Here is a 72,089-nt window from a genome sequence, read left to right as displayed (position 1 = left end):
GATAAAGTCTTGTTATATTTTTTATTATCTGTCAGAAATGAAAAAAATGCTCATTCTCAATTTGCCATAGGCAGTATCGCTAAAATAGTCCTTACTTCTTGCAGCTAAAATGGCCCCTGTTAAGGCACCACTGGTAATAGAATTCCAAGGATCTTCTTTTCCTCTTGCTTTCACCATACTGCAGTCAATCATGGAGAAGAGACCACCCCAGATAGCAAAGCTACCTATTTGAATGAAAAATAATTCAAAACTGATAACCAAAGTTATCAGACATTTTTTTATTTAAGTTCTTGGATACAGGGTACCATGATCCTGGCAAAGGAAGCTACAGAAATTTCATTTTAAGCTCAAAAAGGAGTAGAATCTATGGTTATGAAGAAACGTATCAAACATTCAAGAATTTAACACAAAAAAGGAAGTATAAGAATGCTCACCAGAGCTCCTTAGAGATATTCCAAAGGGCAAGAGCATCTGATTAAAATCTGTATCTCCTTAATTCCTCAAAGCAGTTTACTTAATAAATAAAAGGCAATCCTTTGATATCTTCTTTTGAGCCAGTTTTGACTCCTGGCAATTATATGGACAAGGCCATGAATGTTCAAGGTGACTTTTCGGAAGTGGTTTGCCACTGCTCTTTCCTAGGGCTGACAGTGATTGGCTCAAAGCCACCCACTTGGCTTTTGTGCCTAAGGCATGATTAGAATCAGGTCTCACCACTCCTAGCCCAGGGCCTTAATCTCTAGGCCAAACTAACTCTCAGTTCATACATTAAATGCTGCTAATCTACCCTCTTTTTCCTATCTTAAAAACATTATTTTGTTCTCTTATTGGAATTTAACACACTCATATTTTCTCAAACATACATGGACATACAAGGATGCTTCTTGAAAGTACTGATCTATGCTTCTAAAAAACTGTTTCCCTACTCAGACAGGAAAGAAGAAATCTACTTTCTATCCAGGCAACAAAAACTTTTCGAAGTATGAATCTGGATAGATAACCCACCATGTGTTCTTTTCTCCCTGCTTAGGCAGACAGGGCACTTGAAAGAGGTGGTCTTCCTTCTCCACCCAGGAAGGGAATGCTCAAGTAAAAAATATACTGTATTGACAAATGTGATATGAGTGTTGCCTACTCCTAATTTTAAAGAAAACAGGCTTTTGTTCCCTTCTTTCCATTGTCAAAAGCCACTGGTAGTTAATGGCGCAGCTGAAAAAAGCAAACCTGCTCACTTTAAAAAAAAAATCAAATAGCTACTCCAACTGGATTTATGTTCTATATACATCTTTAAAGTGTGCATACACTTCACTGAATCCCATGTAATTTAAGAAGATTGCATACGCTAGCTTGTATATTTCATTTTTTTAAAAGTAATCTGAACTTTCTATTAGTATGAAACAGTGCATTTCATGAAGTAACTGAACACAGCTGGAGTGAAAGTTAGCATAGCCAGTAAACCTCACAGTACCAAAAGCTGGTATTACATGGGGAAATGTATAAGACAGTGCAAGGAAAAGCCTCAAACATAGCAGAAGACATGCTGCCCCTGAATAACTAATTTGCTATAGTACCCCCTTCTTCAGTTATATATGTACTAAAGATAAAACTATGTCCCTCGAGAAATGTTATCAGTTTTCTTTTTACAGCAGAAAAGGAAACAATAATGTACAATAATTACCTCCCAGCTGTGGTGCTCTGGTTTTAATAGCCGTCAAACTACCCCGCAACCGGTAATTTACGCCCTGGAAGAGGTAAAAATACACTATAGGAGCAGTACCAAAGGTTTTTATTCAATTTACAGTCTACAGAGTCTAATCTATGATCTTGAGACTGATACACTAAGTTGAAATTCCACGCATCACCATCCTATAGCCTAAAGTATCAAGAAAGCACTTTGATTAAATGGCTTGAGGCTAAAATAGGCTGGTTCACTGATCATTTATATAAGGTCTGTGTGATAAAAGACAGAGTAAATCGAAAACAGTGAATCTTATATTATGTACTTTATGTACTTATGTACCTTAAACCAATTTTTCATGGATTACAGTCCAATTCATCAGAGGCACAGAGAATAGTCCTGTGAGTGGTATATTATATATATACACACAACTATTGTGGTGGGGCAAAAAAAAAAAAAAGGTTGCTGTGGAATCAGATGGTTGTACAAATGTGATAAATAAACATAATAAGAAAGGTGGGTAATGGTGAAAAGAAAGATGAAAGGCAAACTTGCTTTAGAAATGACTAAACAAAGGATTGTAACTCAGTCCTCCAAGTCCTTCGCCCTGTTTTGTACAGTTTTACTCTGCCCTGATGTTTCAATTTTAATTGATCATATTGATCTTGTATTTCTTACTTCCTAGCCAAACATATGCAGGCTTTATTGGAGTTAATAATTGTACTAAAAACCAACTTTAATAGAAAGATTGTAGAACATTGTGTAAATTCTACCTTTAGTCCTAAAACTAGATAAAGAGAACCCACTTAAACAAATGAATCAAAAACATTATATTTGTTCATTTATTTTTTGAAGAAAATGATCCAAAGCTACATATTTGTGTGTGGCAAAAGTATGTCAACCTCTAGGATTATCAGTGCATTTGAAGGAGAAATTGGAATCAGGTGTTTCAATCAATGGGATGATAATCAGGTGTGAGTGTGGGAGGTCCTGCCTTATTTAAAGAACAGAATTCTGGGGATTCACTATCGAAGTCTGATCTTCACAAAACAGGTATGTGGAAGTGTGTCATGGCTTGAACAAAGGAGATTTCCAAAGACCTCTGAAAAACAGTTGTTGATGCTCACCAGTCTGGTAAAGGTTACAAAACTATTTCCAAAGAGTTTGGACTCCACTGGTCCACTGTCAGGCAGATCATGTAGAAAGGGAGGCAATTCAACACCATTGTTACCTTCCCCAAGAGCGGTTGACCAAGATCACACCAAGATCAAGGTATGCGATACTCCAGGAAGTCTCAAACAACCCCAGGGTATCATCTAAGGAACTAAAGGCCTCTCTTGCATTGGTGAATGTCAGTGTTCTTGACTGACACCATCAGGAGAACACTGAACAACAATAGTGTGCATGGCAGGGTTCCAAGGCGAAAGCCACTACTCTCCAAAAAGAGAGTTTGCAAAAGACCATGTGGATAAGTCAGAAGGCTATTGGAAAAATGTTCTGTGGCTGGATGAGACCAAAATAGAACTTTTTGGCTTGAATGAAAAGCATTATGTTTGGCAAAAGGTAAACGCTGCCTTCCAGCATAAGAACCTTATTCTATCTGTGAAACATGGTGGTAGCAGTGTCATGATTGAGGCCTGCTTTGCTGTTTCTGGGCCAGGACAGCTTGCCATCATTGATGGAACTATGAATTCTGAATTGTACCAGCAAATTATACAGGAAAATTTCAGGGTATCTGTCTATGAACTGAAGCTCAAGAGAAAGTGGGTCACGCAGCAAGACAATGGCCCAAAACACACAAGTCGTATGACCAAAGAATGGTTAAAGCAGAAGAAAGTTAATGTTTTGGAATGGCTGAGTCAAGGTTCTGACCTTAATCTTATAGAAATGTTTTGGAAGGACCTGAAATGGGCAATTCATGCAAGGAAGCCCAACATCCTAGAGTTGAAGCTGTTCTATAATTGGTTCTCCAAGCCAATGCTCAGGATTGATTAAAAGTTATCAGAAACATTTAGTTGCAGTTATTGCTGCCCAAAGGGGGCACACCAATTACTGAAAGTAAAGGTTTACATATTTTGCCACACAAATATGTAGCTTTGCAACATTTTCCTCAATAAATAAATGAACAAGTATAAAGTTTTTGATTTATTTGTTTAATCAGATGCTCTTTATCTAGTTTTAGGACTTCGGTGGAAAACATCACGTTCTAGGTCATATTTATGCAGACATATTGAAAATTCAGAAGGGTTTACAAACTTTTAAGCACCACTGTATATACAGGTCCACTGGAGTGATAGTAACATGAGTATTGAAAGCATCTGGATTAAGAGGAAAGGGCAAACTAACAAAAGGGGCACCTTACTAAGAGTTTGTTATAGACCACCAAAATCCAGTCAGAAGTAGGTGAACATGTATTAAAGCAGATAACAGAAGCCTCAAAAAACCATTAAGTGATTGTGATAGAAGACTGCAGCAACTAAAACATCTGTTGGAAGACTCATTTTGTCAAGATGTCAGATAAATCCTTGATTTGCTTTGGTCATAATGTTCTGTTTCACTTGGTAAAAAACAGTCATAGACCATGGATTTTAGAAATGATGATTTTAATAAACTAAAAAAAATAAGGAAAAAAACCTTAGGGGCTAAGGTATTGTAGATGGCTGGGACTTCTTTGAACAGAAATTAAGGATTTAAGTCTTAAACAATATCAGTGAGAAGGCAAACTAGGAAAATCTAAAGGAGCCAATGTGGTTGAATAGGCTGTTACTAAAGAATTATGCTCATTGGAATTGGAAGGAAGAGTTAATTATCAAGGAAGTCTACAAAACTTCATCTTAGAAACATAGGAATAAGATCAGGAGAGCAAAAATGGAAAATGAGCTAAGGCTAGCAAGAGAAGCAAAAACTAGCAAGAAGGGCTTCTTCAACTATGTTAATAGCAAGAGGAAGACAAAGAATGGAGTGGGTCACTGCTTGATCCAAATGGAGAAATCTTAGCAGATGACTAAGAAACAGCAGGGGAACTATTTTACCTCTGTATTTACATCCAAAGGAAATAGTGATTTGAGTAGCATAGACTGGAAATGAACACAGCAAAAGAGGATGCAGGTCAGTAAGGATGTGGTAAAGGATCTTCTAGTTAACTCGAATGCCTTCACATCCACGGACCCTGATGAAATACACTATACAATATTGAAGGATCTGGCTGAAGAGCTGTTGGGACCTCAGTCAGTTATCCCTGAAATATTCTGGAGAATTGGGGAAATACCAGAGGACTAGAGAAGAGCAAACATACTGTAGTCTCTCTCTTTAAGAAAGGGGGAAAAAGTACATTCCCAATCATTATTGACCAGTGAGCTGAACATCAATAGCTGGAAAGGAGTTACAGCAGAGAATAAAGCAACCCATTTGTAAGCATCTTGAAACAGTGCTGTGATTGATACATCAGCATGGCTTTGTCAAAAATAAGTTGTGTGAACTATTGCAACATGCTCTACATGGGGCTGTTCTTGAAGAGCATTCAGAAGCTGCAGCTGGTCAGGAATGCAGCAACATGGACAGTAATGGGTGCATCACAGTACACCACAAAACACTACTGTTGTGTGAGTTGCACTGGCTCCCAGCTGACTTCTGGGTGCAACTGAAGGGACTGGTTGTCACCTTTAAATCCCTACATGGCATGAGGCCAGTTTAGTTGTGGGACTGTCTATCCCCAGTGGTTTCTGCCTGTCCCACTAAATCTGACAGGGTGGGCATGTTTCAAGATCTGGCAGGGCCTTGGAAGCATGCCTTCTCTGTCATGGTGCCTGCCTTATGGAACAGCTTCTCCCAGAGACACAGGTGGCCCTGACCCTGTTGGCCTTCAAGAAAGCAGTGAAGTCCTGGCTTTTCCCTCAGGCACTGGAGCTGGGATACTGAAGGAACTGGCATAGTGTGGTTGATGGATTAAGTTTTATTGGGGCCTCAACATTGTTTTAAATGGTTTTTTGTTTTAATTATATTGAGTTTTGATTCTTGTTTGCCCCCCAGAGTTCCTTCTAGTACATGGGTGGCTATATATGTTTGCTTAATAAACATATAAAAATGAACACGTGTGAGTTCTTCACCTCTGGAGAATTTTAAGAAGAGGCTGAGCAGCCACCTCTCAAGGATGGTTTAATTGGTTTTTCTGCAAATTGCTACATGATACTTGTGGTCCCTTCCAACTCCACAATTATATGATTTTATGATTTCAGAGAAATAGGGATTGTTTTTTAAATGTGGTTCACATAGTACACATAAATAAATATAACATTATATATTATTTTTATGTATTCATAAAATATAATAAATTATTTGCACTGAACTCATTATTTCCAAACCACAGTGTATAAAATAATCATAAAACTTATCATCTAGAAATTATTTTAACTCACCACTGGGGAATTTCTGAATCCTTTGATGGCTTGAAAGATGCCTCCACCAATGGCTCCCATTGTGAAAGCACCACCACAATCATCCACTATTCTCCAGGGGCTAAAGAAAACAATACATATATTAAAAATCATGTAAACATACCATAGCAAACAATTCCAGTTTACTTCGGTTTCAATTTATTATGGCCATTAGCCCGCTGACAAATACACACACACAAAAAGCCAAATCAAAAAACAAACACAGTATACGCTTCAAGAATTTTTTTATTATTCATTGTGGATCCCTTGCCACAGTCTTGAGGCTAGGTAACAAAACTTTGCAACATTATATTTTACATAAAAGATCTTGTCTGCAAGAAGGAAATCAACACAGAAGTCATCTGAATGGCCTAGGGCTGCTACTAAAAGAAAGAAAATAAGATGACTGTGCTTTGTCAAATAAAATCTACAGTATAAAAGGAGACATGTGACTGATTCAACTTCTTCTGTGCCACACAGATAAAGATAATGCGCTAAAGCACTGTGGTATCTGCATTGTAACAATGCTGAGGGGAGGGCATTGCAACATGCCCTAATAAAGGCCCACTGATATTTTTGTTTTATCAATGTATTAAGACAGGAAACTGCATCTCCAATTAAAGATTCTGGTGTCTTGCAGAAGCTGGGTAATTGGTTCGCATTACTGATTAAGTGCCATCATCATATATTTCTGTTTGCATTTGCCAATTAATATGTCTCAGCACAAGCATGCATACTAATATCTTTCAGCATAGCTATTTTACTGGCCAATTTTAATCATTCAAAGTATCCATAGCTGTTTGAGAAAGTAACACACACTTTCTTCGTCAGGCAAAAATCTACCTAATTTTCTTCTGCAAGAATGCCAGCAACCAGGAGGTACTGTATTATAATTAACAGCAGAGATGGGGATATACAGTATATCAACACCCCTTGCTTTTGATCAGCTGCTGGGAATTGTTCAGTAGTTCTGCAACATTTGGGGACCACCGACTCTCCTGCCTCCAAGTAGAGGATGGACTGATGTTTACAGATGCCAAACTTGCCAAAAAGGCAAGGAGTATCTCAGGGCACGTCCAACCTAACAAAGCCTCGCGCAGCCATTACGTTCCACGTCCCTCCTCTCCGCTAGAGGTCGAGACGCTTCCCCGTCAAAGGCCTCCCGGTTCCGGCCACTTAAAAGGAGCGTAGCCGAAGCTGCCTCTTTTGGATCCCTTGCCGATCCACCTTCAAGGGAGCCGCGTATCCACCTTCAAGGGAGCCGCGTATCCAAGGATACTCCAAGCCCTTGCCCTCTACAAGGAACGAACGACTGACCCACCCGTCCCTCACCCCAAGGTGACCGGCCGCACGCCGCGGCAGGAAAAAGGACAGCGGCGCGGTCCCTTAAGCGCCCCCATTAAGGACGGAGCCGGTCCCGGCTCTGGAGAAAAGGCAGGCAGGCAGGGAGGGAGGCCGGGGTCACGGCCACTGCTTACCACGGCTCTCGCGCGTACTCCTCCATTTTCGTCCCGGCTTCCACACGGCCGCGTGACGCGCAGAGTCAGACGCTTGCCGGCTTGTGAATCGGGCGGCTTTCGGGCCCCGGCGACGCGAGGCGCAGCCATTGGCCGCCGACCTGAAGGGGCCGGGCTCAACTAACGAGGCCCGGTTCCGGAGTTGAGCGGCGTGCGGAGCGCGAGAGGGAAGGAGGGGATGAAAGCCGCTTCCGTTACTGTATCTGAGCGGAGTCGCCCCACGTTTTGGCCTCCGGCTTGCATCGCGGGCGCCAGGCCGGAGGAAAATTCAGGAGGAAAAGTAGTTCTGTAGTGGCGTAATTCTGGTGTTGGACCTCCATGTTATAAACGAGGGGGAGGGTCCCCTAAAGTGGGGTTTTCTAGCACCGGAGGTAGGAAGGCGATAGAATAACACAGTGTTAAATAAATGATCTGCTTTAATTGATTTAGTACATTCGATTTAATAGATACTCTAAATTTTGACGACGGCGGGTATGCTGAGAGTGGAACAAAGTTGACAAAGCCAGGGTCGACTAGTTTTATGGGGAATTTAAATGACGTCTCGTATCATTTATTACGTGTGTGTCGACGTTGATGGGCGGTTCTGAAGGGAGGTCCCCGGGTTAGAGAGAGGCAGACGGTGATTGGATCTTTTGTGGCCGGACTGCCCTGCGCTTTGCGCGCCAAAACGGCCTGAGCGGCGACTGCAGTGCGTGCAGATTTCTCTACTTTTGCAGTAAACGTCTCTAAGGAAGAGCTTTCTTTAAGAACTCTATCTTAATGACGTTTATTGAAAAAGTATTTCTTTTTAATAAAAGCAAAGCAACTCCTGGCTTTTATTGATGCCTGTGCTGGCATGCAATTTTTAAACAGTTGCCTTTCATTGTTTTACTATCCAAAAGTAAATACTGAAATAGAAAAATAAAACAAAGATAATACAATAGAACAACAAAAAAATTAAATGCAAACCAAATTATCATGCTTGTAATAAAAAGGCTTCTGTTTTTATATATACCATATCTTGACCACAAGGAATAAATGCAGTGTATGTTTACCACCATGGTGGTGGGCAGAGATTATTTCCTTATTTTCTAGGCATAGTTCTTTCAAAATTTTGTTTGCTGAGCCTACACAGCATACCGTATAAGCCAAGAATCCCAAAATACACCCTCAAAATTGGGTTTGGCTTATCTGTGCATGGGCTTATCTGTGGGTGTATATGGGTAACTGGAATACTGAACTTTATTCCTGGAATATGTGTCATAATAAAATAGTATAGCTCTTCCAGAGAGCTGAAGCCAAGTATTGTCCACCAGTCCTTGACTGTCCCCATTGCCAGTCCATGTTCTGCTACAATGACAAGGTTGGCAAATCCTGCTGTTTTATTTTCAGGTTGTCCTCGGTTAACGACCATTCATTCAGCAACTGTTTGAAGTTACGACAGTGCTGAACAAGGAGGCTTATGCCTGGTCCTCGAAGTTGCAGCCATTGCAGTGTTCCCACGGTCACATGATTACGATTCAGGCATTTGGCAACTGGCTTGAAATTAGAGCAGTCACAGTGTCCTGCAGTTACACAGTTGTCATTTGCAACCTTCACTGCCGACTTCTGACTAGCAAAGTCATTGGGGAAGCCAGCAGGTGGCTGGTGAAGATGCATCAACATCACGTACCATTTTGCAGATTTCAACACACCCAACCCCTTGGACACTCCCTGCATCAGGTATCATTTGCCAGCAGGAAAAGCAACAACCAATTGCTCTTTATGTGGGATGGGGTGAGTTTAAATTAGGGGTTCCCAAACTCTTCAGCTCATTGACTCTTTCATGAAGTTTCAGATTGCTCATCAACCCCCAAACATTTTTATATTTAATAAATACTACTTTAATGAATAATAATAATTTTAAAAAACAATAATAGATAGTCCCATCAATCCTATAAACCACTAATCTGGAAAATGATAGTATAATCACATAAAAAATCATGCTGTGCTTTCATTAGAGGTCAGGTAATGGGAATCACAATCCAGAGAATTAAAAGTAACAATGAAAAATAGTAAAACTTGGATGTACATTAGCCTTATGGATTGTTGGACTACAACTTCCATCATTCCAAGCAGAATGTTGGCTGGGGAGCAGGAAATATAATCCAATATATCCAGAGGGTATCATAGAAAGTTTGAGGCGTGTACAAACTATAAGCACTTTCTCCCAGTCTAAGGCCCATTTAAGTATATTTCATTGTCATAGGAGATCTCCAAGGAGAAGGCAAGGGTATTCCATCCAATAGTGTCCCCATTGTCAGCGAAGTATATGAACAGATGTAATGAACCTGTACATCTTCTATTTACTAGAACTTTACCAGATAAAAGTAAAAATAATACCAACAAGCATTAAGCAAATGTAGCCTGTAGATTTAAAATCATTGCAGCATTTATAAATAATAAAAATAGGTCCTGCAAAAGTACAAAGAAAAAGTAGAAAATAGGTCAAGAGAGAAAGGGTGCTGAACTTTGCCATTGGTATCTGTATGAACAAACTTTTAGAGTGCGCAAGTAAACTTCTGAACAAAGTAGTATTTAGAGAAATGTATGCCAATCTGATATATTCAGCGTTAGCTAGAAGAGAAGGCAGTCTAGGTTCTGGTAGTATTGGAAATACAATTTTGTATGGGCTTGATTCATTTGATATGCTTTACTTTTAATGTCATTTTGTAATCTTACATTATCCCCCTTTCGGGAGAGATGGGCGGTGACAGAAATTTGAAATATAAATAAATAAATGTTTTGAGTAAGACTAAATATATAATTACATTAAATTATTACATTTAGCCAGTTTGGTGTAGTGGTTAAAGCACTAGGCTAGAAATCAGGAGACGGTGAGTTCTAGTCCTGCCTTAGGCACAAAGCCAGCTGGGTGTCCTTGGGCCAGTCACTTTCTTACAGCCCTAGAAAGAAAGGAATGGCAGACCACTTCTGAAATCTTGCCAAGAAAACTGTAGGAACTAGTGATTTGAAGGCACCCCAAAAAAAGAAAGAATGGTTCCTTTTTAAATTAATTATGCTTCAAAATGCAAGCTACGACATGCTGTCATGAAGGCTTTATTTTGGAGATTGATAATCTTCCTGTATCAACTTTAAATACATTTGAATAAGAAATAAAAATCCCCCAAGAAAATGCATTGTATGTTAATCTGGTAGCAAAAAAGTCAGGAGTCTGGTGTACCTTTCCTGATTATTGCAATCGAAACCCTCCCCACGACCCGAGTTTGATCCCAGCGGAAGCTGGATTCTCTGGTAGCCGGCTCAGGTCGACTCAGCCTTCCATCCTTCTGAGGTCAGTAAAATGAGTACCCAGCTTGCTGGGGAAGGTGACGACTGGGGAGGGCAATGGCAAACCACCCCGCTATAGTCTGCCAAGAAAACGTCACGAAAGCGGTGCCCCCCCGAAAGGGTGAGAAATGACTTGGTGCTTGCACAGGGGACCTTTCACCTTTCACATTAAGATTTAAACTGGGGTAAGATGCAGGGAAAGGGAGGGGAAGGTAGGTTGGTTATGCAGATGCCGGTTATATGTGAGACAGATTACATGTACTTGTCACTTAACAATTCCCCCTACCTCACTCCAATTTAAATCCTACATCAGTCAAGCCACTCCATGCATCTGATGAAATGGGCTGCAGCTCATGAAAGTTTATGCCTTTTAATAAAAAAAAATAGTTGGAAAAATTGCTACCATACTCCTGATGTTTTTGTCAGAAAAAGATACAAACCGTATTATCACATTTCCTCCTTGGCATTGTGTGAATAAGCCCAAAATACTCAAACTGAAAGCAAAATAACAACACCACACCTCACACATCTATCTAGTTCAGCAAGAGTAGAGGACTGAAGGCCAGTGGGGCTTTTATTTGCAGTAATTCAAAGTTTCAGTGTTTCAGTATTCACTACATTTACATCATATAATAACATTTTACATGTCATGTAATAACAGAGACTGTCAGCAGATGGAGTGCGTTGTTGGTAAAGCTTATGTTTAGGAAAGGTCTGGGGAAGTGTAGAGAGCATTGTATGCTATGTTGTTGGTTGGCAAACCACGACAGCTGTGCGAGATGCTTATTTACATTGAACCTTCCTTGAACTTCCATAGTGGATAAGGTTGTAGCAAAAACTTTCCTCACAAGGCAACAGGAGCTGTAACCTGAGCTGTGCCAGGAGGCTATCAGGGGGGTTACATGAGGTATGCATTGCTATTTAGACCAATCAGCCTTCTGCTATGTGAATTACTGTTTTAGTGCACTTGCTTAACTGGGAGAATAATAAGAGAGAGCTTACGGCTTGAATCGGGGCTCTCATCCCAAGAAACTGTGTGTCGTGTATATTCTTCATGAGAGACCACAAGCTCTCATCCCGAGGAAGTTGTGTCTGTGCATTCTTCCTACATTCTTCATGAGAGACCACAAGCTCTCATCCTGAGAAAACTTGCAGCCTGTGTATCCTTCATGAGAGACCACCACAAGTGGTGACCCCCCCGACGTGATTCCTTGCAACCCTTTACTCACCAGCTGGAATAGCTACGGTGCACCTCAACTGAATCGCTGGACGACTTCAGTTCCCTTTCGTGAGTATGGGGAGTAAACTTTCAGTAGGGCAGAAAGTTCATGCCAAAGAACTGAAATGTCTGCTAAGGAATACGTTTATTAAAGCAACAGGAAAGCCTTATGATACAGACTTAAAGAGACTTGAGGAACTTTTAAAAATTGTATATAGTAGATGTCCCTGGTATCCAGAACAGGGATCATTGGAACTTGGAGATTGGATAAGAATAGGGAAGGAATTGCATGAGGGTGTTCGAGCTCCTATGTCTCTGTTAGCATTGTGGAAGAAGATTAAGGAGGCGACTGAGTATCATGCTCAGGCATTTAATGCTAATACCACCACTTCTTTGTTGCCGCCTCCAAGTGCCCCCCCACCATATCTTTTAAAACCAACTCAGAGACCCCAATTAACAACTCCGGGTCCTCAAGTGACACTGCCTGCTCCTTTAATTCAGCCTGTTGTGGCACCTGTAGAATCACAAGAGGAAGCGATGTACAAAGGAGCTGTTAGAACTGGGTTTGAAGCTTCCATGCATGCTGGAACCTTATCAGGAGAAGAGTTATTGGAAGGTTTAAACGCCTTCCCTGTTTCTGAAACTCAAGACAATACTGAAGCAGCTGATGAGCTTCTCAAGTGCATGGCTGCAGAAAATGCCAATGCTGATTGTAAGAAGGCTTTACAGTCTATCATTTCTCGACCAGAGTATTCTCTGGCTGACATGTTAAAAGCTTGTTTGGAGGTAGGGACTAATGCCTGGCAGATGGGGACTTTAGCAATGGCTCTGCATAAGGGACGCCTTGGCAAGCCTACTGGTAATTGTTTCAATTGTGGGAAGCCAGGACACTTTAAAGCACAATGCAGGGCACTGGGGGGAGGAGCAAATGTTGTCAGAGGGACCAGTAATAATCGTTTTAAGCCAAAAACCCCTTGCCTAAAATGCAAATTAACTGCTTTACACATGTTGGTTTAAGAACAATTATAAGCTGGTCATCTAGAGCCAACAACCAGTCCTTTTAATACACCAGTTTTTGTCATTAAAAAGAAATCAGGCAAATGGCGTATGTTGCACGATCTGCGTGCTATTAATGCTCTTATCATGCCTATGGGCGCTTTACAATGTGGGATGCCTAACCCTAACTTAATCCCCAGAACTTATGAATTAAGAATTATTGATTTAAAGGATTGTTTTTTTACTATTCCTCTTTATCCGAAAGACAAAATGTTGTTTGCTTTTACTGTGCCAGTTTTAAATGCTGACCGGCCCACGCAACGATATCAGTGGAAAGTTTTACCACAAGGGATGTTAAATAGTCCCACCTTGTGTCAAATTTATGTTGCTACTTCTTTAGAACCTTTTCGGCTCCAATATCCAAAATTATTAGTTTATCATTATATGGATGATATTTTAATTGCAGGTCCTTCTCTTCCACTGTCATGGTTGCATGATTTACAGACATGCCTAGGAGAATATGGTCTTGTAATTGCATCAGAGAAAATTCAGTCCTCTGAGCCTTTTTTATATCTTGGTCATAAGCTGATGCAAACCTATTCTCACCCACAACTACCATCTTTGGAGATTCAATCTCCCATTTCGTATGTTAAGCTGCAGCAGCTTTTAGGGGCAATAAATTGGCTCCGTCCTTATATTGGCCAAACAACAGCGGCCATGAGCCCCTTGTTTGCTGCCTTAAAAGGTGGCAAAGACCCCACAGACTTAATTACCCTATCGAAGGAACAACTTCAGGTTTTACAGAATATTCAAGACAGCCTTGCCCAACAGTGGGTAGATCGCTGTCAAGATAACATTTTTTTCACATTGGTTGTTTTATCAACTGGCAAGCTTCCTACTGTGGTCTTTTGCCAGTTGCTTTTTTACAAATCCAACTCTAAACCTTTTGTTTTCATTCTTGAAAACCTCCTGCACATTCCTCATCGTACTATCACTCCTCTGGCTTCTTTGTTTGCTACTTTGATCTTCAAAGGACGCTCTCGTAGCCGAGCACTAATTGGCTTGGATTTGATTCAAATTATTGTTCCCATCCCACTGCGAGAATGGGAAATTTTTTTCTCAGAGTCTTCTGACTTGCAAATTGCTTTGACTGATTATGTTGGCACTGTCACCTATCACTTATCATCTGACCCTCGTCTATTGGCTGTCTCACAACTGCCTCTTATTTTTCACTCTATTATCTCTTCTTTTCCTTTGTCTCACGCTCTGACTTTGTTTGTTGATGGGGGCAAGGTTTGGGGGGCGGTGACGTGGCAAACAGGCTCACAGTGGCACACAAAAATCACCCCTCCTCAAACCTCTGCACAGCGCTCTGAACTTGCTGCTATGATTTATGGCCTTCAACTTTTTCCCTCCCAGCCTCTCAATGTTATCTCTGATAGTCTCTATGTTTCTCAAATTGTTTGTTCTCTTCCTGGTGCATATGTTTCTCCTTCTCTCGATGAAAATTTGTTGTCACTCCTTCTCACACTATAGGATGTTTTGCATAACCGCAGACATCCTCTCTATGTTGCTCATATTCGAAGTCATCAACCTTTCCCTGGACAGATTTCACTTGGTAACCAGATTGCTGATGCAGCCTGTCGTCCTTCTATCCAGTTGTTGTTTTCTGCTTCCCCCTGGGAAAGTCACAGTCAATTTCACCAAAACGCCCGAGCTTTGGCTCGACAATTTAATTTGCCTTTATCACAAGCTAAAGCCATTGTTCAACAGTGTGACGCTTGTTCTCAACACGTGTCTGCTCCATCCATGGGAGTCAATCCCCGTGGCTTGAAAGCTAATCAGATTTGGCAAATGGATGTGACTCAATATCCCTCCTTTTCTCCATGGAAGTATTTACATGTTGTTATTGATACCTTTTCTGGATATATTTTTGCCACTCCACAATGTGGAGAGGCCACAAAGCATGTTATTAATCACTGTGTTCGCTCTTTTGCTGTCATGGGCAAGCCCTCAGTCTTGAAAACTGATAATGGGGCTGCGTATTGCAGCTCTGGCTTTGCCTCTTTTTGCCAGCAATGGTCTGTTTCTCACCTTTTTGGCATTCCTTATAATTCCACTGGCCAAGCTATTGTTGAACGAGCTAATAAGACTTTAAAGTTCTCCCTGGACAAACACAAACTTAAAAATGGGGGAGTATTACCCTCATTGCCAAATATTCAGCAATGGCTGAATCAGGTCCTTTTTACACTTAATCACTTAAATCTTTCTTCCAATTCTGACACTGCTGTTCAACGTCATTTTGGATCTCAAGTCACGTTACCAAAGCCTTTGGTATATTATAAGCAACTTCCTGACCCTACCTGGAAAGGCCCTGTTCCCTTATTGACCTGGGGAAGGGGATATGCTGCTCTGCTTCTTCCCACAGGTCCATTGTGGGTTCCTGGACGTTGTGTTAAACCATATCATGGCGGAATGGCATCAGGAACTGAGGAATCCAATTCCACAGTTCGGACAGATGCTGCAAACCAACTCCACCACAGGAGCCACCACCAACAAGGCTCGAGTGCCACGCCAACAACAGCACCGTCTGACATGGGGACAAATCAAAGCTCTGGGAATGCAAGCGAACCAACTGTTGCAAAAGAACAATCTCCCTAAATCAGAGGACAATTTCATTGTTGCCATTATTGCTTGTTTGAATGCCAACTCTTTTATTACCATTTTATGTATTTGCTTGTGTAGTTTGTTTTCATTTATTCTAGCCTCACCTCAGCATGGATCCTGGACTCCGAATATATACATTCCAGATCTACAATCACTTGCTCGCACTCTACAGAAAATGGACTGTTGGGGTTGGTTGCACGCCCTTGCCTATGGCCACGCTGGACTTCCTCTGGTGGCAGTTCCTCTCTTTGTAACCCACTGGCACAACCAAACCTTTGTGCCAGGTATTCGCACTGCTGCCCCAGATAATGTGACCATAGTTCATTTAGCCTCTAGATTTCAGACACTTGCCACATTGTGTTGGCAGTATATTAACCCTAACAGTATTAACCTTGGCATTTATTCATCATGTACTCATATGTTTAATATCACTATACAAATATTTGTATTATTTGCATTAATTGCTGTTGCATTTATTGTTTCCCTCTCATATCTTCCATGTGCCTTCAGAGTTACTCTCCTGTGTATCAGCCTATTCACAACAGGAAATGGCTTGCTATAACTGAAAATAAAAAGGAGGAGATGTAGAGAGCATTGTATGCTATGTTGTTGGTTGGCAAACCACGACAGCTGTGCGAGATGCTTATTTACATTGAACCTTCCTTGAACTTCCATAGTGGATAAGGTTGTAGCAAAAACTTTCCTCACAAGGCAACAGGAGCTGTAACCTGAGCTGTGCCAGGAGGCTATCAGGGGGGTTACATGAGGTATGCATTGCTATTTAGACCAATCAGCCTTCTGCTATGTGAATTACTGTTTTAGTGCACTTGCTTAACTGGGAGAATAATAAGAGAGAGCTTACGGCTTGAATCGGGGCTCTCATCCCAAGAAACTGTGTGTCGTGTATATTCTTCATGAGAGACCACAAGCTCTCATCCCGAGGAAGTTGTGTCTGTGCATTCTTCCTACATTCTTCATGAGAGACCACAAGCTCTCATCCTGAGAAAACTTGCAGCCTGTGTATCCTTCATGAGAGACCACCACAGGGAAGGATGGGACAAAAGCCTAGGTAAAAAAGAATGTATTTTAACTTTGCTCCAGCAATTATTAGATTGCACTAAAATTCACAAGGTCTGATGATGCTACAATTTGAGAAAAAAATCATTCTTTAAATATATATAGTGACTATGCATTAATACAGTGATAATTAATTTGATATGTTCATTCAATTATCTTAATGACAATCCAGTTTTGATTACATGTGTAGTATATTTTCTGGAATTATGGTTTTTTTAAATTTTGATTGTCTTCACTCTATTAATTTCTTTCAAATATCATTAAGACAATAAATAATGATGAGGACCAACCATCCCCAAGGTGCTACACTCCAACCTGCTAGTTGAACACTTCTGGGAAACACTAACTTGGATAAAACTTGATGTAAGCACTAGACAATGAACTAAGCAATAGTTCTTCAGCCTCATTTCCAGAAATGACCTTCCAATGTAGATGCTAGCTGTTACAAAGCAGGCAAAAGAAGATGGAGAAGGTGAGCCACAGAAAAAGCAGGACAAGAGGTATGGACCCTCGGTATTCTTTGCATAATAAAATATATGGATGGAGTATTTGGGTCAGGATTCTCCAACCTGGCACACTCAAGAATGGAGTTCTTGTTCAATACTTTGGTATGACACCAGTTTGTGAAATTAAATTAATTTAAAACCTGACAATCCCTGCCAATAATGCTGCTATAGCATTTAGTGGGTTTTTGAAATAAAAGCTGAGGAAGAAAACCCTTTCCAGTAATAGTTCCAAGACTACTCAGAAACTACTATCCCTATACTTTGCTAGCAATGTAACATAGAACATCTTCAGAGAACATCTTCAGAGAAGGACTGAAAGATCTAAACTGTTTTCAATGAAAATCTCCCAGATTAGACTGGAAAACACATTCTATTGTTCTCAGCTCTCCACTTTAGCAATTGTAGATAAGCAATCCAATTCTATGCAAATTTATTTTTGAAAAAGTTGATGACCTTTACATTTAGCTTTAAACCGTGTGTTAATGGAGGTTGGGGGCTTGTTTAATTAGCTATGCAATGAAAGTGTGCTGTACCACAACAATGACTATCATTTTCTATCACTTGTCTGTTTTGTGTAAGATTAAAAAGAAAGATCAGATCAAAAACTCATTTTCAATAGAGAAGTAGAAGATATGCTGCTTTCAACGAACTGAATCTTTCGTTTAAATTAAAAAACTTCAGGCATATTCTGATTTTACACATTTTGTTATCGAGAGAAGTGTGAAATGAGAGGACTCTGAGAGCGAACAATGAGATGCTTTTTAGATGTGTGAGCAGTTGATATACATACTCAAGGATTTTGTTTTCATCCCTGCATCCATGCAGACAACCAGTAGCTTACTGAATTTTGTTTTGCTTTTCCTTTTAAAAAATCTGCAAGTTTGTCTTTCATTGCCTTTAAAAACCTAAATGTTCAAGACTAAATTTGGTCATGCAGCACTTCAAGATTCCCTGGAATGTCCTCAGGTTTCAAACTCCTCTGACAGACATCAGCTCCACCTCCGTTCTCGTGTGATTGGCTTCCCTCTGCTTGGCTGGATTGTTGTCACTTTTCATTGGCCAGTTTCTTTACATCTGCATAGCCATTATAACCCAAGCAGTAGAGAAGGTTTGGTTTCTTACACATAACATTTCAACACCTCTACGGTACCAGAAAAAAGAACCTGGTTTTACAGAAATCCTAACTTGGTGGGTTTTTTTAGCTTGCTTTTTAATATATACACAAAGACATACATATATCACAGAGTGTACTCTTGCAACCTGCCAAGATGTCTAGAGTAGCAAAATACCGGCGGCAAGTCAGTGAGGATCCAGATATTGACAACTTACTGTCCACTTTGTCGCCAGAGGAGATGGAGGAGCTAGAGAAAGAGCTAGATGCATCTGATACAGATGGGAATGTTCCGGCAGGCCTGGAGCAGAGAGACAAAACTGACAAGCAACTGAGTGGCAAGTACAACCGAGAGGAAAATCTCAGCTACCGTGAAAAAGAGGCCAAGAGGTTTATTCCAAAGGAACAGTCAATGCATGTAAGTTGCTCTGTGGGAAAGGGGCATTGGTGTATGGGGAGGGGGAGTAATGCTAGCCATATGGCTAGGACCACAGTTTGCTAAGCTGAAACACCACATTTCAGTTTTGTGCAATGTGCAGACCTAGTCAGAAAGTCAAAGGAGGAGATTGTTCTTCCACAATAAGATGCAGCTTGCATTCTGTTTTTTATAAACTAGATCAGTGCAACTTGAGCTACAAGTTTATTGCTTTTCATTGTCACAAATATTTTCCTAGACCTTTGCTGGATAAAACAATGAATGGGTTTACACATCCTACTAAATCATGCTAGCTTCATCATGCTTATTGATTCAGTCAATATGGTGACATTCATGTATTGTGTAAAGTCAAAATGATGCAACATTATTAACATGAGTGAACCCTGTCACAGGGTAGTTTCTTAGTTTCTTGAATTTGGAGATGATTCTCTCGCACAGGGAAGAGAAGGTCATTCCCTGTTAGGTTGGGCTGGGGCTAGAACCTGTTTTTGGTTCTAGCTTTCCAATTTTGGGAAGCTAGTCTTAATGCTTCTGTGGCTGTGCCAATAATACCTGAGAGCTAACTTGGTTGCTGCAGGAGATAAGATAGGGAAGATTACCCAACTTTGCTGGGTTTGTGAAAGTCATAATTTGCTTTAATGATGACTTGTTGAACAAGCTTTAGTAGCCTAGTGCCCACAATGGTAAGCCTTAAAGTATGGTTTGAAAACCACAAAAACTAGGTTCATATATCACTCTAGGTCAGAATCAAATAAATCACATTGTGGATCGGTGGCATGAGTTAACCCAGTGATTAGGATTTGAAAAGGCATAGTTTACAGTTTAACATGTTGGGCAAATCTAGCCTATTTTGACATTCAATAAACTATTGTTAAACAAATGAAACAAATCTAACCACTATTTACTGCCCTTGCCTTTTATAGCAGCTAACTCCAAACACTGTAGGGGATGTAGTTACGTAGTATGCAAAGCTAAATTGTGTTTTAATTGTTTGAGGTTTAGTATTTTATGTGAACCCTTCTGTTTAAAAAACCATGGCTTAGAGTGATTGTACCATTGCCAATCCTTTTGAAGACTAGAAAAAAGTGAGATAACTACCCTTGTGGTTCCACAATATGCTTATTTATGTTTGATAGAACCATGGCTTACTAAATTGCCTGCACTTGCAGTCCACCCCGAATATAAGCTGCCGCATGGTCTGGGTTCTTACAAATAGACTAATACATTTTAGTCTAGGGTTTTGTTCAAGTCCAGCCTATATGTCATGCCCCGACGGGAATGATGGGAGGTAAGCTGTATGCTATGTTTATAAATGTGCCAAATGTTTTGTTTTGCTTACCTGTGATTACTAAATAAATCATAGTTTTCTAAATTCATCCAAAACATTAAGCATACAGTAGCTTATTAACCATACATTTTTGGCTTAGCATATTACTTGAACTCAGGCTTCGTATTATTAAGTTCCTTGAGAGATGAGGCTAGAGCAACTACAGTTGCTTGCCTGGCACTATGTAGAATGAAGATGGGAAGAGGCTACTCTACCCAGTACTAAAGAGATCCCCTGGGGAAAAGAAAGTCTTAACTTGCACCAAGCAAGGCTGGTTCTGTCCATAAGCATAAAGAAGCAGATGCTTCAGGTGGTAGACTGGGAATACTAGCCCAATTGGGACAAGTTAAAAAAAGAGAAAAAAAAATCCAAGGCCAGCTCACTCTTGGCTGTCCCAAGGAGGTTTTTTTTTTTTTGGCTTGAGGCAAAGGATAAGATTGTCACTCTGTCTGCATGACATACTGAGCTACAAAACTAGCCAACCATGTGTTATTCTAGTATATAATTTGATTTCATCCCATCTGTTAATGATGCAGTGAAAACTGGGATAATTTCATAGCCATGGTTTGCATTGGGTGAACATAATGTTTATATATATTCTTTCTTCTTCATGACACCTATACAAGCTGACTGGGACCTTAATTCTTACCAGCTGCTGCTGATGGGATGGTGTCCTTCATCTCACCTAAACACAACAGGTTAGCACAGGAGAGTCCCATCTTTTAATTTTTTAAAACTTTTTTATCCCGCCTTTATTATTATTTCAAGGAATGGCAGGCAAGCTGCCACCATGCTCACTGATATCGCCTAGCCTCTGGCACCAGAAATGACTGGTTTTGGTTGCTCCCCAAATTTGTAAGTTTCATCCCTGAAAAAATTACTGCAGTTCTTGAGGATATTTTTCATGTTTTCTCTTTCTCTCATATGTATATACTTAGGCTGTTTTCGCATTATATGCTGAACCATAGATTAGACAGGTTTTAGCCAAAGGTGTGTGATCTCTTCTGGTCTGGCTAGTGCTGTATGAAATCAGGTTAGTTCAATAAACCATGGTTACGTTAACCAAGGGGGTGCATGTAATGAGAACACAGCAATAGATACATACATCAAATGATGAAAAAAATCTGGGCTGCATATTTTGGCTCAGATGTAGATGTGAGAGACCTGCAAAACTCTGCCCAGCTTGTCTTGCAAGTGGGTGAGTGGATGCAGCTGTCACCAAGTAAAATTTGGCAGAGGGATAGGAAGAATAAGTCCTTTGTAGAAGGTATAGTTTTTTTCCTTTTGGTATGATACAAGAAATAAAACTTGGTTAATCTCTTCCAGTATGTTAGAATCTCAGCATCAATCAGAAATACAGTATGCAAAAAGTGTTTTCCCCTTATTTCTCTAAAATCTGCTAGAATGTTAACATATTTTGGAAAGCTTACCGCCTTACAGCTTTGTTTTACTTTGACTTATTGCCATGTTCAGATGATATGCTAAGTTACCATACTTGGTGAAAGGGATCATGTCTTCTGCCAGTTTACCCATCTTTCTCATTCCACACAGCTCTTTAACCAAGGGCCAAAGCTTACCTCTGATTAAGTATGTTAGGCAAATATAAAGTAACAACCAATTCTAGTTAGCAGGAACTGGGAGATAATTTCAAATCCAGTTCTTGCTAACAACCTGTCCCAACTCAAGTGTTTATAGAAAATGAAAGCACAAACTCAAAAATATGCATGCCAGTTTGTTGTTTGGTTTTGCTGGCTGATTGGGAAGAAGGCCAGTACATAATAATAAACATTATGGTATTTCAGCAGAATGATCTTTCTTGAAGACCATTTTTCTGTCTCACCCTAGAGGTCAGCAGGAAGCATCTTGAACTTGAAAGGTGATGAAAACCAAGGAGACAGGCAGGAGGCAAAGTAGACCATACACTTGCCCTTCAGAACTTATGACGCCCTAAGCTGAACTGAATCTATGTATATTTATTTATTTATTTTATTAAATTTATATCACCACCCATCTCCCCCAATGGAGGACTCTGGGCGGTTTACAATAAAATAACACTAAAAATATTAGTGTTTATATTATGTATCCCGTGTATTTAGACAAATGGTTTGCTTTTGCCATTTCAGGTAGCAGTAAGAATAAAATGTTCTTTAAGCTTCTAGTACTCAGTGGTTGGTGAATTGTCTTTGCTTTGGTGAGTCACAAGTCCTTTGATTCATGCATATGACAGGCCTCCAGACAGCTTTAGACCTGCACATAGTTATGGAATGTTTCTCTTTATTCCAGCCTTACGTAGCTTGGTGACTGGGAATTAAGAATTTTGTCCCAACACATCTAGGGGGCACCAAGTTGGAGTAGACTGCTTTATTTGCTGGGGAAGAGTGATCCTCTGTGTAGATTAAAGGACACTGGGGATGAATCTTTGCAAATTAGGAGTTGAAGGTCCTACATGGGTTTGTTAATGGAGCACATAATTGCACATTCTGAGATAAGTATTGCTATAATGAGAAATAAGCAATTTTAGAAAAAAAGCAAAATACAGTATGTGATATTTTTCTCATGCATAATTTGAATGTTATGGAGGATTTACATCTCTCTCACAACATAAAACCTTTTCTCTGAAGCAGGGCTTCTTAAATACTGTGCAAGTACACAAGTAGTTCAATCTTAATGAAATATTTAACCATTGTGGTCAAGAATTAGGTTCCACTTAGTGGCTAAAGCACTGTAGAACCCTTTGGCAGATTAACTGAACAAATGGACATCTCTGTTCAACAAATTCCAAATAAAACACCTCATTTCACTTACTTTGTTTTTAACGTTGTACAAGGAAGGAAACCCCAGGTCGGAGCGTAACAAGAGAGAGAGTTTTCTCAAGCTAAGATAAAGAAAGATCTCTATTATTAACATTTACGCATGTTAAAATATTGTTTGGCACCAAGCCTCTTTGGGTGAGGATTGCTATCTTATTTTGAAGTTCTGTTCTGTAATGCTAAACTGTGGGAGACAAAGCTAGTTGGCCAGCAGTCAAACTCTCTATAGTAGTAAATCTGGTCTTTTAGATCATGTTGCAGTAAAATGATATTGCTGACTCTCTTCTCTTTCTGTCTCTAGAGAGAAAGAGAAAAAATATCCTGTCCATTCCTTTTCTCTTCCTTGGGCTTGTTAGTAGCAGATGGATTAACACTTCTGAAAGCAGCAGCAGGAAGGCTACAAGGGCCAAGCTTGTTATGACACACAGCTCTTCCTCATACAGGGAGAACAAATCACCTGATCCCAGTAGTTCTTTACATGCTTCCATAAGGAGACTGATGACTTTCCATTCTCACGTTTCACTAATGTTGTTCTGGAATATACAATGCAGTTAAAACTTTTAGGAGAATTGAAATTCTATATAAGTAGTTTTATTTATTTGTTTGTCACCTTGTGTTCAGGAATTCAACATAGCATATATTGCACTCGGCCCTCCCATTTTTCATTGCAACAACAACCCTATAAAGGAGATTGGGCTGAGAAAAAGTGACTGGCCCAAAAATCACCCAGTGAGCTTCTGTGCTGAGTCTGGACTAGAATCTAAATCTCCCTGGGACTAGTCCAATCCTTAACTGCTACACCATACTGGCTCCCATTTTTATAAGAATTTTCTCAAGGCTGAGGGCATTTCTATATGGTGCTGCCAATCTGTTTACGTAAGGGACTGAGCCCATGCTGATCACCTGATATCTTTGCAGATATTGTGATTAAACACAGCTTCTTGCTGCTGCAGTTACAAGACTTTGTGCAAATAGGGAATTTCTGATAGGAAACAGCAATTGTCTGAACAGAAGCAGCAGCTCTACTCTGCAATGCCGGCTTTAACAGGGCAGTCCATTTGGCCTTTGGAAAGGACATCTGGCATAACTCATCTTCCAGCTCTTACCACCTTGCCAGGAATGCCAGGGACAGTATGCCTGATGGGAGACTTGTAGTTTGGTATCCTTTATTTGATTTTTTGGACGTGGACGGGATTTAATTTTCAGCATAAAACTGAGCATAGAGTATTCTGTTATTGGCCTACAGCTTGGCACAGAGTGGCTAAGACCTATCAGCTAACTAATTTACCAGAAGACTCACTTATAGGTTCTGTGCAAGCATTAGTCACAGAGGTGCCAGAAGCATCCTGATCACTTTAATACTTCAAACAACCCTGTTCCACCTTACAACTATTTCTGCTCCATTTCAAATAAGAAATTAGAAGACTTAGAGAAAAGGCTGGCCTTCTGAAAGTGCTCTGAAGTCAATCCTGGGTGGTATGGACCTGATCGGGACTGCAACTTTAATGCCATTATTTTTGGATTCTCCCCAGTTACATGATACTGCTTACACAAATGCACGCTAGTTATAGAGAGGCAGAAATAACATGTGAGTCAGCCTTGTTCGCACTTGATTATTTGAGTTTCTGTCATGGTCACCTGAAATCTTGAACTGTATTTATTTTATTGCCTCAAGGAAATCCAATCTTGTGAGACTATACAGAGCCATGTAGCTTATTTTGCATACCGTAGTTGACTAATGTATGAAAAGCATAGTAAAAATATTTAATCCAAGAAATGTTGATACAAAGATCTGCCTTAATAGCAGATATCAGGGAAAGCAGCAGCATAAGCTGAGATTCTATGTGCCTTCTAAACTGTTGCATAGCCACTTCTTTTTAACTCATGCTAATTTCTCTTTATGACAAATAATCATTTGATTCCTCTGCCAGCAGTGAAACCTGTGTCTGTCCTACAAAACCAAGGCTTTAAAATTGGATTAGATAAATTAATGGAAACATAGTAGATCTATCAACATTTAGTAGTCATAATAGTTATAAATGGCATTGCTAGGCTCAGATACGTATTTCTGATAGCAATGCTGGACACAAGACATTGAGTGCCTGACCACTCAACCCACTACAGCACAACTAACACTACCATACATCAAAAACATCTCAGAAACAACCAACAGACTATTACAACCACACAGCATCACCGTAGCACACAAACCAACCAAAGCCCTCCGAAACATCTTAAGTAAACCAAAAGACCCAGTAGCCCAAGGAGAAAAAACAGGAGTCATCTACAACATACAGTGCAAGGACTGTAACAGTCACTACATAGGACAGACAGGCAAAAGACTAGCGGAGCACAGCCATGAGCACCAACAGGCAATCAGAAGACATGATGAAAACTCCTTAATCTCACAACATGTAGATAGACTCAACCATAGTTTCAGCTGGGAAACTGTGAGTACCTTAGACCAGGGTTTCTCAACCAGGGTTCCGTGGAACCCTAGGGTTCTGCAAGAAGTCACTAGTGGTTCCTTGGGAGATCACAATTTGTTTAAAAAATTAGTTCAAATTTGGGCAACTTCACATTAAAGAGGTAAGTTTCATCCTTTATTTTTAGTTTAAGAACATTGTTAATGCATATATACAGGCCTACCCATGAAACGCATATACTAATTTTGTAACTTCTGGCCTATATTTGAGCCTGAATGTGCAGGGGTTCCCCAAGGCCTGAAAAATATTTCAAGGGTTCCCCCAGATTCAAAAAGTTGAGAAAGGCTGTCCTAGACCAAGCTAAATCCAAAAACACTAGGGAATTCCTGGAAGTTTGGCATTCAGACAAATCAGCCATCATTAGACACATAGAGACAAACCACATTTACACACCATTCAACAGAGATAATAAAAAAGCTAAGAAGGAAACAAAAAGACCAGAACACATCCTCTCCAGCATCCAAAACCCAGAGAAGCGGGGATTAACACCAGACGAACCATCAAGCAGAAAACAATATCCCAATCAAGGAACTACCAAGGGAAAAACCACACCCCCACCAGAGCTGGCAGGGCAAAGTACTGTATATAAACAGGAAGCAAACCCCATGCTCACTAGCACTGATGATGTTACCTAGTTGGGTAATGAAACATCTGCAAGCAAACAACCAAGCTCAGAGAGCACCAAGGACTCCACGAGAAACACGAATGGCTCTCTTCATTATGCCATATTCTGTAAGTTTTTCAGGAGGATATTATTACTGATATAATACTATTGATTGGAGTATTATTACCTGAGTTCACACAACATGTGAAGCCAAAATATTATTTGCTTGTCTCAGCTTTGTGTGTTGTATGAACGTAGGCATTATGGTTTGTAAATTGGAACTTATGGTTTAATGTGTTGTGGAACTTATGGTTTAGTATGCCAATTGTGTTTTATTCAATAAACCATGGCTAGGCAAATCATGACTTAATATGCTGTGTAATCAAAACCATAATGACATCTTTCAAATTTTGGATTAAAATTATGTATGAGCCCAATTTGTGAAATTAAAGTTCTGATTAAAGTTTTTAAAAAATTCTCCCAATCTAGTGTTCAGCTTACCATTCCTAAAATTTCCATTACGTGTGACCACACTGCTCCTCAAGCTGCACTGGTTGCCAGTGGGTTCTAGGTTCAAGATGCTGGTTATCTCCTATAAAGTTCTCCATGGTGTAGGACCCAAAATGTGCCCATCTCTGGTCATTTCTGCCCATCTGGTGAGATTGGGTAGAGTGGGCAAGCTTTGGGTCCCATGAAATAAGCATAGTCATCTTGTGTGACCCAGGAACCGTGCCTTCTCTGTTGTGGTGCCTGCTCTCTGGAATATTTCCACCAGAGATCTGGTTGGCTTCCACCCTGATGTTACCTGACTATTCTCCCAGGCCTTGGGGCAGGGTGAAGGTTGAGCCCCTGCTGGATGGGCTTTTTTTATAATATGTTGTCTTTGAGCCACTCATCTTTTTTTGTCTCTTATCTTCTTCTGCTTTTTAATTGTAAGATGCCCAGCCTATATATTGTATAAATAAATAAATAGATAAATCTTTAAAAGTTGGGAACTTTTACTCCCAACTATCTGGCAGGCTGCATTTAAAATAATTCCTATCCTCAGTGTTAGATGCTGACTTAGTTTTCACTGAAAGGTTTTGATAGTTTTATAATCTGTTTATTACATTTTTATCACATCCTTTCTCCAACAGCCATGTACACTATTCTCTCCCATCTCCAATACACACAGAGATACATACTTTTACTTTTTTTTTAATCCATTCAATCGTGTTCGATTCTCGGAGACTGCCTGGACAAGTCCCTGCAGTTTTCCTGGCAAGATTTTTCAGAAGAGGTTTGCCGTCGCCTCCTTCCTACTTCTACATTACAGTAGAGTAATTCTGAGTTTCTCAGTCCTGAGGTGGGTTTAGTTGAAAGGCAATGACTAGACCATAATGAGCTCTACAGCTGAAAAAGAGGGTGAATCCTTGGATCTCCTGGCCAAGATACACTTGCCAAGCAACATACATACTGGCTGTCTGATACATTGAAAAGTCCACACTTTCTGACTTATACTGACAGCTTTTTTAGTATAAGCAACCAACAGTCAAAGTAGAGGATAAAGCAGATTCTACAGATTGGAGTAGCCATATATTTTTGTCTCTTATTTCAAGTAATTTCTGCTGGATTTAGGGCCAGCTTAATTTGTCTAAGCTTAAAATTTTGTTATTCTACTGTTGAAAGCCATAAAACTTCTGGAGGATATATGATCATGAATCTGATGAACCTTGTACTGATCAGAGAAAAGGAAGTCAGGTTCTACCCTGAATCTCAAGACTAAGTTACATTTGGAAGTATTTTAACTACTGTATACAACATGTCTTCTTTTTCTCTGAGCGTTAGGACAACCATAGGCAGGGCCGCAACTGGGGGGGGCAGCCAGGGCATGTGCCCCAGGCGCCGCACTGCGGGGGCGCCAAAATGAGTGCTGGGGGGGCACCAAAATGGGCGTGGAATCCATGTTTGCCCCAGGTGGCACAGACCCTAGTTGCGGCCCTGACCATAGGTGACCAGAAAGCTGTTTATAAACAACCAAAAATAGAAATGAGTGTCTCTATGATTCTTTCACACTCAAGCAGCCAAAAAAAAAAAAAATCAGCTCAGAAGGCAATACTTAACCTTTATTTTCTGTTCCTAGCAAAAGGTCAAACCCCTCATTCCCACCTCTTGCCAGTTTCAAGAGAGCATCATTCTATGATTATGGAAAATTTCCAACCTTATTCTGTCCTGCTGTATTTGAATTCCTATTCCTTGAGATGTCAAAGTCACATCACCATATGGCCAAAGAGAAGGCAGGCTGTGAACTGCAGGGAGCAAATCTTGTCTCTTGCCTTTTTCTACTCCTTCCCAGGTGAGCTGTCATAAATATTCCTAAGAGAGTGCTCTCCAGATTTATCCATAGTAATACTATGCATTGGAGTGGTTGGAAGTTCTGTGAGATTGTCAGCATTACTGGAAGGTGGACTTCCTATCACTTCCTTTCTCAGTTTTCCACATGACTTTTTAATGGACTAGCTTAAAATAAGGTTGGGGGAAAGAAAGACTAAGTCTTGCACAAAGTAGAACTGTACTGTATGGCTGTTTTTCATGTCCTGCTTATCAAGCATGTAGTAACTCCAGTAATCATTTTTAAGGAACATGTCCTCATAATGTCAATTCTATCTTATCCCCAGCCTGCTGTGGAGGCAATCTAGAATTGTCTGTAGTTCCAGCGTGAAAATAGTATTCTTCAGACACAAAACTTACCATTGGGCTAACCAAGAGTTCCTTGGTCTCAGGTCTAGGGATTACATAGTCGGGGGGCAGGGTTCTATCCAGCTCTTATTGGCCACCTAAAGTCTTCTGAGGTCATGGCCTCTCCCCCTTCAGGATGCTGGGCACTTGGACTTTATTTTTCTTGGCTCTGAGCGGGTTTGGGAGCAAAGTCAATTACTATCAGCTCTGTTGCTTTATATACATTTTCTCTTGAATGGCTGCTGCTCCACAGAGCTTCTGGGCTCTGTGGAGCAGCAGCCATTCACTGGTGGGAACTCTCACCTCCCCCCACTTTTCAGAGTTCCTTTTTCTTGCCATAGCATGGTTCTCTAGGTTAACTGTTGGGGTGTGAGGATAACTGAAGGTCAGCTTCACTCTGCTTTTGAAGGATTGAGGTCTAGAAACAGTAACAACATGGAAGTGTCTTTAAATTTGTACAGCTCTTGGATCTTTTAAAGGTCTCTGTGACAAAGGCAAACCAGATCATTATTTCAGAAGTGCACATATGTAGATTTAAAAGGAATGTGGGGAAAAGTCTTCTAAATTGGCTCTAAATAGCCCTGACAAGTCAGTCTCCCACAGGACTGCAGTTAAGGTTGGACTCACGGCTGAAGTCCAGGGTTCTTTAACTTGGGGGTAGGGGGTTGGGAGACACATCAATGCAGTCCAAGAATAGCAAGTAATAGAGGTCCTGGCAGATGGATCCATTCTCCCTAGCTGTATGCTACAGTTCAGAAGAGTTGATATTGCTCACTGTTACTTACTTGTTATTGAAGTAGAGGTGGAAATTGAGGGAGTAGACCTCTCAAAAAAAAAAAAAATTGATTAGAAGCCAAGGGATGCTGAGTGTCATTTGGGAAAGAAAAAAATAATATGAGGAAGGTGAGGGATGAAATGGTGTATTTTGGAGGAGAGCATAGGTAGATAGGTACATTCCCATGCAGGAGCATTCCTTTTTCAGAGATGTGAACGTACCTTTTTTGGCAGGTCTCGCTTGAACATACTAATTTTTCCTTATGATAAGGAGAGCCAGAATTGCCTTATTGCTGGAGCTAGAAAATTTAATTTTAACTTTAAAAATCACAAAATCAAAGCAATTAACTGAATTCTTTCTAGACAAATAATCAGAGGAGCCAAGAAAAGGCCACCTTCGATGTCCACAACCTCTTATACTCTCATTCAGGGTTAGACAGAGTTGAACAACCTCAATGGCATCTCTGGCTGATGATGAAGTGGCAGCCAGTGTTCGCTTGTTGTTGCCAACATTATACTGTTCCTCACCAGAAAGTCCAAAGACATGAGTCAACTGCAGCCTGGGAATTGCCTTGCTCTGGGAAAAAAGGCCATAAAAGGAAGCTTCCCAAGGAAAATGTAAAACTAAGAAGTATGAAATGCTAGCAACAACTTATAGATCTGAAATCTGCTATCAGTAAAATGTTAGTCTCCTTTAAGTCAAGTTTGACTCCTGGTGATTTCATGGACATGAATGTAGTTTTCTTGGCAGCGATAGGGAAGTGGTTTGCCATTCCTTTTGTGTGTCTGTGTGATTTTTTTTGGTTTTTTAAATTTTCCTGTCTATTCTACATCCCAGGTATTTCCTGGAGGAATCCCATCCAAATATTAACCAGGCCCATCCTTATTTACCTTCTGAGTGCCAGCAAACCAGGAATTGCCATCTGCTGAGACATTTACTCAGTAGGTGACAATTCTGTAATTGTCTAGTCAGGCATTTCTACACCATAAAATAATTGATGCGGTAGCGCTAACCTAGGACTCAATCTGAGGTCTTAGGCTACATTTCCAGGGCAGAGTCTCTCTTCCCATTTTCATTTGAACAACCTGGCTATCCTGCTGTGTGGTATACTCAGAAAGACGTACCACTGGGACTTCACAGCCATTCTTCTTTCACAGCACAGCCAGTCATATTATGAACTCAGTTACACATTGCATTAAGCAGTTTAGTTGGTTTTGGCTTTGCAGGGTATGTGAACCCAATCAATCCTGGATTATTGAACAATAGTGGTGAAAGAAATTGTGGCTTAACATGATTTGTGAACTCAGTCCTTATGATTTGTAAACCATGGCTTATGATTTAGTGTGATGTAAGAACCTAGCTAGTTGTGGCATATTCATCACACCATAGTTTAAAAAATCGTGCAATTGGAGAGCCCCAGTGCTTTCTCACCAAGGTCAAAGATGATGGAGTTTTTAAAGGTTAATAAAAGAACTCCAGGCAACTAACAACAATCTTGCAAAGTAGAAGCGTGAACCAAAAAGAAACTTGCATATTAAGCTTAATTACGTTCAGAAAAGAATTCAGTCTTTACACAGTAGTTAGATGAAAAAAAATGTAGCTTACATTTATTCAGTAGATCTGGATACAAGAAGCTTCATAGTAGAAAGCACTTATTCATCACTGGTTCTTTGTAGACATTTTCAATGGAAATAGAAATGTCTGCATGCAAGCAAGATGAGAGGACGAGAGCTGCATTCTGCAGCACCTCCTGCTTGCAGGTGTGCCAAAAGGTAATGGAGATTGTTAATCCCCAAACCCAAGAAGAAGAAGGAAGTGGAAATCAGGTGACCCATGTGACATCCCACAAGCACAATAGAGATGTGTTTACTAGAAAAAAAAACCCTTTTTGTGCTTATGAGACAATGCTGAGTTGACCCCCTGATAATTCCAACAAAAGAAACCTCCCAAGCCTTGTCTTGCTATTTGACTGGCTCCCTTATTGGTAAACCCTAATCTTTCTTTCTCTGTCCCTGTTAAAATTATCGGGGCATTCTGCTAGTCTAATGTTAAAGGGATGCATATTAATCCAGTCTTTCTCCTATAAAAGTTGATGTAATAAAGCTGTCGTTTTTCTTTGTAATCTTGTTAATTATCTAATTGGCCTATTTGGCAGACACAGAGAGCATACCATATTCTGTGCAGACCTCTGCAAAAGACCACTAAAGTTCTAGCTTTATCACCAGCTGCCTATTAAACATGCAATTCATCATGCTGTTGTAAATCAGGACCTTCTGTAATACGGAAGTGCAGCACTTTGGATTGGAAGACTCTGAAGTGTGTGGAGCATGTGAAGATGCAAACATAGTTCCTGTCTGCAACTCCATAAAGCAACTGCTGCTCAATCCCAGGAAAATATGTGTTTGGTTTAAGCAGCTGCAGGTGTCCTTACATCCCCCATAGCATCTCTGAGCTTCAAATCCAAAGCAACACACAGCCCTGTTCTATCACAGTCCATGTGTAAATGGAAAAGAAGTTGCACGTTTTGCTGACCATGTACTTTTTGTATGTAAGTGCAATGGATTTTGCACTGTATTTAAATGTTCAGTTTTGCAGGCTAGTACACAGAGAAACTATTGGTGAAAAATGTATTATAGTAAGGATTTATTGAGGATAAGATCCAAGATAGCTGCTAGAAGTTGCACAGATGGTACCCCAAAAGTGCTTGTAGGCCTTGCTTTTTCTTCAGTGTTGAATCCAGGATTCTACATTTCTGTGTTTTCTAGCTATACTGTATTTCCTTATTACAGCATCTCAATGGTTTACAGGGTGTAACTGAATATCACTTGCCATTTTAGGAACTGTTGACACCTTTCAGTCGAAAGATATAGACAGCAGTATGTAGAAAGCTGACACTATGTGTATAATCTTTTTGAGTTTGGTAGTAGCTGATCTATTATGGGAGGATATAGATCTGAATGAGATCACTCAGAATGATTACTCCTGAAATATTTCTTCAGTGGAATTGGAGTGTGGTGCTATCCACAGCCACATTTATGCAAAAATGCCTTTAGAAATATGTAAGCTAAATGGCAGTTTGCTGCTAGTAATGCATGAAAAAAGCCTGGGGGTATGCAGATCAAGTAAATCTTAATTTGTTTTTGGAGCAGAAGTCCAGTCTGACACTTTTTTCTAAAATTTGTACTATACAGTTTCTACAACCTTTCTATAAAGAAACTTTATAGGTTCTATAAAGAACCTATGAGGGTGTGGGGCACTTCAAATTTTAAAGGAAAAAAGTAAATCACAGCCACCTCATATTGTCAGTGAAGAAGTCCAATCCTCCTAAACTGGGGCTTTCAGATCAGGCTGCAAAAATCTGGAGGACAACTGTTGTTGTTGTTTATTCATTCAGTCGCTTCCGACTCTTCGTGACTTCATGGACCAGTCCACGCCAGAGCTTCCTGTTGGTCGTCAACACCCCCAGCTCCCCCAGGGACGAGTCAGTCACCTCTAGAATATCATCCATCCACCTTGCCCTTGGTCGGCCCCTCTTCCTTTTGCCCTCCACTCTTCCTAGCATCAGCATCTTCTCCAGGGTGTCCTGTCTTCTCATTGTGTGGCCAAAGTATTTCAGTTTTGCCTTTAATATCATTCCCTCAAGTGAGCAGTCTGGCTTTATTTCCTGGAGGATGGACTGGTTTGATCTTCTGGCAGTCCAAGGCACTCTCAGAATTTTCCTCCAACACCACAGTTCAAAAGCATCGATCTTCCTTCTCTCAGCCTTCCTTATGGTCCAGCTCTCGCAGCCATATGTTACTTATGGGGAACACCATTGCTTTAACTATGCGGACCTTTGTTGTCAGTGTGATGTCTCTGCTCTTAACTATTTTATCGAGATTTGTCATTGCTCTTCTCCCAAGGATTAAGCGTCTTCTGATTTCCTGACTGCAGTCAGCATCTGCAGTAATCTTCGCACCTAGAAATACAAAGTCTTTCACTGCTTCTACATTTTCTCCCTCTATTTGCCAGTTATCGATCAAACTGGTTGCCATAATCTTGGTTTTTTTGAGGTTTAGCTGCAAGCCAGCTTTTGCACTTTCTTCTTTCACCTTGATCATAAGGCTCCTCAGTTCCTCTTCGCTTTCAGCCATCAAAGTGGTATCATCTGCATATCTGAGATTGTTAATGTTTCTTCCAGCAATTTTAACTCCAGCCTTGGATTCCTCAAGCCCAGCATGTCGCATGATGTGTTCTGCGTACAAGTTGAATAGGTAGGGTGAGAGGATACAGCCCTGCCGTACTCCTTTCCCAATCTTAAACCAGTCCGTTGTTCCGTGGTCTGTTCTTACTGTTGCTACTTGGTTGTTATACAGATTCTTCAGGAGGCAGACAAGATGACTTGGTATCCCCATACCGCTAAGAACTTGCCACAATTTGTTATGGTCCACACAGTCAAAGGCTTTAGAATAGTCAATAAAACAGAAATAGATGTTTTTCTGAAACTCCCTGGCTTTTTCCATTATCCAGCGGATATTGGCAATTTGGTCCCTAGTTCCTCTGCCTTTTCTAAACCCAGCTTGTACATCTGGCAATTCTCACTCCATGAATTGCTGAAGTCTACCTTGCAGGACCTTGAGCATTACCTTACTGGCATGTGAAATGAGTGCCACTGTTCGATAGTTTGAACATTCTTTAGTGTCTCCCTTTTTTGGTATGGGGATATAAGTTGATTTTTTCCAATCTGATGGCCATTCCTGTGTTTTCCAAATTTGCTGGCATATAGCATGCATTACCTTGACAGCATCATCTCGCAAGATTTTGAACAGTTCAGCTGGGATGCCGTCGTCTCCTGCTGCCTTGTTATTAGCAATGCTTCTTAAGGCCCATTCAACCTCACTCTTCAGGATGTCTGGCTCTAGCTCACTGACCACACCGTCAAAGCTATCCCCGATATTGTTATCCTTCCTATACAGATCTTCCGTATATTCTTGCCACCTTTTCTTGATCTCTTCTTCTTCTGTTAGGTCCTTGCCATCTTTGTTTTTGATCATACCCATTTTGGCCTGGAATTTACTTCCAATGTTTCTAATTTTCTGGAAGAGGTCTCTTGTCCTTCCTATTCTATTGTCTTCTTCCACTTCCGCGCATTGCTTGTTTAAAAATAATTCCTTATCTCTTCTGGCTAACCTCTGGAATTTTGCATTTAATTGGGCATATCTCCCCCTATCACTGTTGCCTTTTGCTTTCCTTCTTTCTTGGGCTACTTCTAGTGTCTCAGCAGACAGCCATTTTGCCTTCTTGGTTTTCTCTTTCTTTGGGATGTATTTTGTTGCCGCCTCTTGAACAATGCTGCCAACTTCTGTCCAGAGTTCTTCCGGGACCCTATCTACTACGTCCAGTCCCTTAAATCGATTCTTTACCTCCACTGCATATTCCTGAGGGATATTAGTGAGCTCATATCTAGCTGATCTGTGGGTCTTCCCTAATCTCTTTAGTCTGATCCTAAATTGTGCAAGAAGAAGTTCATGATCAGAACTACAGTCAGCTCCAGGTCTTGCTTTTACCGACTGTATAGATGACCACCACCTTTGGCTGCAAAGGATGTAGTCAATCTGATTTCGGTGTTGTCCATCTGGTGAAGTCCATGTATAAAGCCGTCTCTTAGATTGTTGGAAGAGAGTGTTCGTTATGCAGAGTGAGTTGTCTTGGCAAAATTCTATCAACCTATGTCCTGCTTCATTTTGTTCTCCCAGGCCATGCTTACCTGTAATTCCAGGTGTCATTTGACTGCCCACCTTAGCATTCCAGTCTCTGGTGATGAAAATAACATCTCTTTTAGGCGTGTTGTCCAGTAGGTGCTGCAGATCCTCATAGAACTGCTCTACTTCAGCTTCTTCAGCATCTGTGGTTGGGGCGTATATTTGGATCACTGTGATGTTAGATGGCTTGCCCTGAATTCGAATTGAGATCATTCTATCGTTTTTTGGATTGTATCCAAGCACTGCTTTAGCCACTTTACTATTAATTATGAAGGCTACTCCATTTCTTCTGTGGTCCTCTTGTCCACAGTAGTAGATCTGGTGGTCATTTGATGTGAAGTGGCCCATTCCAGTCCATTTCAGTTCACGGACGCCCAAAATGTCTATCTTTAATCTTGACATCTCACCAATAACCACATCCAATTTGCCCTGGCTCATAGATCTTACATTCCAGGTTCCAATGGCGTGTTGATCCTTAGAACATCGGATTCGCCGTTCACCACCAGCACCGTCGGCTGCTAACCGTCCTTTCGGCTTTGAGCTAGCTGCGTCATCACGTCTGGGGCTAGTTGAACTCATCCTCTGTTCCTCCCCAGTAGCATTTTGACCATCTTCCGACCTGGGGGTCTCATCTTCCGATGGTATACCGACAACTAGGACAACTAGGAAACTCTAATTCTTTGCTGACTTCTAGTGATTGTGCAAATTTTGGCAGCTCAGCTCTCATAGCCCAGTCCTACACATACCAATTTTAAAAAGGAGGTTGGTATCAGAACTCTAGCAAAGTTTGACTTCAGCTACAGTACTGTCTGTTCTGCCATATATATCCAATCTCACTCTCACTGAGGTCTGTATCAGACTTCATTCATTTCTCAAGTCAAAACCATTACAGTTGTAAAAACAGATGACCCTCAGATCAAGAAGAGCTATAATTTGGGAATGAATTTATTACCAGAAATACAGCCACAGCTGAAAACCGCAACAAATAGTTTAATATGCTATGACTTTGTGTTTTCACTTGAATAACAGAAACTATGAATTGGTAAGTGTTATATTTTGCAAAGAGGATAATATTTTAAGAGCTGTGAAAAAAATCTAATGCATTTTCATCACAGAAAAAGCCACTGACCAACTTCATGTTGCATTACAGTAAGCCGTAGCATGCTTTTTTGGTTTGTTTTTCGCTTAATGGGTTGAATGAAGCCATCTATTTATGTATTTATTAAATTTATATACTGCCCAACTCCCAGTGATTCTGGGTGATTTATAAACCATGTTTTATGATGGCTTAGCATTATGTATAAACCCAGACATTATGGTTTATTATACAAACCATGGTTAAGCCAACTATGATTGGGAAGGTGTGTATAGCAATATATGGAGAGCAGTAGGCTTTCTACTCCAATGAAGAAGCTGTTTTGATGTTCTAGTGAAACATCCTATTTCTATCATCTCTTTCTATGCTAGTTGCATGCAGCACCATGCACAGCCAGCATGTCAATATTATTGGGCATCATTTAGATAAAAAAACAAGCAGGCTGTCTCTGATACTCAAAACAAAATATCTACCTGCTTCTGTTACCAATAGATACAATTAAAATGAAAATATTGCAGGGAATGCCAGAAAATGCAGGTACAATGCCATCTTGACAGAAGTTATGTTGAGAAGTATCACCACTGTGACTCTATAAGCAACCTGAAGTAGATACTTTGTAAGTGCTTCCCATAGAATTGCATTACACAGAGCAGGTTGATGAACTCCAATATTTTGTGCTTCCTGAAATCCACAGTTTTGCTAGTGGCCTGTCTGTTCAGCCAGATATTTAATCTGGAGGGTACCACATTGGAGAAGCTGATTTTCTTTATTGCAGTTTACTGCCTGAAGGCAATAATACTCTCTCTGATGGATTTTGGTCTGGAGACCCAAATAAATATTTTAAATTTTCTCAGTTTCAATTTCTAATATGGTAAATATTGATAGAAATAACACCCATAAACCAAAGCTCTTTGGGATCCTCAATCTTTTTTAAGAATATAAAGGGGTCCTGAGACCAACAAGTTTGAGAACTGCTGCATTAGGACATATTTTTGTGCTGGTCCCTTCAAAGCAAAAGGGAGCTGCACAAGAGCTAAATGTCATTGGTGGGCTGATAAACTGACCCTGGACAAGTTATCCAGCCCTCTGGAACTAAACTGTTCATTTCTCATACATACATTGGCTTTTTTTTTCTCTTTATCATGCAGTGTACACCTAATCTTTAAGATAAAATTGCATGCTGTATGAAATGTATGGTTTTCGTGATAGGAAACTCTGGGCAGAGGAAGTTTTAAAGCCACCACCCCTAATAATAACTTTTGTAAAATTCCTCATACAAGAGTTTTGTTTTGTTTTGTTTTAAATCCACTGGCACCAATGAAGTGTTCTGTTTTGTTTTTAACATCCTCAGGAGGAAGAGGAAATGTTGCAAACCATGGCTGGAGGAAAGATTTAAACTATTTTCTTTGCAAGTGGTGATGTCAATTGGGATCAATGACTAGGTTCAAGCATCACACTACACCTTAATGTCGCTTGTTTGGTTTGGTTGAATGAACCCAGCTGTTGTGATTTGTAAAGCATGATTTATGCATATTCAATAAACCATTGTTAAGCAAATTATAATCATGATGTGTGAATCCAATCATAATTTTTATTCATGCTTATTAGAAAGCAGAGGTATTGTTTATTAAGTTTTGACTGTTAACAGTACTGGAACCAAATTCATATTTTATACTCTTTGCGAACTACTTGCTAAGTTCTGCGGCTCTTTTAAGTAAATCTATTGGTATGGGCTAAATAATATCTAAATAATTGGTTCCTTGAGTCCAAATCCAGCAGAGTAGCTGTACTTGAAGACCAAGGCAGGATTAATGCATCATTGTTTAGATTCCAAAACAAGGCATTTCCAGAGTTGCCTTTTCCTTTTAAGGGAACATTGCAGTGGAGTAGAGTTCAGCAATTGCCAGCAGTCACCAACACTGTTCGCTTTAGTATGTTTAAGGAGAAACTAGCTCCATTTTAGTTTGTCAAAACATTTGTGATTAATCCTAAAGGACTGCTTATTTTTAAAGAAGGGGCAGAGAATGGAAAGTTTGTGCCAATAGCTACAAGACATGGTGAACTGGAAGTTTTTTTCTGCATTCTCAGCATGGCATCAAATATAGGATTGCAAGGACCAAAGCTGAACAAGGCTTCAGAAATGTTATAATTCAGGGCTGCATATAAATTGACCAGATTCAAAAGCCACAAGGCTTGGCATCCTTTAATCTTTATTATGTGTTTAGAGCAAGGATGGCCTATGAATCAAGTTTGTTATAACCATAGTTTTATTTGTTTGTTGATTCATTAATTAATTCATTCATTTAACATTCATCATGCAGTGGCATGATGTGGTAATGAAATGAGATGCTTTACCTATACTGTAACACATATGTTCTTTTCCCCTATGCTAGTTCTGTTAATATTTGCAGACATTCTAATTATATAGGCAAGAAATTTAAAATAATGGGGAAAAGAGGTTCAAAGGTTTAAGAAAAATAAAGTAAGTCAAAACCTGCTTCAAAAATTTCTAAGAAGGCTTTCTCAGCATTAAAAGAAATTATAGTGGCTGGGTTTTGTTTGTTTTCTGTCACCCAAGAGCATTAGTTAAAAATCTGATTTTTGTCAAAGTTTGACAGCCCTTTATAATAAACCCAGCCTGAACTTGACGCACAATAGTTGGAAGAATCAGCTACAATCTAAAAGACAAAGTAGCTGGGGGGAACAAAAAACTAGCATCCTTATTTATAAATTACATAGTAGGATTTTTGCCCAGTTTAAAATAACTATATTTGTCTCTTTAATACTAAAAGGTTTTCTTTGAAAAGATTACTTCAATAAAAGAAAAGAAAAAGTCCCAATATACTTTTATACCAATCTACCAGATAAACATCAGGCCAGGAGTCTTTACTAATTTCAAAGATTTAATTTAGTCACAATCGTTGAAATGAATGGGATAAAATAAAATTAGTCACTTGGTCCTGGGACAACTGGTAAGTTCACTTTCTTTTGGAAAAAAAACAGAAAACCTATTAATAAAAAAATTAAAACATACAATTTATATTTAAAAATTAAATGTTTGTTTAATAAATCCAGAATCTGTATACATTTTCCCAGATATATCCCAAATCAGTGATACAATATTATGTTGCTCAATTTGCTTGAATCTGAAGGCCAAAAATTATGTTTTTCTCTCTTTTCTCAATTATCAATACATGGTGCATTGTAATAAAAATACATTTTAGAAGCATAAAGCTTGTTAAGCTCATGTGTAAGAAAGATCAAATATCATTGTTGTTCAGAAGATGGATCAGATGCATAAAGGATTTATAATTCTTTTACTCTACAAATTCACATTTGTCTACTTGCTGTTTCTTTTTATTATGGAAGAACCATATGCGATAATTCAGCCTCAGATAAAATGCTTTGGCAGTATCCCATACTAAATACAGTGATGTAATCAATTCTCTGTGATAAAGAAAGAAAACCCACTACCATTTCCTGTACCATTTTTGTCACATAAAATTATATGTTTCATAGTAGCATGGCCTGAAATTATAATAGCATCTATATCACATGGTTTAATTTTAGTTATCAAAGAATGAGATACCAGGACCTGGAAATAATCCAGATGAAAGCAATATCTGCATATGGAAAAAAGGAAAGTACGTTCCTAGTGGGAAAGATTCATTGAACAGCACAAATCAGTTACACTGATATGTATAATCTTGCAAAATACTATAAACCCAAGTATATAAATTGGGTGATGGAATGTTACAATCTAAAAATGGATCTAAATTGGTTTCAATTCACCTCCAGCTGTTACATAGTTTGCTGGTCTGCTATGTTCTCAGCAGCTTCCTTTTTCCCCCTTCCAATTAATTTAAGGATGGCCAGAAAGGCCATGGAGTCCAGTAAACTCTCTTCGCCACCATGTTTTCTCCACCACTTTTGCCAGCATACCACTTATACATCTTTACATTCCACACCTACATCTCCCAGTAGGCACTCTTGGTTTCTCTCTAGGCTGAATGAAGCCTTCTCTTCTTTCTTTCCTACATTATGCCCACTATACTTCAATGGTTTTCCTTCTTTTTTAAAAAAGAAAGTTGTGAAGCAACAACACATGGGAAAAAAGCTGAAAAGCTTCAATGAATGCTACTCCTTTGTTTCTATAAACCTGAACCACTATTTCTTCCTTGTCATAGTTTCTGTGGACTTAGAGGGAAATAAAGGAATAACCCATTCCCTTTGCTTTATTGTGGCTTCAGAACAACAATGATACAATGGGGGGGGTGTCTGCATTATGTGAAAGGAGAAAATGTGGGGAGGGGGTGTGAAGGCATCCATGTGTACAAACATCTGGGAAAGCAAACAAAGGACTAGTGAGGTGGAAACAATTCCCAAAAGGAAAAAGCAGGCATTAGTAGACCCAGCCAGCCAGACATTGCAGGTTGTCTTCCTTGCAGTGGAAATGAATGGGAAAGGCAAGAAGCAGAGAAATAACCAGTCAAGTCTGGAGTAAACACCATAAGGCCCCACTGCCAAACCTCTACAATCCAGAATGGATTTTGTTAAGTCAGCCTCAGGAACAGCCAGAAGCAACATAGGAGACACGCTTCAATGCAGAATTGCCCCTTAGAAGCCTCACCGTAAGTGGCAGAGGCTTATCAGCTCCATGAAAAGGAGAACTAAAATGGGACGAGTCCCTGAATCTTCAGGCAAAGTTAATCCTTCCCATATTGGAACTTCCACAGGGCTGGGGGGTGCAGTTCAGCTTCTGGAATTCCAGCTACACGTGGCTGAGTGAAAATGAGAGTCCAGGGATTTCGTCCTGAAGAGTTTGATCAATCTCTAGTAAATTCATTACAGGTAAATCTACTGACTTCCCATTATATTCCAAATAAGACATTTTATTCTCAGCCACTTTCAATTTGATACTTAACAGTATTAACAATATCTTTAATTGCTTTTATAAGATAGCCTGTCTTATTTCCAGAAAAATGACCACCACATCTTTCTCAGTCGTCGCCCAAACTCTTTGACTTAGCGGAGGAAGATTTTGGCAGAACATTCTTGGGCATCATCTAAACAAAAAACAAACAGGCCGTCTCTGATAATCAAGGCAGAAAATAATTACCTGTTTCGTTTTTTTTTAATTTGTTTAAATAATTTATATGGCCGCTCATCTCTGGGTGGCATACAAAAATTAAATCCCAACAATTAAAAGAATAACCCGTGGTGCCCCAGGTAAATGACACCTTCCACTCATAAGAACACATCAACAACAGAGCTAGCCTAATTTCCTGGAGGAACAGCCACGTCTTCAGACCTTTACAAAAGGCCAGTAGGGTTGGAGCTATCTGGATCTCTGGGGGGATGCTCTTCCACAAGGCAGGCACTACCACAGAGAAGACACAACCCCTGGGTCCAAGATGACAGTGTTTAATAGAGGGGACCCAGAGCATGCCCTCTCTGCTAGATTTGGTGGAGCGACTAGAAACAATGGGGGAAAAGACGGTCCCACAAATAGTCTGGCCCTTTATCAGTGTCAACCAGCATCTTGAACTGAACCCAGAAGCTTACTGGGAGCCATTGTCCCTCCTGTTACCAATAGGAGCAGTTAAAAGGTTTTCAGGATAAACATACAATATTCCAGGGGATAGATAACACCAATACAATGCTTTCTTGTCTAGAAGTCTCCAGGTCCTGAACATCTTTATTGACATCCTTCCAACTACTTGAAATGTAGTAGTATTCTCTCTCAATTTTCTTTCCACAAGACTAAACATATCCAGTTCCTTAATTCTCTTCTCATAAAACTTAATTTTGATTTCCTGACCATTCTCACTGCCATTCTCTATATATGTTCTCTGTTCATTTCTCTCTCTCTCTCTCTCTCTCTTTTTAAGTTGTGTTGCCCAGAATGGGATGTGGTACTCACGTTTTATCAATACAGTATAACTATTCCCTTTCAAGCTTTGGGCCAGGCAGTGTTGACCGCAAGACAGGTCTTGAATAACTAGGGCTCCTTGCAGCTATTTAATTAACAAAAAAGACATATATTTTTGGGTTCACATATTGCACCATATAATGTTAGCTGACAATGGAATGGCTAGTGAAGGTGAAGCTGTATGTAATGATAGGTTATGATAATATGACACAATGAATCAGCCAACTGCAACTTTATGGTTCACTGTATCATGTGAATCTAGACAACTAGTTAATTGAGAAAACCAGAGCTAAATAAAAAGTATAACATTGTTACTGCCTTTCTCTTTTTTCTTGAAAGATGAGTAGGAATGGACTGCAAATTGTGGAGAGGGAGAAAAGGATAGTGTTGTGTTTCTAGTAGGGACATTTGAGCTGCAAATATCCGAACAACCATTAGGTGGCAGCAAAGAGAGGCAAAAATATCTAGTGATCATCTGGATGCTTTACTTCAGATCTTGTAGCCCTACTAGTAGGTAAATGAGATCATAGTCTGTCTATCCTGGAATATTTTGTTAGCTTGTTTGTATTCCTAACCATGATGAGCAGCTCTAGATACTTACAGTGCAAATAAGGCCAAGTAATCTCAAACTAAGTACAGAGATTCTTTTCCAAAAATGGAGCTTGTTTATTTCTGTATGTAAACAGCAACTTAAGGCAAACTCTGTTGAATCATGTGATCTGTTATTTCAAAGTCTTTAGAACAGATGGCCTTTTCTGTGGATTTCCTTTAGCAAGAAGATAGAGAAACATAGACTCCTGCCAATGCCAAACGTGAAAATCCATATAAGCCTGGGAGATTCAAGTCTAATACTTTGGTTAAGCTATTCTTACATGGGAATGGACAGCTAGATTTTATGTTTTAATACATCTTGATTCCACTCCAAAGGGCAAGTTCATTGACCTGAGAATTTGGTTTAAGCTACAGGTCCAGCACAACCCAAACAACTGTCTTATGGGACTTCTCTCTAGTTTCAGCAGGAACAGAAAAACATAACTGAAGTTCATACATGACAAATTGTCTTTGTATTTTCTTTGCTGATTCTTTTAACAAAAGAATGGTCCTTACTGATGTACGTTTTATAGTGTAATTCATGGAATTTCATTGGATCTAGACAACCCTGTCAAGTTTTAACATTCCTGTTTTCCAGCTACATCTTCCATCTTTTTAGTTATTGTAGAACATCTATTAAGCAGCACAGTAGTTTTTCAGAAATATGAATACAATATGCCAGTGGTTCTTAAACAGGGGATAATTGACCCTGAGGGGGTAATTTGGGCATATCCTGGGGGGGGCGGTGATGGAGCAATTTGCAACTGCTTGTTTGTGAGTGGGGGATCCAGTTTGGGAATGCCACTGCTGAGATGCTTGTGTGAAACAACAGAGTCTGGGGTTTTTGTGGGGGTAAAGGCATTATTCAAGACTGGGAAAAGGGGTAATTGGGTGAAACAGTTTAAGAACCAGTGCAGCATGTAATAAATAAAGGGTGAGAAAAAATATTTTGTTGTGGGATTTTCTCTCATTTCTCCATTACTCAACTTGCATTTTCAGTTATACTATTATATTATACACTGATGACCAAGTCTTCTGAAAAGCATTTGCCATCTTCCCTGTGTTATTTTACAAAAAAATGAAATGAAGCTATATTATGTAACCCAAAGCAGCCGATTGTAGAGTGGCAGCTGTAATTCCACTGCCAGGTCCAATTCCTGGCTGGACTCCCTCCTCCACATTTTCTACTCTTTTTGCCTCTTCATGTGTTCTTTCCTTCGGGTCCAACTGTTCAGAGAAAGGGCCCATATCTTGTGGCTAATAGTGCTTCTCCTCACTCTTCCAGCTGCCATGGTAAGGAGAAAGTGCAGGAATAGCAATGCATGAAGTAAAGCAGTAGAATCAGAAGGCTCCAGAGTTGGATAGTAGTACCCCCTGAGTTCCCCTAAAGTCCTTGGCAGGTGCTCAACACCATACTGCATGTTATTCTTCCAATTTTAAATGCGCTGCCGATTAGTCTCAACGTTCTTGGATGATGCCAATTCTTTATTTTGGCCCAGCTCTCTCTGTTTGTGGAACATTACAGTCATTTGGGGAGGGGTTCCTTATGCCCAAGTAATTTGGTCTAAGATCAAAATAGCTTGCATAGCTGCATTTCTTCAATTATGCCGAGTCCAAAGTGGGAGATGGGAAATTATACTTTAACAGTAACTGAACCAAGGGGCTTCCCCAGTTAAAGTACTCATGTTTCATGATTTCATGATTATTTATTTCATGAAATAAATAATTTCATGATTATTTATTTATTTATTTATTTGGTTACTGTCGCAGAAAATATATACCTCAAGACTAATCTTGGTACATACACAAAATATTCTCTATATAACTAACTGACTTTCATTGTAAATGCTTTTGTAATTTTGAAGAGTATGGAGTGTTTTTCTGTATGGTGCTGAATACCTTTCAATTCTAAATATATCATCTCTGCAATGTTTTGAGTTATTATTATTGATTGAGGCCCATGATTTTCTACTGTTGCTTGATTATCTTGGGTTTCTGTATGTCTTGTAATTCTTGCAGACTCACTGGAGTTAGTTCCTCTAGGATGGTGTTTCTCAATCTTGGCAACTTTAAGCTGTGTGGACTTCAACTCCCAGAATTCCCCAGCAAGCAAGTTGGTTGGGGTATTCTGGGAGTTGAAGTCCACACAGCTTAAAGCTGCAATAGTTGAGAAACCCTGCTTTAGAAGTTTCAGAAAAGCAAGCAGCAGAAAGACATATTCCTAAGTCTAGTGAGTATAGTTTGATCAATAACACAAGAGGGATGACAATGTAGGATTCTAAAACAAAAGCCTCTTAGTCCTTTATCTCCAGAGCGGGAGGAAGAGGTGCAAAACAATGAACAAGCATAGAAAGAATGACACTTAAATGGTCACAATGAGTAAAGACAGAATAGAGCACAGCGGGATGGTTCAATTTGGGCATAGATTACTGTGCACGATGGTGCCACAGATGACTGGACATTATAGAGAGAGAAACTTGAACTATTTTTTTGAGACAAAAGAGAGAGTTGCGGAGAAATATGCCTGTTTTACTTAGTGTTATGGGGAATAGAATATACAGCTTATTCAGAAGCTTAACTGCCCCACAAAAACCTCTGCAATTCAGCTTTGCAGAACTAGTGAACACGATGCAGGAATATTTGGTTCCAAAACTATTACTGACTGTAGAGCATTTAAAGTTTCACAACTGCAAACAAGAAGAGGAGAGGCCATTACAGCATATGCAGCTGTACTTTAAATATGTCTGAACATTGCGTATTTGGTGAAGGGGTAAATGATGCATTCCGAGATCAGCTAGTTTGTGGAATTCTGAAACAAACATTTAAAAACCTCAACAAATCTAAGATTCTTAGGACATTTAACTTTTAGAACAGCAACAAAAATGGCTAAACAGTATTCATGGAAACTGCTGCTAAAGTTACAATATAGCTTCAGTCAGGAGTGAAAGCAAATGTGAATAAACCTGGCAATGGCATATAGACAGACAATAACAAGTCAAAATTAACTGTGTTATTGTTGTGCAAGATATTTACACACACAAGCTGAATGCAGATTTAACGGAAAAATCTGCAGGAAAATGAAATAAACTGGGACTTATTCAGTGAGCCTATCACTCAAAGAAAAGCAAATCATTTTCTACAAATAAGCAACCAGACTATTAAGTATTACTCCTTTTAAGTAAGAGTGCAATAGTGTATGCCATAGATCAAGAATCTGATAATGAAAGTGAAACAGGCAAAGCAACCCTAAAAAGCCACAGCATAAAAGGTGCATTGAGACCAACAATATGGCTCACCCCAGAAATGGCTGTCAAAACTATATCATAGCAATTGACTCTATCAGGAAAATCACTGCATGAATTTGAGCAGCCTTTCAGAGATGCTAAATTAAAGCCATCAGAAATACAATTAATAACATACTGGAGAAAAGATTGTCCCCAAGCATTTTATCTGAAACCAACCTATTTCAGCAGAATATATTGGATCCTACAAAGATAATCTTTATGAACACCCACCACCAGCAGCACATTAGGTACAAAAATGCATCACATGTAGTTTGCCCCCCCCCCAACGTGGTTTTATTCCACGACTCTGACCGCTTTTCAAACATCTTGCCTCAGTTCCTTAGCATCCAGTATCCATCCTGTTTGTATCAACTTCTGCCTTTCCCCTGCTTCATCACCTCCAGCAGCAGCATCACTGAGAGGAACTTCAGCATGAAGCATCCCACAATTGCAGTAACAGGTACAGTTTGCCCAGCGGCCACAGACTCGAGACTTCTGCTGTGACAGTCTGTGCTAACAGCACCACTGCCGCATGCATTTTTCACTTTAACTAGGCAGCTGTATAACTAGGCTTAACTAATATTTGGAAATGGTAGTAATATTAGCTCTGGTTTTCATTGACTGAATGCTGGTTTTTATTCTACTAAATATTTGTTTATTACTGCATTTATATCTTGTCTTTTTTTCTGGGAGCTCAAGATGACTTGTATAGGATCATTCTCTCTTACCAAGTTTTCTTTCTGCTTCCCCCACTCCCAAGGAAGCAAAGGCAACAGAGAAAAAGAAGGAGGCAAAGATTCCCGAAGACAAGCGTAAGGAACCTTACAGCAGGGATCTGAAAAAAAGTAGACCTTCTGATCTGATGAAAGAAGGGAAAAAAGAAGAACAGGTCCAGAAAGCAAACCAGAAGGGAAAGGATGAAACAGACATCAACAAGAAAATGGGGCAAGCCAAAGAAGAGAAAACCGGTAAGGAGGAAAAAAGGTTCTCCAGAGAGAAAGAAAAATCCATGGCAGCAGATAAAGGTGTAACCGGCCAGCTGAGAGGGGAAGAAAGGGGTAAACTGCTAAAGAGCAAGTCAGCAGAAGATAAAGGAAAAGAAGAGAGGGCAGCAGAGCATAAGAGAGGGACTGGGTGGGACAGAAAGACTGAAGATAAAAAAGAATGTGAAAAAATGGGAGAAAGAAGATCAGCTTTAAAGCAAGACTCAAAGAGAGAAGATAAAAAAGAATCTCCAAAAGCGGGAGAAATAAGTTCAACTACAAAGCCTGGCTCAAAGGTTAGCAGTGAAGAGAAATTGCTGAGTGACAGTAAAGGAATTCCAGAGACAAAAGTCTCAATTTTAGAGGAAGAGAACATGATCCAGGAGCCTCCTGATAGCAGCCCCTCTAAATCTGCAGATAGTTCCTCAAGCCAGAGCAAGGAGGATGAAGCCGCCAGCATCTTTGATGAACCCTTGGAAAAGGTTAAGAATAATGACCCAGAGATGGTAGAAATTAATGTCAATAATTCTGACTGCATCAACAATGAGATCCTGGTACGCTTTGCTGAGGCCTTGGAATTCAACACTGTGGCCAAGGTCTTTGCCCTGGCCAACACCCATGCTGACGATCATGTTGCATTTGCCATTGCCATCATGTTAAAGTCCAACAAGACACTGACAAGCATTAACCTGGATTCCAATCATGTCACAGGCAAAGGGATCCTGGCCATCTTTCGTGCACTGCTGCAGAACAACACTCTGACAGAGCTGCGCTTTCACAATCAGAGACATATTTGTGGAGGGAAGACCGAAATGGAGATAGCCAAGCTGCTGAAAGAGAACACCACTTTGCTGAAACTGGGCTACCACTTTGAACTAGCTGGGCCACGCATGACAGTCACAAATCTGCTGAGCAGGAATATGGACAAACAGCGACAGAAACGTTTACAAGAGCAGAAACAGGCTCAAGAAAAAGGGGAGAAGAAGGACTTCCTTGAGGTGCCAAAGGCACGATGCTTGCCAACTGGCTCACCAAAGATTTCTCCAAAACCATCCCCCAAAACCTCCCCTTGGTCTTCCCCTAAAGCTCCTCCTAAGAAAGCTGGGATCCCAGTTGCTCCTCCTCCACCACCACCACCACCTCTAGCCCCTCCACCTGCTCCTCCCTTGATTAATGAAAACTTACGCTTGTCCCTTTCTCCGGCCACTCAGAGGAAGATGGTGGAGAAAGCGCTTCCTCCCCAGGAGAAGAATTCCAGAGATCAACTTCTGGCTGCCATTCGCTCTAGCAACAAGAAGCAGTTGAAGAAGGTACATCATTATGGCACTATGCTATAATATGACTTACTTGGTTTTGCTTAAGGTTACACATTGACCAAATCTTGTGGTTGTGTAATCCATATTTTATGCATAGTGTTATATATACATCAGGCCATAGTTCAACAAGCCATAGTTAAAATAAATGATGGTTTATTGCTATGTGTGAATCAAGACACAATCATGGAGGTCATACTGGGATGCAGCACTTGACAATTATTGCTAGATTCAATAAAGCTACCACTTAGATAATGCTACCTTATTTTAATGATTTACTCACGCATACAGTCAGTCACCTCAAATTTCTGTGTCTAATGATGGAATATTTCCCGTCATTTCTGCATGCAAGGGTTACATTCCATAAGTATTGCTAACATGGTGGAGTTTCACACCCAAAAATCTCAATTTAACATCTCTGTTGGAAGATGGATATCTAAAACACCACCTGAGTTTACCTACTTATTAAGATCATACTTGCAGCCCTTCAGATGCCACTATCTTTTGGAGATAAGGCAGATGGCAGTTGAGATGGGATCTCAGGATCTTTTAGGTTTCAGTATCTGCCTCTAAAAACACTGTTCTCAACAGGCAAGCCCTTTTCGACAAGGCCATTTCAGGGCTAACCTAAATTAAGATGTGATTTTGAATAATAAAAATAGCTGAAATGGGAGGGAGCCACAAAGGGATGATGGAGTAGAGTGAAAGGGGATATTAACACACTTGTTTGATGAACTGCTGTATCTTGGAGTTGCTGTTTGTACCACTGTTAGATGCCTCTAGTTTTAGAATTTGTACTAACACGTTCATGTCTTATTTTGGCAGGTGGAGGTTCCCAAGTTACTTCAATAGTAGGGAAAGGAATCTAGATTTCTTGGACAGATGAGATTGCCAAGGCTGAATCACTATGTTTGTCTCTCGGGTGACTGTTTACATGAGAAGAACTCAACAGAGCAACAGTCCGCCCTGCATTAGTCCCAGATGAACAGTGTTCTCCATGGGATTAATTTGGATAGAGGAATTAGATGGATTGCCAAGAGGCATTGTTATCAGGAAGAAGTAATATTTATTTTTAGTGCTTTTTAATAATGAAACTTGTTTTTCTCCTGAGAAGAAGGATCTGCAGATAAGGTATATTTGGGCTTTTTGTCTAGTTTTCCTTGTGGGAGCTCAGAAAGTTAAGGGGCAAATATGGTCAATCTTGAAGAAGTCTGAATTTGGGACATCTCTGCTTACCTCACCATTTCCCAGGCAGCAACACTGCAATCACTTGCCACTAGGAACATCTAAAGAGCTACACTGGAGTAGCAGAGCATGAGAAGGTGTCCAGCATACTTTCAGCACAAGAAGATTCCAAATGAAGCTGTGTCACATTTGTACCGTTTGCTGCTAGATTGAAGTGGCACTGCCATGGTCTGTTATGCCTGGAGTACCGTATACTGAATCAGGAGGGTGGGGGAGAAATACGGAGACAAAACCCGTTGTCCAATGTCTCTGTGATGTCAAGGATTCCATTTCTCTGATAGTGAAAAAGTAAAAACAGATTCCTATAGGCCATGGTTCCTGTGGTGGAAAGAGATGGGTATGGATTTTGCATTTGATTGCTGAAGACTTCTTGTGGTGCCATGAACGTAGCTGCAAGCAAGGGCAGCTGAACCGATTGCATTACTGCTGGGTGGAGGGCCATGCTGCTTCTATCTCTGAAGTAAGCAGCAACTTCCCAGCCTCATTTTAGAATACTTAATTTAGAATTCAAACAGGAGAAAAAGAACAAGCTTAGCTGTGAGTGGGAAGTAATGGAAAAGGCAAGCAGTCTGCATGTATAATGGGCTGAACTTTGGAAGCTCAAATTTGAAGATCGTCAGGCAGCATCTCTAGAACTTGGAGCAAACAGTCTGAGCTCTAACTAATCAAGTGGGCAATAACCCAGATCACATCAGACATCTGTCAAGACATCCATTTACTACATACATGGGATAAAATTTGGGGACCAGGTTTCTGTAATAGTTCTTTTTAAAACAATATGCTGATTTATGGAAAGAAACTCTCTCAAGGAAGAGACATGGTTGACTTTCAGATCTGTGTTTTTGAAATGCCCATCAACAAGCCATGTTATGTGGACTTTGAGAATGCTGTGTCTTCCACCCACTCTATGTGTGAGCTTCCCTTCCTTGTCGCTTCAGTCTTTTTTCCCTCTAAATGAATCCCAATTCATGAATTATATTTTTAGCATAATGGCTGTCAAATACTTCCCTGGTAATATATGGTTATTTAGCATCACGTGGTGGTTGGATCACATGGGTGCATCCAACCTCATCAGTCCTGATGGAGGGAGTACTCATAATATTCAGGCTACACATGGAATGCTAATAGGACACTGAAGTCAATCACCAGCAAGTAGTTCTGAAGTGGCAAATATGCCACAAATGGAATGAAGTAAGCCTGAGAGTAGAAGAGTAACTGTGTTTTTAGCAAATTGCTGAATCTCTGTTTTTAGTCTCAAGAAGTAGTGCTTTTTTTCCCTCATTGTCTTCCCCAATCTAGCTCTTCTGTATGTGCTGGGCTACAGTACTGATCATCCAAACTCATTGACCATGCTAAATATGACAGTGTAGCCCAACACATCAAGAGGATATAAGGTTTGAATGAAGTAGATACCAGAAACAGTATGAACTGGACATGGAGCACAGAACACTTCACCTGCAGAAGAATGTGCAAGACAAGAGCTGTTGAAACAATATGACAATATTGTAATGATTAAAGGGACTATTTCCTTGCCATACGAAGAGCAATGAAGAGCAGCTCCATCAGCAAACCAGCCTCCTGGTAGGCTCAGTAGTTTCCTGGATCTAAATCCAAGTAGTAAACTCAACTAATTTGTGGCTCAGGCTGTAAACTAAAACATATTTTTGCATTTATGTGGCTTTAAGAGATTAATATATAGGTGAATAGATATATCTCACTCTTTGTGGAGCAGTGTTTCATGGCACACACAAAATGCCAAAGCATATCTGCATTGAGATAACGCCAGGGGGTGCAAATGTAAGCAATTAGAAGTTTTTAATTGTCTAGTGTATGTCAGTCGACATCCAAATAAGGAAATGCATTGAGGGATTCTCAGCAGCCTGACAGAAAGCATCAAGAATTCATACTATTAACAAAAATAGAGCTCCCTCTCCCAGACTGCATATCTTGGACTCCATCTTTTCAAAAAGAACAAGTGGAACTCCTACCATCCAGATATGTTGGCCTCTAGTTCCCATCGTCTCCAACCAGAATGACCACTAGAGGACACCAGAGGAATTTATGGAGATCACGACAACCTAACAAAGGGCTTCTTTTTCTGACCAAATGAACAGGCAAACTGAGTCAAGCAGTTCTTGTTTGCATTTGCGAAATGCTTGAGGAGATGTTATGTACACTTCAATTTTAATTCTCTTTTAAAAGGCAGGGGTAGGGGAAAGATATGCTTGCTGAAGAGAAAGAAAAGTTTATTATTTTCATCACATTTGCAAAAATAATGGAGGGGAAAGACAAAACCAAGAGACAAACCACTTGAGCGTGTGATCTCAAATGCAGATGTTGCTGCCATTTTCAACTCTGTAACTCATGAATGTAGTTCCATTATGTATAAAATTACCTGCACTTTCATTAATAAAGTTCACAAAATGCCCCTGATTGTGAGTAGTGAAACATTCTGGGTCCAGAGGCCATGAAGTCCTTCAGATGTGCTACTTAGGTTGTACAGAAAGAGCCATCTTGATTGATGTGTGAGATGGACATAGTGTTCCTAAAATCTTTTAACAGAATCATGTTTCAACCCCCTCCCACCAGCTCTTCACAATTATAGCTATTTCACAATGGGTAACATGGTTATGGCTGTTCTGACTACTGAAGCCAGATTTCTTGTTTTGGGATTTCCATTCCCTGGGTCATCTTGGCTCTAAACCTGAGAAAAGAAACAGGTTGCTCTAAGTACTGACCAGAATATGGCAGCATAGAATTTTATATGTATGCGTTTTTATTCTGATCAATTATCTAGATTTTTTTTTTAAAAATAAGATGAAAAAGTATAATGATCAGGGACACAGGATTTGATAGCACCTTTTAATTTCAGCAATCAGAATTTAGCCACAATACTGGTAATGCTAGCATTATAATCAAAAAGTAGAAACTTTATGTATATATAAGTGTTTATTCTGGATACTGTCACAGAAGAGGTGAAATAAGAGAATTCTTTATATCCCTGTAGAAATTGCAGTACATGGGCAATGGATTCAGTCTCCTCCAAACCACAAGGGCAAACTGGTTAGGAAAAGGAGATTTTTTGGTGTATCTGCTGAGGAGGAGCACTGATGGTAACAAGTTGTGCTGTGCATAAAATTTTAAGAAAAGTCACTGGGGTGGAACATTCCTGTTTGTGTACAAACACAAGTCCTCCATGTGGTCTGAGCATACGGGGCCTCGTGCCAGAGAAAAGTATCTTCTCCCGCCTCTCACTGCCAGGTCACTGTGTTGCTGGCAAGCTCTGTACAAAAGCTGAGGATTTGATCGAGTCCAAGGCAGCTGAGTTATTTCTCTGAAGCCCAGAGAAATGTCTATATTTGGGCATTTTGCATAGACTAACCCAAGCAAAACTTCATTCCTTTGCACTTCATAAGAGTGGGAAGCCTTCCAGCTGCCCCGAAAAGCCAGGAGGAGGAGAACAACGCCTGGCTTGGTATAGGTCTCCCTTAGCCATTCACAGCCCTGCTGCCCCGTCTTTCCCTTGTTGGTGCCATTCTTCTTGTGGCCCCCCTGCCATTGTCACTGCACGTGCATGTGTGTTTATTGTCAACCAATCACAATTGCCTTCTGTTATTGGAATACCCATGGACTTGTTCCTGTCACTGATGTCCTTGATTTTGTAAGTTTCCACTACATTTGGAAAATGTTCTACAGATAATTATCATGGATAATCAGGAGAGGCTGATGCTTTCACGATACATGAATGACAGATGGTATGAAAACAATATCATACTTTCCGAGGCTTCGTTTTCCCACAACTTGGAAAGTATTTTTGCTTGATGGTATAAAAGGCTGCAGTCTGGCTTACTGTTTCTTACTCACTTTCTGCACATTGCGTCGTGTTGCTTACCCTGACAGGGTATAGCATCATGGATATCAGAGCTGCCCATGGGGGTGGGAGAAGTCAACAACATCAAAATACTGGGCGTGCCCAGGTGATAGAAGCCCCACCCCCTTTTAATGTGTGTCACACATATCACAGCTTGGGAAAGGGCTAGGGCTTGGATTGCTGGATCATGCCCATCATTTTGATGGTGTGGATCTCCTGATGAGAGAGTGGGTGTGGGTGTGTGGCGACATGCTTATAATTAGTCTGGCCAATTTGACTGTTAATGAGTGGATCCAGATTTATGATTGGCCTCGTAATCCTAGAAAAAGAAGGAAAGGTGATCCATGCTGTTCCTCCCTTGCCTCCATATCTGCAGTGAGAAGAGTTTCCTGCTGTCTTCATGGCAAGGCCTCCTCTAAAAACAGGGGGTGGAATTCCAGTGTATTTTACACATCAGAAGAAAATTTCTTCTGGAATGTCTGTTGTCATGCCAATGCATTTTATCATATGACAATGCATTTACAGTCCCTTACATTCTAGTACCTTTGGGTAAAACTGAAATATCCAGCACTGAAACACACCTTGGTCTTCTTCAATACAATTGGAGAGAATGCCATAATTTAAATTAGATGCACAGCGCCCATTAATCCTGAGGTAGTTTAGGCAGGACTGAGCACCAATTTAAAGAAAAATTATAATTATTAGCTTGAAATAGTGCCACTTGGTGCTCTTGACTGAAAAACAGGGTTTTTTAGCTTCATGTAGGACACTTTTACATCATTAGTAAGCATACACTGTTTCATCTTCCTCCATTTCCCTCCTCCCTGAAAAAAACACCCCAAGAGCATACTGAGATGTAGTGGAGAAAAACTGGGTTGTTCAGTGTAGTTTTTCCTGAAAGCATGAAGTAGTAATGCCAACTCCTACTGGCATGACCAGACCTTCTGCTGCATCGTGAGGACCCCATTCCAAATACATCTTCTGAGAGGCAATTTATTGGAGTCAAACTTTTCTAGGGCTGTAAAAAACAGTTTTTTCTTAGTTGAGATGAGGGCAGAAACTGGGGAACACAATGGCAACGTTTTGGGGCACTTTGTTCATCTCCTAAGCATTAGAAAGAGTATGGGAGAGTTAAAGCACTGGATCTTGCTATCATGATCAGAAAAACCTGTGTGGAAAGAGTGGAGCAATGGGTTTTAAGTATGCCACATACGCACAACAATGGAATTGCTAACACACTAAAACTGGAATAGCTCTTTGCTCCCTATTAGCTGGTTTTTCAACTTCAGTAATAACTCAGCACTGGAATGAATGGAAAACAGTTTGGGACATTGGTTTAAGCATGCCCTCATGTGGCAAGATTTTTACCCTGCATTGTCAAGGAACAAATGTTGCTTTCAAGTGGATAGTTCCTAGTGCTACCACATGCAATACTTTGTGCAGATATTCCATCTTTTCCTCCAAACACACTTTGGAAGAAAAAGAAAAGAATATAAAGACAGTGGGGAAAGTACTCTGACATTGCACATATGATCCTATATATTTGGTAGCATTTGGTGCGCTACCAAAAATTTGATGAACTAATGGATCATCAAACAAATCAACCCAAAACAACTCATTGGAAGCACAAATGACCAGGCTCAAATAATCCTACTTTGGACAAATTATGCAAAAACCCAGTACTCTGGAAATGACTCTAATACTGGGAAAGGTGGAAGGAAGAAGAGGATGACAGGCAGCAAGGTGGGTGGACTCAGTTACAGTGGTGATGAGTGCACCATTGGGAGACCTGAAGGACCAGGTTGGGGACAGATAGTCATGGAGGAAATCTATCTATGTGGTCCTGGGAGTTGAAAATAACTTGATGGTACATAACAAAAAAAAATATTTTGTAGCAAGGAAAGATACTGACCTCAGGGCCTCATGAAGTCTATGAAGCAGAGCAACTGGATGATACAATTTGTATGTGTAAGCAGCGATTATCACAATGAATGTGTGTCTTCAGATAGAACACACACACACACACAATTATGCAGAGATTATTAACTCATTTAATGCTTTTAAGGTATTTTAATGACCCAACCATTATTAAGGACTGTAATTTCTTTAGGTAACTTCTTAACTCTCTCTTCGGAATTAACATAGCTTCAAGGCAGCAATGCTAGACACACACATGGAAATCCGTCCCACTGAACTTTTTTTGATCATGCAGGAGCACAGCTGAGGGTGGGAGTGGTTGTCTCTCATATGTGCCATTTTCTGGATCTGAATAACATTTTCATAGTATCTACATGTTTAAAGCTGCTTTAAAGACTCTTTTGTAGTGACAGTTACTGTATGTCTAGGTTTTCCAGGGCACAGCTCGATTCCACTGCTGGCCTGCTCCATCTGGTCAGGAAGAACAAAATTCCCCAATGGCTCAGATGGGGTCACCAGTGATGGTGGCAGCAGCACCCAATGGCAGGTAGAAGTGTCTTTCTCAGCAGTTAGGAGGCACTTCCCAGCCATAGGCAAATGCCAAGGATAGATGCCCTGCCCTGGTTGCCTCCTGACTTGTGGGTGGAAAGGGATTCTGGGACTATCTGTCCACTAACCATACAGCAGAGATAGAAGAAACACACACATACACACATAGCAGTACTGTAACTTAATCAGTATTTACAACTTTAATCCACATTATAGCAAACATTTTGCAATGCAAACACTTGCCATTCTGGTTAGAATATGAGACAGCGGTGCAACTGTTGCTGCAATTCAGCAGGCCATTCCCACACAGTGGGAATGTGGTTTGAGCAAAAGGGCTGACTCGGTTAACTCCTCCTTCCTCCAACTCAAAATTTTCTTGCAGGACTCAGAAATGGTCAAGCACAGGGAGAGGAGGTCTACATTGTGGTGCCACAGCATTGCTAAACAGTTTGGTTCTGCAGAGCTGTGTTGTATGTGCAACATCAAAGGCATATGCCCAATGCATAGCTACTTCACACTCGGCTAACACACTTTCCCAGCTGCTAGCAGCCATGAGGTCAGTAGGCATCATAGCACATGGTCACCTTTTCTTTTTCTTTCCTTGCACAGGAATTGCCTTTATACTCTGGATGAAGCATCATGCATTTGCCTTGCTTCCCAGGCCTTCCCTCTGCTGTAAATAATTTAAATAGAGCCTTTGCAACACTGGCAGGTATAAAGTTAACATCCCTTCAGCAGGTGAGGAGGAATAGTTGGGTTAGTCCAACCTCATCCCATTGCACTAGATCTTGCTGATGTTTGGGAAGAACAATGAGATGTAGCGGCAGAATGATGAGCTGGGCCATGCAGCAAGAATATAGCAGGGATGGGCAAACAGCTTCTAAACTACACAACAAATGACTTTCTGTTCTGAAAACTACCAGACTGCCCTAGAATGGCCAGATTGGCATAGTCGGGAAGAAAACAAAAAATTCCAGTGTTCTCTGCAACATTCCAGCAGCCGAATGGTAGGCTGTACACACAGTGGAATACAGATGGAGCCAGGGACTTCCAGAAGAAATAGGCCACGCTACATAAAGGTGGCACCCATTTCATGGTAGGCATTCCCCTCCCCTGCTCCTAGGAATATAGTTGACTGATCAGAGGCAAAGCTGAGAGGTTGGACAAGAGACAAGCAAAGGGGTTAGCTAATCTTAGCTAATCTTTCTTAGTGAAAGGACTCTAAACTGAGTTAGAATATTATGAAAGAACATGTATTTATATATGTGAGAGGGGTCTCACCATGGGAAAAAACATTTTTTTTACATGAGATTTGAAATACATTTTTGCTGCAGTTACTTTTGGCAGTGACTGTAAACCAAAAGCAGCAAGAATGCTGATTTCTTCTACAAATGACATTGCCCTCTCTTCTCATTTGCAGAAAAACAGAAGTGTAAGATGCTGGCTGAAGAGTTCCAGGATTTGAAACCGAAACCATGGAGGGTGCTCAGTTTGGGAAGGCTGTGTTTTTATTTATTTATTTATTTATTTATTTATTTATTTGTCAAATTTGTCACCGCCCATCTCCTTCAAGCGGAGGAACTCTGGGCGGTTTACAATATTAGCTAGGAATTCTGGAAATTCTAGTTCAACCCACTTGGATGTTGGTGGAAGGGATTTGTATAGAAATGGAACAAATGGAACTAACTAGGAAAGAGGGGAATAATAAGACTTCACATATGGAATCAACACTCCTCCAAATGGCTTTCCAACTACCATATCCGTTGTTTAGCCAAGGCATCTCCCTAATACAGTATTTCTCAACCTTGGCAATTTTAAGACGTGTGGGCTTCAGCTCCCAGCTGGCTGGGGAATTCTGGGAGCTGAAGTCCACACATCTTAAAAGTTGACAAGGTTGAGAAACACTGTCCTAACAGTATTGCTAAACCAGTTTTAAGCCTATTTGAATTCTGCCCCTGCTCATCTGAGATGCCAGTTCTTGGCAGGTTCTTTTTGCCCCTTGGTCTACCTGGTGGGAAATGGGCAATGTGACTACTTTACAGTGAATTAACAAGTACACATGAACCAGGAATGGAGCACGAGATACCTCTGTCATGGGTAAAGAATTCACAGCTTGCCACAGGCTCTAATGCTTACTTTACCTTTCCAAAAACCCAGAGTTCATATTACTGTGTGGTAAAGGGGCTGGTATTTAAGGGCAGTTTATTTATTTTTATTATTTATTTATTATTCAAATTTAATTACCGCCCATCTCCCCCAAAAGAGGGACTCTGGGCGGTTATATTGGAAGTCATAATATGACCCTGAAGGCTTAACTCTGTTTCTCTTTAGATTGGTCTAGAATGCACAAGAGAGATTTCAAAAAGCTTTTCAATCTAGTATGGAAATCAATAAAAAAAAAATTCCTCAGAAAATCCAAATTATGCTCTGTAGAGAATAATTACCTTTGTCACCCTTTTTCCTAGACATACCCACAGAAAATCTGTCCTTTCACTTGCAGATGAAATGCCAGAGGTGGGTTGGTCTCTACATCTTCAGATACTGAACTACTTTTATTCTGTGCTGAGAAGCAAGAAAGACAATGTGTCTTCTCTTCTCTAGCCCTCATCTCATCTCTTACAAGAGTCTTTCTCTAGCCCCGTCTACTTTTCCCATGCATTAATTGCATTTACAGCTTTATTGGGGAATCTATATGGGCTTTCAACCAGCTTCTCCTCCAGATTCTGATCAAGGTAATGTCTACTTAGCGTAAGGATCTATATCGGCACCAAGTATCTTCAGACTAATATCTATATCCATCTTAGGGCTCAGGGCTTCCTTAAGACACAAAATATCAACTGGAGGTTATGAAGAGTGGAACTAAAATTGGCCCTCTTGGTTGTTCAGGGAAAGACTGTTTCACTTAGCTCTCTACTGCCCCCTGGAGGCAAGCTGCCTACCTATTCCTTGGTTGCAGAGAAGGGAAATCTGTCAAATTATATTTAGGGCACTTGTACCAGCTTTGTGCACTTGCATTTGTAATCATTAGCCACTTCCTGAATCCATATAGGAAGTGAGGAGGACAAGGTGACTCTCTCGATGACTGGGATGGGTGGGGGAAAGAATTAAAGTCACAATGCTTCCTACCATGCAGAATAACTAGTTTTAAAAACAAAACAAAACAAAACTGGCAAATACTGACGCATAGGCTGGAGTTTCAGGACAGCAGGAGTCCCCTACAAGTTCTGTAAAAAGGGAGTTGGCAGGCCCAGAGAGAAAGGCTTCTTTTGAATAGTCCTCACAAGATTCTTCTCAAGTGCTAGGCTGTGTTGGTTGCGGTGGGAGGTATGGTGGGGGAGCTGCAGAAGAAAGAAACTGACCATTAGAATATGGTTAGCAGCACCTTGCCAAACTTTGCTGGTCTTGAAAAAAATGAAGCAAGGTCAGACTTGATTAGTACTTGGACAGGAAATTAGTAGGAAGGCTTAAATCTGTAAATCTCTATACACTAAGCTCAACTCTAAGCAGATTTTTACAGAAACACCAAAGGTGAAGCTGGATCTAATTCAAGGTTAAATGTTCTCCAAATGTGTGAGGATTAGAGTTACCATACTCTGGCCTGCAAAAATCCAGACAACCACTAGGTGGTAGCAAAGGGAATTCTTTGCAGTCATCTAGTGGTCATCACCTTTTTTGCAGCCCGATATGGTAGTCCTATGGAAATGTCATATTTCTGTATTTTTTACAATATTCTGTTACATTGCTACATTTTATGTTACTGTAGCTTTTGTGGGGGGGGGACCTCTTATTTTGCCTTGTTTTACTCATGCCATCTTGGGTTTTAGAAAAGGACAAGCCTATCTCCATATTTTTCTTTCTTCTTGTTCCTCTAACCTTAAAGTTCCCTCCCTGCTTTTCCACGGTAATGCCAATGCATCCTCAGCATTAATCGACCTTTCACCTGCCACTTAAGAGATGCTGGAAAGATTAAATCCCTCAAGACGGAACTCAACTAAGACTTACCATTACCTAACCACAAGCATGCATTGTTAGAATTTCTTCCTATTTACACTTACCAAGGCTTGTTAAGTGCCTGTGACTCAGTGAATTCCGTGGATCGTTTGTGTGTAACATTTTCTTAACAGTAGCTCTAGAGAACTGCAGCTTTCATAATTTCTTGCCCATGCTTGAAGGAAATCCTGAGAGTTCAGACTGAGTTCATCTGCACCATACTTGGATAGGAAGTAAGTCTAACTTGTCATTACTTTACATTCTTTTCTCACCTGTAGGATTGTAGTATGGTGGCCCAGGTGGATATAGAGGGTACTGTGCAGCTGGAACTGTAGGTGGGTAGGGAAACACAGGGGTATATCCAGGATGAAATGTTGCTGGCCCTGCTTTTGGATCCATAGGATAAGGGTCTGGAGGCTGGTCAGGATAGCCAGAAAGTGGAATCTCCTGACCTGGATTTAACAAACTTTTGTGAGTGCGTGCTTCTGTGTTGATAGTAAGGCTGTGCAGCAATCTGGATTTGAAAGGGAAGAGGTGACTTGGAGCATGCATGGACATGTACATCACATCTGCTGGCAAGCTGAATCTTTTCCCAGCCTTATAACACAATCCCAGGAAAAGACATGTTTGATTTAAGGAGATGCCAATAGGTGTATTCTGCTCACCCAGTGTGCACTTTGCATCACCTTTCCTCCTTCAAATCCAGATCACTACAAACATTATCGATAATTCTCCATGTTATAAGGCAGCCTTCTCCAATCTGCCAGCCTGTAGTCCAGATGTGTTGGACTGCAGCTCCAATCATTCTCAGGCAGCTTAGCTCTTGGAAAGATTCCCCATCAGAATGCCCATCTAAGCACCATATGACTAATTGCAAATATGGTCTTATATCTATGAGAAAGAAGGTTTTGGTGTCAAGCCCAATGTAGCTGGCAGAATCAAGAAAACAAGAATGACATACATTTCAGTAAGGTAATGCTAGTCTGAAGTAAATGCAGGGCTTTGGAAATTGTAATAGGAAATCCCGTTTCCTTTGTAGTGAGGATTAATTAAAGCAGATTCTCCTTGAAACACTTTTTCCCACCCATCTCCTCCTCCCCACTTGGGCTGAATTGCTGTTTATGAAATAATCGGTCAACTGATTCACCTTCCAACATTCCCAGTTTCCCCCCAAACTCTCCCAGTGGGCCATAACAGAAGGACATTTTCTACCTTGATAAGGAGTCTGCATGTGATGCCGTCGCTGGTACAAGTAGCAGCAGGAGCACAGGAAGCAGCAGACAATGGTGGCAACGATGGCCACAAAAAGAATCACAGCTGAAGCGATGCCAGCAATGGTCCTCGGGCTGCAGAGCACAGACAAAGACAAGTGGATGTCCATGCTACAGAATCTGCTACTGAACCAGATAATAGTGACAACTCTACAAGATTCTCAAAAATCCAGTCACTTCTACTGCCCATCTTTGCAGGGTATCTTTGGGTCCAATTTAAAAAAAGAGAGAGAGAGAAATCTGTCAGATATGGCAAGGGACTTTTGAAAATATGACAGGTGGCCAAGGAATCTCTTCCTGCTTTATTTAATCTTCTAAAAGAATTAAGTAGTAACAATAGCACCCAAATATTATTTGAAGGCGTCTTCCTTTCTTGAGACCTTCTTGGACTGATTGGGTGTCTATGCACACAGTCAAATGGACAGCTAAGGAAATGATGCACAAAAGAACCAGTCTCTGTGCAGATTCCCACATTGCTGTGACCATGTTGGGCTTTTAAAGCAAAGATGGACTTTAGCAAGGCTGTTAAAGAAAACACAACTTTCCCTGTCCTTCTGTGGCCTCTTTGGGCACAGAGGAATGGAGGAAGAGGAAGGAGGAGGAGGAAGAGAAGAAGAGGAGGAGGATCTTTTTGGTAGTATTCATTTGACCATGAATTCCTTGAAGAGTATCCCCCTTCAAAATCCACTTAGAGGAATTCCTAAAATATATTTTTTGCATTCCTACTAAAAAGTAGATTTAATTACAATAGAAGCAAATGGACTTATCTTAAAAATAATCCAAAAATGATCTATTAAAAATAGAATTAGAAATCCCACAGTTACAAATATAAGAATCTCCACTTTATGCTTCAGCAAGTACTGAAGGAATAGATGAAATCGTTTCAATACACCAATACTTAAACTCAGTCCTTCAATATTTCAATACTCTTGTTATCATCATTGTGGTTGAAAATAAAAATAAAAATCACAACTCATAAACAGTTAATTCAACAAGTATATCAACAGGGCATTTGGCCAACCTAAGTAGAAAACTCTTGAGAGCAGAGCAAAGATCTCACTCCAGCAACTTTCAGGTCATTTTAATTAAACTTTAATTAAGCTTTCTTATCTCTTCAAGATTATGGAGCTCCATAAGGCCTAGTCTCATTTGGGAATGATATCCAATACCCACCATTTATTCTTCAACAAGACTTTTCTAGCTGAGCTATGAGTGCTGTACTTTGGACCCAGTTAGAGGAGATATGTGAACCTATACCAGGTATGTGATTAGAGACTCTCCCTACTCAGCATTCCTAAAACAAACAGATTAGATAAGTAGGTCCATGGATAAAAAATTCTCAGAAGTTCTCTAAAAACAGCCAGGAATCCTGCCTTTTATATACATTAGTCTAAGGTTTAGTTCTGGATCTCATCTTGCTTTTTTAAGTCAGCAGCCATGTGGCTACTCATTTCCTGCTCTTGAAAGTTTCTGCTGTTCTTTGGCATGAGAATTAGAGATTTCAGCCTCTCCACCTCCAGCTCTTATAAATGTATGGAACCAGTGCTCAGTTTTCATCCTAAGCTATAATGGTATATTAGGTTCTGACTTAGCAAGTGATGTGAACCAAGCCTTTATGGCTTATAAACCATGGGTTATGGCAGGAGTTCATAATCTATGGCACTAATGCCACATGTGGCTCCTGAAAATTTTGGGTGTTGGCTGCATGTGTGGGTTTCATTAATATGCAACTGCAAGGGAAAGTGTGAGTTTGATCAGGGCAAGGAAGAAGGGAGAGCTCATTCCTTTCCCCATGGGCTTTTTTTGCCAACTGTAATTAGTATTACTGTAGTTGCACAGGAGTGATTTTGACTTTAGAAAATCTCCTGAGAAAGGATGAAGCATCTCCTCCCCACTCTGTTCTTCTCTGATCAAACTGTACTCCTACCCACCCCCATCCTCCAGCTGTATCTCAGTCATAAAAACAAGAATATATAGTTGGGGGACTGCTTATATCATTCTACTCTCTCTGTTTTGGCCCGTCAGAGATGACTCTAAGTCTTCAGTCACAATCTTGTGGCTTCCAACCACCCCCTGTGGCTGTGCCCACAGTTTACATATTCTTACCCAAAGGCCATGCAGTGCTTTTGCTGCCGTTCAGTGAGGAGGTTTCTGATATCGAAGCAGCAGAAGCGATGGTAGCAATCTCCACAGCAGAAGGAGGGGAAGTTGCAGTCTATGCCACGGTGCCAGGAGCCATTTCTGTCTAGGTACCACTTGCAGTCTTCATCAGCTGAGACTGAAAGGAGAAACAAGCCACCCCTTAGCCTTTAGCTACTCCACAGAAAGCAGCGAGAAGCCTTCTAAGAACATCGTACAAAGACTATCAGAAATTTCCTACACATCAGCCTCTAGGAATGGCCCAGGGACCTACATTCAGAGGCCTTCCGGAATTTTGCAGGACATCATCACATGGTCTTTCACAGTACCAGGGCCACTCAAAAACGTAAAATTAAACTTGAAAAATGTTTGCAAGATCATTAAACCTTGCAAAATCATGTGAGATGATGTGTGACATTAGGCAAGAATGCCAAAACCTCTTTAACTTCTTGCCGGATTTTGGTTTTCCTGAAATCTCACAAGATTTCATGTGAGAATACTGAAATGTGAGATTTGGCAAATCTTGTAAGAATGTGGGATTTTTAAAAAAAATATTTTTATTTAATGATGGGGTTCCACAGACACCATTTATGGCTTCTTGTAAATTATACCATCCACAATACCACATTGCCAACACTGTCCATAAAGATTGTTTTCTCTCTCTCTCTCTTTCTCTCTCTCTCTAAATATAAAAGTAATAATGCAGAAGTCGGAAACATCACACCAATGAATATTTTCTCTGGCAGTTGTGAGACTCTCTGTCTTTAATATTTTTCAGATCTTTTTAATTAAAAAAAAAATCAGTAGGAAACTGCCATGTAACAAAGTAAAGCACCAGCTTCCAACAACACCAGAATGCCTCAAAGCCTGACAGAGGCCACACAGGTATTTTTACAATTCAAATATACTAGGGGGCCATAGTCCAGTATTTTCTTAGACAGTAAGGCAATCTGCCCTCTACAAAAACAAAAGAAAAAGAACAGCTGGATTAGGAGACAGTATCTTCTGGGGGCTAAGCGGGATGATCCTCATCATGTTGTCTTCAAGGAAAAGGGTATATTGGCCACAGCCATCATGGCAACCATGTTGTATAGAAAACGCAGTACAGGCAACAATGTAAGCACTGTCTAAATTTGTAGATTATTGAAACAACAGATTGTCTTTATTTTAACAAAATTAAAATAGATCTGCATGCAACATATACAGTAGCATATCCAAATACGAGATATATGTTCTTGATCATTGTTGTAACAGATAAGTGACCATGTGAATTGTCATCACTATGCAAAGTTGTATTCCTTGTTACATGTTTTAAAAATTTGGTAGACCAGATAGACATACAACCTTATGTCACTAAAATAAAGATGAGGAATAGATGCTCAACTTGCTTATTTCTTAGAAATATAGATGACCATGCATTTATAAATGCTGTCAAAAAGGAATAAAAAATATACACATGTAGATCATGTTAGGTCAGACTTAGCCAAGCAGAGGAAGGTAAAATTGAAACTCTTGTACTCTCTGGCATATTCAGATTGGGTCACTGCTATGGTTTTTTATTACCGTCCAGAGTATCAAATGAGTTCATTCTGATGCTTCAATCCCCTTCTCTTAAACATGTGATCTCCATATATAGAACATGACCAGCTGTCTTGAGATGACTGGAAGTGCTTACCCTGCTCTCTAAACATTGCAACCATTGAATTAATTACAGTTACTTTCTGCCTTTCTTCCAAAAAGTTCAAGTGATGTATATAATTCTGGCTCTTCACCCAGGCCCTTGGTGAGAGCGAATGAGACCCCTCGCTTCATTGCACTTGGCATCTTTTATCTTTTACTTTTTATTGATTTGATTATAAGTTGATTGTTGTGAGCCACCCAGAGTCACTGAGAGGTCAGATATCACACATGTTTTAAAAATTATTATTATTATTATTATTCACCTTTTCCCCATTTTATTCTTCAGACAACCCCATGAAGTAAATAGGTTTGTTAGGAAAGATAGATAGTCCCTTGCAAAAGAATATTATAATCAAGTGGATATTTTAATTTGAATATGCCAAATCTGAGACCAATATTTTAACCCATTATATACCATACTGTATTTTAATACAGTGATTCTATAGTTCTTGTACAGAATTTATAATCCTAAAATCAATTTCCCCACATACGCAGATATTTCCCTTATAGAGTAAAAGAGGTTCTCATTACTATACAGCATTAAAAATAAAAGAATATTTGTATTCTTTGGTTGTTTATATGAAACAAAATTCAATCACAAATGTATGATCCATGATGACTGAAGTAAAGAGTACTTATGAACAGAAATAGTGTCTTCTTTCAAATATGCACATTCAGGGATACCTCTCAGCCCACCCCACCCTGCCCTTCAATCCACAACTTGACTATTAACTAGATGAAAGGGAATCTCAAAGGGAATCTATAGCAGAATTTTGCAGACTTGATCTGTTGGAATGACCCATGTTTATGAAAGGACCGATGTTCAGAAGTGAGATGGAACTATACTGAGGAAACAAAGTTGTGGTCCATTCACTCACCGAACAAGGACAAGCAGGCTTCATGCTTCTTTTTCTTTCTTATGTTACCTTTCCTTTCTTTGTATTCTCTCTTTCTGTAAGAGAAACAGTTGCATCTCCCTCTCTCTTTCTGCAGACCAAAACTGCAGCATTATTTTCCTTGGCATTTGGAAGACTTTAAGAAACAATTAATAAACAAAAACTTTTAACACTGTTTTATTAGTGTTTCTGCCATTTTAAAGGATGGAAGAATGCAGCTGGAATTCCTCTCCACTGACACAATGAAGAGATGAAAAGGCAAGGCAACATAAGCCTAATCTTCTGACATGTTAGCTATCTGGGCACAGAAAGATGTTATTGCATGTTCACCAGGAAGATATTTCTTGTATGTCTTTCAGCCACTATAACACATACTTCCTTATCCATTTGAATCTGTACCTTAGATGAGCTTATAAAACATAATTGGTTTTGTCTAAATTATTGATTGTTGAATATAATCACTCTTTTGTATTTTATTCAAGGATATTGCCAAGCATGGGAAAGGCTTTCCCATAGCAGAGTTTGAATAATTAAAATTTCTGGCCCTAAGTTCTTCAGTGCAGTAAAAGCATCTGTCCCTTACTGTATGTAGAACTGGAAAAAACTTTCCTCTTCCTCTTCAATTATTCTGGGGGACAATGATTTCTATTTGGTTTGTCAAGATGGAACTCTGTGATACAATTTTGGTTAAGAGCACAAACCTGAGACAGAAACAAAAGACATAACAAGATATCAATAGGTATGGACATTTGCAGGGGGCTGGATTCATGCCCAAGTTACTGTATATCCTTCCTCTTTGTGATGGGGTTATCTCTAATCCCATTTTCTTAACTTTGCTTTTTCATTGAGAACCTTCATAGATGTATTCAGCCTGAATAAGCAGTGTGATGTATGTGCAGTCTGCTGCAAAGTAAAATTATTTCATGATTGTTAGCCAGCATGCATGTTAAGATGTTAGACTTGACTATGGAAACCCCAATTCAGATCCTCAATTAATCATGGAGGTTAATACGTGAACTTGACCCAATGATTCTCTCTCAAACCAACATACCTCACAGGATTTTTTTCTATGGGGAAAAAACTTTGAACTCTCAGAGAAAAGGCAAGATATAAGTATAATGGTAAATAAAGAAATGCAACAACAATACATAAAATGTCCAGAATCCTTTGCTAGCATGGCCAAAGCTTATATCTAATAGAGATCAGGAGAATTGAAATTAAACTCATCTAGAAGGCATAAGGCTAGGAAAGGTTGGGCTAAATGGTTCAACTATTGCTTTGACTGCATATAAGTACTATTTGTGCACTTACAATAATAGCAGGACCCTTTAGCTAGACTTCCCTAAACTAGTACCCTCAACTTCCATGATCTCTAGCCAGCATATCCATTAGCTATTGTATTAGTTGGACATATTGTCTAGGAATTGAAATTCAATACACCTAGAAGACAAGAAGTTGTGAAATGTTGCGTAACCTGTTCCTCTCAACACTTTTTCAGAATAAAAAGCCCTTAGCCACTATCAAAAGGCCAAGAAACTAGCCAACTTGATAAAATATCATTAATATAGCTTGCAGATACAGTATACCTGTTACTAGCAGGATCTCAATGTGGAAACACTCTCAGGTTGTGTGAAAGAATACAGGGAATTATAATCAGCAGCAGATGGCAGCACCATGGACAGCACCACACAGTTGAACAACCAGGTTCCAGTTACAAGCAGGTTCCATTAGGCCCAATAGTGAGCCCAAAAATGAGCAAGGGATCTTGAGAATTACTGCACATCCAGACTGGTCAATGGGTTAAGACAATTCTTTCAAACTAAATAAATAGCTTTAGGCATTAAAAAAAGCCAACTAGATCCCGTCTTCAAGCAAGTACAGAGTCAGTGGGACTTCAGTCATCAGCCATAATCTCTATTTTATTCTACAATCCATTCCTTCCTATCCCACTTCATCTTCTCAATGGTTATCTCAATTTCCTTCCCCATTGCTGTCAGAATATCCCTGATTTCAAGTGTTTTGGAACTTACTTTCCTTCAAAGCTCCATAGCAAATTCTCATTTATCCCAGTTTCCGAGAAAATGAAGAGTTCCAGTTCCCATAATGTATCCACTTTGGAACTGCCTTGTATCTCTCTGATGTGTCTGCTCAATTAGCAGCAGCAGCCTTGGGCCAACAGCCCTTGTTCCCCCAGCCCCCACTGTAAACACAGAATTAATACTTCCTAAATTTCTATGAAGCTGACAAGCAGCACTTTGGCTCTAGCAATGGAAACCTCATTTAATGACCAGAAGTCTGTCCTTTTGGATGGTATTCTACAGCCAAAAGGGATATTAGGGTGTGTTTTTTAAATATATCAAGATTTTGTTATAATTGTATCTATTTTTATTATTTGTTATTATGATTATAGATGATGAAAAATAAAACAAAACCCCGAACAAGGAGCATTTTACTACACAAAGAACAATGTAATTCCAGTGGTCAATTTTTAACTAACTGTCAAAAATATAAAAAAAGAAAAGGGTTGTGTACACATTTTGTATACAAAATTTCAAATTGTTAAAAAAAATCCTACCCTCAAAGGAAGCATGGCAGGGAAAAATTCCAAACAAAAGACAAAACTCTTTGGCAATGCTTATACTTCCTGCAGTTTTCTTGGCAAGATTTCAGAAGTGGTTTGCCACTGACTTTTTCCTAGGGCTGAGAGAACGTGACTGGCCCAAGGACACCCAGCTGGCTTTGTGCCTAAGGCAGGATTAGAACTCACAATCTCCAGGTTTCTAGACTGGAGTCTTAACCACTAGACCAAACTGGCTCTCTTGCTTCTTCTACTCATTAGTGAAGATAAAATGACACCTCAATTCAGAAGTAATTATTTGGAATGAAAAAACCCTCATCAACTAATAAACATGTAATACTGCGAACGGAAGCACCACAATATCCATTATAAACAAATGGGAAGATCTATTATGGGTGGTTTAACTGAGGCTTGGACAAAAGTTATTATAGCTGGAGTTTTTTAAAGATTTTTTTTGTTTGAAGTATCTTTTAAAAATCTTTCTAAAATTGAAAGTGTTAGGCTGAATCTACCTGTACATTATAATCGAAATTATTCACTGCCTGGAACAAATTCCTTAGGAGCTAGGATTTTTAACAACAGCATGATGCACAAACTACAATACCTAGATGTCCACATAATACCTTAAGTCATAAACTACCACAGTGGCTGGAATTCACACATCAGGTAAAAGCAAAGAAACCATGGGATGGCTCAGCACATTACATGAATGTCAATTATACTGTCCATCTGCCAGAACTTCGGAAAAACCTTTTCCTCATTATTATCAATTTATCTTGAATAATGAAGTACCCTCCTTCTGTCACAATACTACAATAAGAAACTTCATTATAATAGAAAAAAATAAGCCTTTGTCTGTCTATAGCAGTGTTTCTTAACCTTGGCAAGTTTAAGATGGATGGACTTCGATTCCCAGAATTCTCCAGCCAGCAGAGGTTGAGAAGGTTGCCACGATTGAGAAACACTGGTCTATAGTAACTGTGTAAACCAACAAGCAAGCTGTTTTCAGTTACTATTTCAACTTCAGCCACAGCAGAGTAATTAGCAAAATCAAGCGATAACTGGTCTATATTAAATGTTCTCAAGTAGGCATGGAACAACACTCTGAGAACAGGCCATTTTCAGGACTAGTGCTGTTCCATACCTACAGTGCTTGAGAACATATTTCTCATCATGAAATTTACCATAAAGTTTTATGTGCAATTTCTATTGTTATCTTGCAAGATCAGCCCTCTCGGTGTACTAGGACTGCAACATGGTCCATCTCTGTTCATTCTGGCTGAGGATGAAAGGAGTTGCAGTCCAACCCTAATTGGATAAAAGAACTAATGGTTTTCCTGAAAACAAGCCATCTTCATGAATATGAACATGAGCATGATTAACATGCTCAGCCTATAAATACTTAGAATTACTAGCATATTTCACTCCATGTTCTTTCACAGAACAATCTTCCATAGCCTGACTTCTTTTATATGTTTCATGTGAGACTACAAATCCATACTTTTGGAAGCATTTGGTTGAAGACTATTCTATGGCACCTCCCAGATCTGTTAGCTTTTCATAAATGTTGATAGGGTTATAATTTGAAAGACACACATCTTTTCTGAACATCTGAATCAGATCTCTGAATCCCATAGGGCAGAATTCTACATTGCAAATATAATAATGCTAATATCAGTGCAAAGACTGCTGGTAAAAACATTGTATCAGACCAACTTTATATCTGGTTAGGTGACTCCACTTTTCCAGGGATCAGCAATGCAGTATCAGGAGCAGCAGAGAGCAACATGTTCAGTCATTAACCATTAAGTCACTGCAGGCACTTCAGTCAAGACACAATTTCACCTTTCTGCAAATAGCTTCTTTATTTTTAAAACTCATACAATACAGGTTATTTAACTCCCACAGGTTCCCTATAATTATCAGGTTAGCATCCTTCTTCAACCACAGACAAAAATAATTCACACAGAATCATCATCCATAAACATTTCAACAGGGACGTGGCAGGAAAAAGAAACAGGTCCCAACTATGATTAGATGCAGGCATTTGGGTTTGTATGTCTTACCAAGAGCCTGCAGTGCTCAAAGGAGTGAGGCCAACTGTCACAAAGCTCTGAAGTGTCAGTGTCAAGTGCTGTTTCTCCCTAGCTCAAACTCCATGATATGAATGAATATTCAAAGTTTTGTACAGCTCCCATTTAGTTCAATGGAGCACACTCAGAAGTTTCCCCTGTTTGCATGACTTTTTAATTTAATGGTTATTTTTTATGATCCTCCAGCTTCTAAGAGTGATTTGAGGATGATATTCCAATTGAGGGTTTTAGTCCAAATGGCAATAAACAGATGATGACCCATTTGGACTCTATATCCTCTACAGAAAAATCCAGCCCAGCTCAACAATGCATTAGATGAAAACTGCACTATTCCCCGGACGTCAAAGCAGCAAAATAACACCGCATGTCCCACTCATGAATCACAGAGACTAGAGGAGAAGGATAAATCTGAGGTTTTTCTCCTAATTCCAGCCTCTAGCGGCGATGAGACATTTCACGTATGCTCAGGAGCGCCCTTTTTGTTCCATTACTTTCAAGATGGAATACAGAAACAGTTTCCAGTACAGAAAACGCGTTCAACTAGGACGAGCCCAGAAAAGCACCATCACTGTCCCCCACCCACTCCTGGCCAGGCGCAAACCCAGCTTTTGCTTCACGCGGCGGGCCTGCGCCGCGCTGCTCTTCCCCTCCTGCCGGCAGCCCCGCGCGGGATCCACGCCGCAGCTGTCTCGGCCGCGCTCCGCTTCCCTCACAGCCGCGCGCCCTCACCCCGGCCTTACCGAGGGTCGCAGCGACCAGGCTGCAAAGCACCGTCCACGCCAGGGCCCAGCTTCCCATCGCCGTTGTTCTGAAGGGCTTCCAGATGCCTGGCCGACGCTGCGGGAAGGGGCGGGCGCGGAGAAACCGGATCCGGGGGGACGCCTCCTCTTCTCCCAAGAAGGGAAGCGCAAACCGCGGTGGGAGGCTGGACCGAGCTCTCTTCTTGCATGCCGGGCTGGGCTGTCGGAGCTGAGGGGCCTGCTACGGGTTTAGCGAAGACCGTAATTTTCCTCGCGAGGTGGTTTGGTCGGCAGCCAAGGGGGTGAACTATGGGCATTTGTTTTCTCTGAGAGTCCCAAAGCGAAGCATGGGGTGGGGGGTGGGGGGTGGGGTGAAGGAAAAAGCAAGCCAGCAATTCCTCTCTGTAGAATTGAGGGAAGCTTCTTTAACTCTTAATCCCGTTTCTCTGCCTTCCAAGTTCTCTGAACAACTTTCTGTCACAATTAAAAACTAAAGGATCATAACAAAGTC

At 40.2% G+C, this 72,089-nt stretch overlaps 3 protein-coding genes across 4 annotated transcripts in view; 1 reads left to right on the top strand and 2 right to left on the bottom strand.

Annotated features, from left to right (window-relative positions):
- The window catches only part of TIMM17A (translocase of inner mitochondrial membrane 17A), an 11,497-nt gene extending 3,745 nt beyond the window's left edge, over positions 1-7,752 (bottom strand). The window contains exons 1-4 of the mRNA XM_063297327.1: positions 7,590-7,752; positions 6,094-6,193; positions 1,679-1,742; positions 96-224 (exon numbers count right to left, since the gene is read on the bottom strand). Coding sequence (XP_063153397.1) covers positions 96-224; positions 1,679-1,742; positions 6,094-6,193; positions 7,590-7,615 — 319 coding nt within the window. The 5' untranslated portion in view covers positions 7,616-7,752. The remainder of the gene's footprint in view (positions 1-95; positions 225-1,678; positions 1,743-6,093; positions 6,194-7,589) is intronic.
- Positions 7,753-18,474: 10,722 nt separating this feature from the next.
- Positions 18,475-52,282, top strand: LMOD1 (leiomodin 1). Its single transcript, XM_063297326.1, has 3 exons — positions 18,475-18,931; positions 47,074-48,606; positions 49,435-52,282. Exons 1-3 carry the CDS (start codon positions 18,671-18,673, stop codon positions 49,459-49,461), a joined length of 1,821 nt encoding a protein of 606 aa, XP_063153396.1. The 5' UTR covers positions 18,475-18,670; the 3' UTR covers positions 49,462-52,282.
- Positions 52,283-58,450: 6,168 nt separating this feature from the next.
- Positions 58,451-71,751, bottom strand: SHISA4 (shisa family member 4). 2 transcript variants are annotated; one of them, XM_063297324.1, is made up of 5 exons: positions 71,579-71,751; positions 63,559-63,730; positions 61,394-61,527; positions 60,454-60,633; positions 58,451-59,529 (listed from the first exon to the last, which is right to left on the bottom strand). In XM_063297324.1, the coding sequence occupies exons 1-5, from the start codon at positions 71,634-71,636 to the stop codon at positions 59,483-59,485; spliced, it is 591 nt and encodes a 196-aa protein (XP_063153394.1). In that variant the 5' UTR covers positions 71,637-71,751; the 3' UTR covers positions 58,451-59,482. The 2 variants fall into 2 exon arrangements, with proteins under 2 accessions (XP_063153394.1, XP_063153395.1); XM_063297325.1 differs by having other exon boundaries at positions 63,559-63,724; positions 71,579-71,748.
- Between the last annotated feature and the right edge of the window lie 338 nt (positions 71,752-72,089).

Source organism: Candoia aspera, chromosome 3, assembly GCF_035149785.1.
Source record: "Candoia aspera isolate rCanAsp1 chromosome 3, rCanAsp1.hap2, whole genome shotgun sequence".
NCBI lineage: Eukaryota > Metazoa > Chordata > Lepidosauria > Squamata > Boidae > Candoia > Candoia aspera.
This window is presented reverse-complemented; position numbering and strand designations above follow the sequence as displayed.

Bases quoted from the DNA above. Each gene is read 5' to 3' on its own strand.
- LMOD1 (XM_063297326.1), top strand. From the start codon at position 18,671: ATGTCTAGAGTAGCAAAATACCGGCGGCAAGTCAGTGAGGATCCAGAT. The intron at 18,932-47,073 runs GTAAGTTGCTCT...CCCACTCCCAAG, and splicing joins CAAAGGAACAGTCAATGCAT to GAAGCAAAGGCAACAGAGAA. The intron at 48,607-49,434 runs GTACATCATTAT...TTATTTTGGCAG, and splicing joins ACAAGAAGCAGTTGAAGAAG to GTGGAGGTTCCCAAGTTACT.
- SHISA4 (XM_063297324.1), bottom strand. From the start codon at position 71,636: ATGGGAAGCTGGGCCCTGGCGTGGACGGTGCTTTGCAGCCTGGTCGCT. The intron at 61,528-63,558 runs GTAAGAATATGT...TGTGCTCTGCAG, and splicing joins AAGCACTGCATGGCCTTTGG to CCCGAGGACCATTGCTGGCA. The intron at 59,530-60,453 runs GTGAGAAAAGAA...TTTCTTCTGCAG, and splicing joins ACCATACTACAATCCTACAG to CTCCCCCACCATACCTCCCA.